Source organism: Glycine max, chromosome 2 (assembly GCF_000004515.6).
Source record: "Glycine max cultivar Williams 82 chromosome 2, Glycine_max_v4.0, whole genome shotgun sequence".
Classification (NCBI taxonomy): Eukaryota; Viridiplantae; Streptophyta; class Magnoliopsida; order Fabales; family Fabaceae; genus Glycine; species Glycine max.
The window spans coordinates 12,965,156-13,029,351 of NC_016089.4; the positions used below are offsets into that span (position 1 = coordinate 12,965,156).

The window sequence follows — 64,196 nt, forward strand, 5'->3', positions numbered from 1 at the left end:
GAGCATGAGGAACTTTGAGTTCAGTCAGCAGCGACTGAATCCAAGTTACTTCAGATGTTGCCAAGGCTAAACTCCTGAACTCTGCCTCAGTACTAGACCTGGCCACAACAGATTGCTTTTTGGACCACCAAGAGACAAGATTTGGGCCTAAGAACACAGCAACACCTGAGGTAGACCTTCGATCATCAGGATCTGAAGCCCATTCAGCATCACAAAAGGCATGAACAAAGTAGTGCTTTGTAGAAAAATTGGGTTCCAGTTTCAGCCCAAAATGAAGTGTGCCCTTTAGATACCTGAGGATTCTTTTGACAGCAACCCAATGCTGTTCTGTTGGCTGACTCATAAATTGGCAAACTTTGTTGACAAAGAAACTAATTTCTGGATGTGTGATAGTAGCATTCTGTAGAGCACCAACTACAGAGCGATACAAGGTAGGATCAGAAAAATCCTCAGAACCTGTTTTGGTAAGCTTGCAGCCACCAACCATAGGAGAAGAAATAGAGTTAGCTTCATCCATAGCTGTCTTGGACAAGAGATCCTGAATGTACTTGGACTAAGTGAGCATGGGAGAGCCATTAGAGTGATGATTCACCTCAATATCAACATACCAAATCTCCCAAATCCTTGAGTGCAAATTCAGAATTGAGGTTGATAACTAAAGACTTGACAGTTGTTGGGTTATTACCAGTGACAATAATGTCATCAACATAGACCAGCATGTAGCATTATCTGAGTAGACAAAGAGTGAAGGATCACATTTGCTGGACTGAAACTTGTGAGCTAAGAGTGTAGATTTTAGTTTGTCAAATCAGGCCCTAGGGGCTTGTTATAAACCATAAATAGCCTAGTGTAACTTGCACACAAGCTGCTTGTTTTCATTCTCAAAACCCGAAGGCTGCTGCATATAAACTTCTTCTGTTAAAACACCATTTAGAAAGGCATTGTTGACGTCCAGTTGCTGTAACTTCTACTTGTTGGTGACAACTAAAGTGAGTAGGATTCTTACAGTTATTGGTTTAATAAATGAAGAAAAACTTTCATTGTAGTCTTTTCCCAGTTGTTGATGAAAGCCTTTGGCTACAAACCACACCTTGTACTTATTAATAGAGCCATCTGGATTCTCTTTTACACGAAACACCCACTTGCAACCGATGGCAGATCTGGAAGTAGGTAACTCAACCAAAGACCATGTACCATTGCAAAGTAAAGCATCATATTCAACCTGCATAGGTTGCTCCCAAGTAGGATTAGAGAGTGTTGTTTTGACATTCTTAGGTTCAGCATGTGCTAGCAGTAAAGTGAGATTGAGTCTAGGTTTCACTATGCCAAATCCTTGCTAGGTTATATCCTTGCTTCTGAAAATGGCTTCCACAAACAACAATTCTTCTCCGCCACTGGTTCCACCAGCGTCACGCTCCCCTGTCTCGTTCTCACACGCTGTAACGGCGAAACTCACGGATTCCAATTACCTTCTATGGCGTTCTCAGGTTCAACCTGTAATCATCGGGCATGGTCTTCTTGATTACATTCTCGCTCCGCAAATTCCGCAGAAATTTTTCATCATTGAAGATCGCAACAACAACATCGTTAGCGCTGCCTATCGTTTCTAGGAGCAACAAGATCAATTGATTTTCTCTTGGCTTCAATCGACTATATCAGAAGTAGTTCTTCCTCGCATCACCAATTGCGCAACCTCATGGCATTTGTGGGATCAATTGCATGAGCACTTTCAATCCATTGCACGTGTGAAGAAGAAGCAATTGCTTATTTAGCTTCTTTCTTCTTCTCTTGAGAATCGCTCAATTACTGCTTATCTATTGCACATTCAATCCCTAATTGATTCACTTGCATCAATTGGAGACTCGATTTCAACGAGCACTCACATCGACCTAATTCTTGATGGTTTGACTGATGACTGTCGCACAATTTGTACTATTCTAAATAATTTGCGTGATCCTCTAAGTCTGGACGATGTCACTTCTATGCTACTGGATGAGGAATCTAGTATTGAAAAGTTTCGTAAGAAGAATTTGGGCTCGTTGAATCTTGTTGAGGGTTTGAATTCCAATTCTGCTTTTGAAGCTCAGGTTCATCTAACTCGGGGTAACACACACTCCTCCTCAAACTATGACTATGTGTATGGTAATCAAGGGAGGGGTGATGGTGGCTGTTTGTACGGTCGAGGTGGTCGTGGTGGAGCTCGTGGCAGAGGGCATGGCAGATTTGCTGATGTTTAAAGTCAGATTTGTCGTAAATTTGGGCACGAAGCCTCTCATTGCTCTGATACCATAAAGAGATTAAGGGAAAAGAAAGAGAGAGAGAGTGAGAGAGTGTGTGTGAGAGAGAGAGAGGAAAGTGTTTCTGTATTGATGAGGATTCAACCCAACCATAGATTGGGGAATGAAGCAGTACATATAGGCAGTTGCATAACAGAATGATAAAGTTTTTGACAGTTGTACTTAGAACCGTCTAACAGAAAACTAGCCTAACCTGAGTTAGTTAACTGTGAGAAACAGTTAACTAACCTCTGATTACAAGAGATACAAAAACTGAGTAAAAAACACTTAGGGAGTAAAATACTACTCTCTTATACCTTAGGACAAATATATGTATCTCACACTTCATGAATGAAAAACAGAACTTGGATATTGAGTTTTGGGATTTTTCCAGTTGGAGAGAACTGACTCTCTTGGGTTCTTCATTGAGCCAACCTCTGATCTTATCAAGGGACCTTAACCCTTGTGGCGATCTCTTCCCCCAGCTTATCCATTCTCCTGAATTGTGGCACCCTCCGTCTTGTCTCGTATCATTTGTTGTCACATTGGCTACATATTTAGAAATAACTCAATGGGCATTGTGGTAAATAAGATTAGATTTGAGATGCCTATGTATTGAAAAAGTAAAATTGAGCATTTGGAGCTGAATTTAGTTTTATCAACAGCATCTTGTCCTACCTAGGAGCAGGAAACTGACAAATTGATCCAAATATCATAAGAAAATTTGGAAGGTTAATAGGTTATCAAATTGACTTGAGAAACCAATCAATACTTAGACTTCACAATATTTTATTATTTTATTGGAATCTAGACTAAAGTTTTATACACGATATACTTGAGTCTACTCATTCAATTCCCACTTGCTGTTGGTAGATGAGGCCATAAATTCTTGCTTCACGGGAAAGTTTTCTTTTCAGTCTTGGGTCAAACTCAAGAGTTATTTAAGTTTTAGAATCTTGTAACTATTATAAGCATAAAGTTGGATGATGATATTGTAAAGAAAAGGTTAACTTTGAATGCAAGAATGGTTGCCTCAATGTTTCAGATTCATTTTTTTCACAAAAAATTATGGTTAAAACAATTACCTTGGTTTTATTTCATATATATATATACACACACACCAAAAGGTTAACTTATGCGATGATTGAAGAGTTTAGTGAATTTTTTTTACACATTTGTTTAGATATGTGCATCCAATCCAAAAGCACAAATCAAATTTACCAACTTAAAAAAGGTTCTTTTTATACACGCTACTTTATGAAAAAAATGTGTTAAAAAAATTTATCTGAATTTCATCCCTCTTTATTGAATGGAATATAACATTGTCGTCAGGGTGTCCCCATAAAAAGGAAAAATGAAGAAATATTAAAGATATTGTGCCAAGGGAAGAAAACAAAAGGGGAGGTGAAAGTTGTTGCTTCTAAAGAAAATTTCTTAATTAATTATGGACCTATGCTAGTTCTAGGCATTGACAAACAGAATCCGATTCATGTGTATGAGAACACTCTAATTATATTTATTGTATAACTCGTCATTTGTTCATTTATGTTTTACTATATCACCTTAATAACTATGACTTTTCTTCTTGTTGAGTGTAAAAAGGCGTGCCTCAATATTAAGGCTTTATGTGCTTCGTCAATGAGGCATTAATTGGGGATTAAGATTTTATACTGTTAAGCATTGTGGTGTAATTATATTAAAGAGGTGTAATTATATTAAAGAGAGAAAAAAAATTCTATTATGTATAATTAATGAGTTACAATTAATAAAAAATAAATTCCAAATTCATTTCATTATTTTATCTATAAAATTTCCATAAGAGTATAATATAAATAAGATGATTGTGTTGTGTGTATTACTTGAATAAAGTTTAACCTTGTTGAGAGCAGTATAATAAAAATAAACGTATTATTTTATCTAATAATATTCCCCTCTTCAGCCACCGAATAACTTTATGCTTGCAGATGCCTGATATTGAGTCTGATTTTCTTTATGCTAATTTTCAAACCTTCTTTTACCCTAGAGTTGGCTTTTTATTACCTTTTCTTTTCTTTTCAAATCCACCAAATCAAACAACATAAATATGATAAAATTCTAAATGTCTCATCACGTTTAATTCTTCTTGCTCCATTTTAAACGCAAATATATCACCAACTACAATACATTGCCGGATTGTAGCTGAAATAAAGGCATATATAACATGTCATTGCATTAAAGAGGCTAGCTAGGCCCAAATTATGATCACTACTCTGATCTTGCTGACTTTGAACACACTACTAATACTACCGAAGCTGATACCATTGCATAAAGTGGAAAGAGCCTCTGCTAGAAAGGTCAATTGCTTCTTCACTTTAAAGGCTTTATTATATAACCTGAATGGCTACTAAAAATGTGTATGGCAACTACTTGTCTTGTTCCCTGGATATTCCTTTCTTCAGAAGAAAAAGTGTAATCTTGATTAGGCACCATGATGTCTAAGGTCTCTTGGGATTATTAACATGTGATCACTATTCAGTATAACCCTAATAGCGGTCTAGTTGGGCGACCGCCTAGGGTTTCATTTTTAGGGGAAAACTAAATTTTTTATATAGTTTATATAAATTTTAAAAGAAATTTTTATATAATTTTAAAATTATATAAAATTTATTATAAAAAATAAAATAATTTTCAATAAATTTCTTTTAGGGAAACAATACCAGTAATTGGTCAATTAATAGTGATGTTTTCACTTATTAACAAAATTTATTCATCATTGAGAAAAATAATCGACAATTTAGATACAATATTGAGCGTAAAAAAGAAGAGTATGACATATTATTTCCTTCAATTTCCATTAGCCTTAACATAATTACGTAAAAAAATGTTCTTGAACAAAAAATTACAATGGTTATGATTTAAACTTCAACAAAAAATGATTCAAAATCAAAAACTATGATATTGAGTTATTTGAAAATATTTAATTGTTTTCCTAATGCGTTTACAACTTATAAAATAATATTAGCTATTGTTACTACTATAGCATATACTAAAAGAAGCTAATTTATCAAATTTGAAATGATTAAAATCCTATTTGAAACAATGACACAAGACAAATTAAATAAACTAACTTTGATTTCTATTGAAAATGATTATTTAAAAATCTTGGCCATGCACAAATAATTAATGATTTTGCCAAAAAAAATGCAAGAGGATCAAATTCAAGGGATTAAAAGAAGGGTATAATTTTTTCAATTCGCCCAAGACAACAAAAATCTCAGGGCCGGCCCTATCACTATTCCTGGAATTTCAGTAACAAGGAAGGACTTATGATTTAAAACAGGGATGCTGAATGTTGTTTCAGCTATCAAAAATATATTAATACACTCTTTGTCATAGGCAGTGCTACATATAATAAATGCTTATTACAGAATACCGGAATGTTAGCTTAACATTAGAAAACTATTTTGCACTAAGAGCACAATAGCTGTAAACCAATGAGCCCCCGTCATTTTCAAACTTTGATTACACATTAGTGCTTCATAACTTCCATCCCTATAATCAAGTAAGACTTTAATTACAATTTAGGTATGAGTCATGTGTCCCTTTATATTCCTCATTATTTTTATTGGCTTTTCTATTTCTGTTAACGTTTTCTTTTCCTTTCCTTTGACTTTCCTATTACGTTTCCTACTCCAAAGCACAGGAATATTAAAGATTTAGTGTGAAGAAGGCTTTTAAAAAGGCTATCAAGTCAGACTAGGTTTTTAAAAAGGCTAGACCGAGCCAAAATAAAAGCTTTTGATAGGCTATAAGTCAGGCTCAGACCTCAAAAATTCATCGTAGGCTAGGCTCAGGCCTTTTAAAGCCTGACCTAGCCTGGCCTATTCCTACCCCTAGTAGGCACTGACAATACTGTGTTTGGTTCCATATCTCAAATGTGGCTTTTCACGTTTGCTGAGAAGGTAATAGTTACTTCCACATTACAAATGTGATATTTTACTTCTCAAAGGACTTCTAAACACGCTACAAGCTGATTTGAGGGATTTCAGTCGTGAACCAATGCATTTCTCCCCTGCAGACATGGACTTGAGTGTTCAATTATAATTTGATGGATACAAATGTCTGACTAACAAACTCATTCAAAACCAGATCTATTGGTCAAGGAAATGGTACTATTAGACTAAGAAAGTTGCATATGAAAATTTGTGTTCTCCTATGGAGAATTCAACATTAAATAGTGCTTATACAATTTGATTTTTACATTTGTGCATTAAATAGCCAAACTGCAATAAATGTTATTTTATAGTTGGGATAACTAATTATGGAGATAATTACAACTATATAATCATGTAAGATCTATTGTTTTGAATGGCCAACAAATCTGTGCCAATAATAACAAATTTCTGCAATTTGTACCAATTAATAACTAATATTTTGCTAATCAATTCCATTGACATTCCCCCTCAAATTGATGTTGGTAAGTCTAAAAGCATCAATTTGCGAACTAGGAAATTATGGCGTTGATGTGTCAAGGATTTTGTGAGAATGTCAGCGAGTTGAACAGATGTAGAAACATGAGGCAAGGTGATAACTCAATGGTCATACACCTCCGGGTTGAGTGACAATCAACCTCTATGCGCTTTGTTCTTTCATGGTTAACGGGATTTGTGGCAATTTGAATGACACTTGTATCGTCAGCATGCAGTGAGTTAATTTTGCTTTTGAAAAACCAAGCTTTAAAAGGAGACCGCGCATCCAAATAATCTCAGAGCATGTAGCAGACATGGCACGATATTCTGCTTCAGTGGATGATTTGGAGACTGGGTCTTGTTTCTTGCATTTCCAAGAGATTGGAGCTTCCTTTAAGAACATACACCAGCTAGTAGAAGATTTTCGTGTGTCTGGACATCCAACCCAATTAGAAACACTGCATGCTTGAAGATGTGTTGATGCACCAGTAGGGAAGAAAAATCCATGACTGGAAATGCCAATTAGATAATTAATAATATGGTGTACTGCTAAAAGATGCAAATGCCGAGTAGGGAAGAAAAATCCATGATTGGAAGTACCAATTAGATAGTTAATAATATAGTGTGCTGCTAAAAGATGCAAATGCCTAGGAAATTGCATGAATTAGCTAACTATGTGAACAACAAATGAGATGTTAGGTCTGGTGATGGTTAGGTAAATAAGACTTTCAACTAGCTTACAATAGAAAGTTGGGTCTTGTAAAAGGTCACCTTCATCTCGTCGCAATTTTAGATTAATTTTTGGAGTGTCAGCAGGAGCAGAATTAGTAAGACCAACTAATTGAATTAGATCTTGAATATATTTGTGTTGATTGACAAAAATGTCTTTTTGTTGAAAGTGTACTTTTAATCCCAAGAAATAAGCGAGTTGACCAAGGTCTTTCATGTGAAAAGTTGAATGCAATAGTCTCTTGATTATACTAATAGTCTCTAGATTTGATCCGGTGACCATAATATCGTCCACATAAGCAAGAAGTATAACAATTCCTTTTAAGCTCCTTTGTATGAAAAGTTATCATACCTGCTTTGTATGAAGTAAAAACCAAGCAGTGTTGTGAGAAACTTTTCAAACCATATTCTTGGTGCCTGTTTTAATTCCTATAAAGAACGTTTTAGCTTGCAAACAACATTAGACAAAGGTGAAGGCATATCGGTAGGAAGTCTTAAGTAAATTTCCTCCTTGAGGTCACCATGGAGGAATGCGTTCTTAACATTCATTTGGTGTATTTGCCAAGTAAAATTATTTTTAATTTCAAGTGACTTAGATTTCATTAATAAAATCTGTTCAAAGTAAAATTATAAGATGGACAACAACTTTTCAAAATTGAAAAAAAAAAAAAAAGAAAACTCACCCTGAAACTAAAAATTAGAAATCACACAAAATGGGACCTTAATTGGTTACGAGTTGAATACCTAATGGGACCTTAATTTTTTACTTTCTCTTAACCAATTTATATCTGTGCCAACAACTCTAGTTTTTTTTTTTTTTATTTCTTAAATAAGAGTCCATCACTTGTATTATATTGTTATTTATTAAATAACTATTGTTTAATTAAAATAATGAGTTAATTTTATGTAATTATACTTACGTAGTACGATCTAAAGCTTTTGCTGCTTGAACTACTATCTCCACAAACACTTGGGTTGATTTCTCTCAAAACAGTGACAATATTTTAAATCTTGCAAAAATATCATACATTTTTAAATATTTATTGAATTATTTAATTTACTTTTTAATAATATATATAGTACATTAACATTAAAATACACTCTAACTAAATAAAATTTAAAGTAATTTTAGTGTTTAACCTGTGGGTCTAAATTTAGTTTAATTTAATTATCAAGTTTGTTCCCATTGTAAATAAGCTTCTTTTTTTTACTAAACTAGTCTGAAAGCATTTTTTTTTCAATTAATCCGTGTAAGGATAGAAAGAATTTTTATAAATTTCCTATTTATTTTTTAGTTAATTAGTGTGGTTTCCAATCATTGTTTATTTATTCTTCTGTGTGTGAGCAAGAGTCTGAACTTTCACTGTTAATTTTATCTCATATTAGACAGATTTATAAATTTCAATGTGCAATAGTAAGGAAAACTGTCAAGAAAATAAGGTTTTTTCATTTCTTTCTCTGATCGTTGCAGGTGTAACACTAGGAATTCATAATGAATTAATGAGCAGCAAAGGACCAGAGATATTGCTTCTTCCTCTAACTCTTCTCTAGTATCATTTAAAAAGTATGATGTTTTTCAAAGTTTTCGCGGTAAAGACACGTGATAACTTCACAAGCTATCTATATGATGCTTTGACTAGAGATAAAAGTGAAACTTTTATAGACAATTGGCTTGAAAAGGGAGATGAAATCTCACCAGCACTCATCAAAGCCATCGAAAATTCTCATACATCTATTGTCATCTTCTCAGAGAACTATGCTTCCTCAAAGTGGTGCTTAAATGAACTCAACAAGATTATGGAATTCAAGAAAGAAAAAGAACAAATGTGATACCGGTGTTTTACTAGGCAGATCCATTCCATGTAAGTCACCAGACAGGGAGCTGCAAGGAAGCCTTTGCTAAACACGAGGGACATTCCATGTACTGCAAATGGAAAGCTGCTCTCACGGAAGCAGCCAATTTATCTGGGTGGCACTCTCAAAATAGGTAAAATTTTCTGAAATAAAATAATGAGAAAGATGTCAAGTCATTGTTTTAAATTGAGTTTGCTGGGAGGAAAATACCACCTTGTGTGCGCTCAAGGTTCCCGATGAAGATTTATGACTGCTTTCAGCATGGACAACTTACCAATACCATGGTTACCAAAAAAAAATTGAGTTTGCCATATTTAACTCTAAATTGAGTGTACTTTTGTAGTACAACAACTTTCTTGCTAGTTTGTTTCATAGAAAAAGCAAAAGTTGGTTATGTTCTCTGAGTCAATGAATTTTCAATCCCCAATTATATGTTTTTGTTTCTTTCTCTACTTTACTACCATATTGATCATAGGTTTTGTACAATAATTTTGTGTAGTTTTGTTTTTCTTTCTTTTCAATTTGTTAGACTTATAACACATCATTTATTTCTCTGTTTCCCTTTTCTTATGCTAGAACTGAGTCTGAACTCCTTAAGGGCATTGTTCGAGATGTTTTGAAAAAATTGGCTCCTACGTACCCAAATCAGAGCAAAAGACTGGTTGGAATTGAGAAAAGTTATGAAGAAATTGAATCATTACTGAGAATTGGGTCAAGTGAAGTTATAACCCTTGGAATATGGGGCATGGGTGGCATTGGTAAAACCACCCTTGCTACTGCATTATATCACAAACTGTCTTATGATTTCGAAGGTCGTTGCTTCCTTGCAAATGTGAGGAAAAAATCAGACAAGCTCGAAGATTTACGTAATGAACTATTTTCTACATTATTAAAGGAAAACAAACGTCAGTTAGATGGTTTTGACATGAGCAGGCTTCAATATAAAAGTCTTTTCATTGTCCTGGATGATGTGTCTACCCGAGAGCAATTAGAAAAACTAATTGAAGAATATGATTTCATGGGAGCAGAAAGTAGAGTCATTGTTACAACTAGAGATAAGCACATACTTAGCACAAATCATAAAATATATCAGGTTGACAAATTGAACTGTGATCACTCTGTTGAGCTTTTCTGTTTTATTGTTTTTGGAGAAAAAAAACCTAAACAAGGGTATGAAGATCTATCAAGAAGAGTAATTTCCTATTGTGAAGTTGTTCCTTTGGCTTTAAAGGTTCTAGGAGCAAGTCTTCGTGAAAGAAATAAAGAAGCATGGGAATGTGAATTGAGAAAACTTGAAAAGTTTCCAGACATGAAAATTCTTAATGTATTAAAATTAAGTTATGATGGCTTGGATCGTCCTCAAAAGGATATATTTTTAGACATTGCATGTTTCTTCAAAGGAGAAGAAAGATACTGGGTAACAGGACTACTGGAAGCTTTTGATTTCTTTCCAACATCTGGGATAAAAGTCCTTTTAGATAAAGCTCTCATAACAATTTCAAATGCCAACCAAATAGAAATGCACGACTTAATACAAGAAATGGGTCAGGATCTATGAAGCACCGACACCGACATCGGACACGACACGGACACGAACACGTGGACACCTGAAATGTTGAAAATGTAGAACACGGACACGGCTATATATATATATATATAATTCAATAAAATAAAATTACATAAAATTAAATATGAGCGATATGCATAAAAGATCTAAATTGAAAATTAAGATTTATATATTCATCATCATCTCAAAAGAACTTTTCCTACGATAATGAGTCACAAAAAATACTAAAAATTATAAAGCAAGATGATGAATTAGCAACTTCAAGTCTTCAAGAATTCCACAAACTAGCCATCATCATTGAAAAAGACACCCTCTAACTCTGGTTCATCTAAAGACAAACTAGCAATTTCAAGAATACCACAATCATCAAGTGACCCAAAATCATCTCCAGCTACATCCCACATTTTAGTTTCCTCTTGATGATATTGTGGAGTATTCCTTGAGAGAAGTCGTAGGTTGCTATGAAAAGAAAAGAAAAGCTTGCGGGGAAGGAAAACCAGGCAGCAAGAAAAGAAAAGAAAAGCTTGCGGGGAAGGAAAACCAGAGGCATCAGGCAGCAAGAAAAGAAAAATCAGAGAATAAATAAGAAGCAAAGCTTACCTGCGCGGGGAAGGAAACCAATGCGGCAATGGAGGTGCTTGCGGGAAGAAGAAGGAGAAGACACAGAATGGCAGGTATTTTTTTTGTAAGCATTTTAAAATAAATAATAAAAAAACCTAAGGCTCTTAATGGGCCGCGACGCGCGTGTCTACGTGGTGGGCCGCGTCCAAACAGAGGTGTCCTCCTGTTCAACCGCGTCCGGTGACGGCGCCGGCGACGGACACCGCGTCGCACCGGAGTCGTACGCGCATGGGTGTCCGGTGCGAGTCCGACACGGGACACGCCGATGATGAGCCGCGTCCGTGCTTCATAGGTCAGGATATTGTTCAAGAATCCGAAAAATACCCTGGAAAAAGAAGTCGGTTGTGGAAACATGAGGAAGTGCTTGATGTATTGAAATATAACAAGGTAAGTGGTAGATGCAATTGTTATATTAGATAATATGTATCCTTTTTTGAATGTAGCTAGTCTTAGCTAATTGTTATTCATTTATTCTAATGTTTGTTTGTCAGGGAACTAATGATGTTCAAGGCATAATTTTAGATTTGGATAAATTGATAGGGGATCTATATTTGAGCTCTGATTTCCTTGCAAAGATGGCTAACCTGAGATTTCTTAAAATCCATAAAAAGTGCAGGTGGCATGACAGATATAATGTGTACCTTGGTGATGATCTTGAGTCATTGTCCGATAAATTGGGGTACCTTCACTAGGATAGATGTTCTCTTAAGTCTTGGCCACCTAACTTTTGTGCAGAACAACTTGTAGAGCTTCGCATGAGTTTTACAGATGTTAAAAAGCTTTCGGACGGAGTTCAGGTATGAAAATATGGCTATGCATGATACATTTTGCTCAGATTTTTCTTTAAGTTAAGGTTCACAATTATGATTTTGGAAATTTCTAAACAGTGTGATGCATCTTTTTGCAGAATCTTATGAAATTAAAGTCAATTGACCTTTCATTTTCCGACAAGCTGGTGGAGATCACAGACTTATCTAAGGCAGAAAAACTTGAAAAAGTTTCTCTTGCTTGCTGTTATCGCTTGCGTCAGCTACACTCATCCACGTTATCTCTTCCCAAGCTTGCATATTTGAATCAAAAGTACTGCAGAAATATTGAAAACCTTGAAAGCAATGTTCATTCAAAATCTGTCAATGAACTGACACTCAGTCATTGTTTATCGCTCGAGAAATTTTCAGTGACATCATATGAAATAAAAGTATTGAGCTTATCTAACACCTATGAAGCACCGATACCGACACCGACACCGACATCGGACACGACACGGACACGGACACGTGGACACCTGAAATGTTGAAAATGTAAGACACGGACACGGCTATATATATATATATATAATTAAATAAAATAAAATTACATAAAATTAAATATGAGCGATATGCATAAAAGATCTAAATTTAAAATCAAGATTTATATATTCATCATCTCAAAAGAACTTTTCCTACGATAATGAGTCACAAAAAATACTAAAAATTATAAAGCAAGATGATGAATTAACAACTTCAAGTCTTCAAGAATTCCACAAACTAGCCATCATCATTGAAAAAGACACCTCTAACTCTGGTTCATCTAAAGACAAACTAGCAATTTCAAGAATACCACAATCATCAAGTGACCCAAAATCATCTCCAGCTACATCCCACATTTTAGTTTCCTCTTGATGATATTGTGGAGTATTCCTTGAGAGAAGTCGTAGGTTGCTATGAACAAATACTAAATCTTCAGCTCTATGTGGTGTCATCTTGTTTCTCTTTAAAGAATGGATAAATGAATATGTACTCCAATTCCTTTCACAACAAGAAGATGAACAAGGTTGCGCAAGTAGCTTAAGGGCAATCTTTTGAAGTATTGGAGCATTAATGCCATGAACTAGCCACCAAGCTTTTGGATCCATTTGACCTCTATCATTTAAAGAATCAAGATCATCAAAGCCTTCTCTTCCATCCGAGAAGTTGGCAAACTCAATATTCACTTTCCTCCTTACATCCACATCAAGAAAGAACCTCTTAAAGCATTTTAATCTTTCACGAGTGAGTTCCATGTCTTGATGTGGAGGAACTCGATTAGAATCTTCACTTAACCATTCATGACTATAATATCTACAATTAAAAAGAAATATATACATGATTAAAATTTATGTAATTCTAAAAAAAATGTAAGTAAAAAAGTATAGAGTCAATTACCTAGGATTTAAAGAATGAGCTAAACAATGGAGAGGAGTGCTACTCTTAGTCCAACGGTCAATTAATATGGAGTGCACTACCTCATAAAAGGTTGATCCTTCACTCTCTTCCTTTCTCTCATATTGATATATGGCATTCTTCACTTTTTCAATCATTGAATCCCACATCTCATATACTAGATGGAGAGATGAAGCTTTTGTATCCGTTCTTCTAAGAACATCATAGATAGGGCTAGTGAAAGAAAGAATATAATCAACCTTATCCCACCATTTATCATCTAACAAAGTATCTTTCACAAATTTAGCCTTTGCAACATCATCTTCCTTATAAGAAGACCATTGGTCACTAATGACCATTTCTTGGAGTCCTTTCTTCAATTGCTTGAATCTCTTGAGCATTACAATAGTGGAGACAAATCTTGTTGGAGCAATGGATAACAATTTCAATGAATTGAAAATTGATAGTCTCATAGAGTGACTCATGACAAAGTTTTTCACAAACATTGCATCATCCGCAATTTGGGTGATCCAAGAACATTCTTCATAAGCAACATTATTTTTTTCTGTATTCTTGGCTGCACATATGTTCTTCAAAGCAAGATTTAATGTATGGACAACACATGGAGTCCAATAAATTGAAGGAAACTCAGCCTCAATTATTAAACCTGCTACTTTACAAACGGCTGCATTATCCATCACAATTTGCACAACATTTGAGTGTCCGACCTCCATAATTACCTCCCTCATATGTTTGGCAATGAAATCCTTGTCTTTGATCTCATTTGAACAATCAATGGCCTTTAAAAACATAGGTCCACTCTCCGTGACAACCATGAAATTAATAAGAGATCTTCTTTGCGGGTCACTCCATCCATCACTAACAATGCTCACACCCTTCTGGCTCCATGCATTTTTAATTGGTTGTAAGAAATTCTCCACATGTCTTCTCTCGTTTTGAAGTAATGTTGTCCTTAATTTATTATAACCTGGAGGTTGGTAACCACTGATCTGATTGTTGGCAGCATAGGCAAATGCCTTCCTATAATGAGGATTTCTTGCTAAATGAAAAGGCAGCCCCGAAGAGTAAAACATCCTAGCAATTTCATGATCAAGTGTCTCTCTAGCTTGCAAATTAAAGGCATTTTCTACAGATGATGTCTTTCTCTTTTTTGGATCAACACCAAGAGTGTTTGTATCCATTTGGTGTTGAGTAGAAACTGGAGGCAATGACACAGATTTTGTTTTTGACCTCTCCACCCTCAATGTAGCCTTCTTGTCTATCTTCTTCAAATCTATAAGTTTGGCAACTGTTACCTTTTGACAAACTCTAACTCCCTTTCCTGTCATCTTCAACAAGTGCGCCCTCACTCTAGTGTAAGACCCATTAAAGGTAAAATCACAAATATTGCATTTTATCTCATAATTTCCACCACCAGCTACACTTTTTATCTTTGTAACATAGGTCCATAAAGGTTTGGTATCATCATCTTGTTCTTTAGCTTGACTAGGACTAGAAGCACTCATCTCTACAACAATTTAAAAAAATAAAAAATTAATGTAAATAATTTCTAAATAAAAAACAAACAACAAAAAGCAATTTGTAATCAATGTTGACCGGGAATGTGAAAATAAATAAGTTCCAAAAACATGTACATGACAAATACATAACAAATTTAAGTAAATATTTGACTATTTACTTTCACATTGAAAAATTAATTTTAAAATTTAACTTTAGAAAGAAATTCTAAGTTGAGCATCTTTACATAACTTTTGGATTTAACAAAAAAATTCATTTTCAATTTTACTATTAACTTATTTTTTAAATAAAAATATCCAAAACACATGTGCAAATTGCTTCAATACAACTTGTCTCACAGCATTAAAGCACAGGAATTTAATTACACACAGTACCCTTGCAGCCATCCACACATATCACCAAGAAAAAAACACACACCACTGCTCCACACGATTTGGAAAGCGAGAAAGCTGATCATCACTAACTTTAATTAAAGCATTTTAGAAATATAATCCATTTTTTTAAATTAACCGTAGAAATATCGTCACTCTTTAAATCTCTTGAGTCTTTAATTTAGAGAAGCTAAATTCAAAATAGAAATATCAAGAAAGCAACATGTGGGGATCAAAAGTAAAGAGACTCCCAAAAAGCATCAGGCCAACAAGGGAGTCTCTCAATTGAGGAATATTTTCCTGGTTTTCAAAATAAAGTGGAAGGCCTACGTGTTTTTTCAATGAGAAGTTGTTTTTTACAATAAAATAAAGGTAAATGCATTTAAGAGGGAAAAGTGGTATGCGTGTGTGAGAGAGAGAAAACAGTCTTTACAATAAAATAAAGTGGGAATGAAAATAAGATAGTTGTTTATTTTTGGTCGAAGAGATATACATTTTGGTTGTGCCAACATTGGTACAATTTATTTGTTTAGGTAGGTACATTTGATTAATCGGTATACGGTGTTATTGAAGGCTCGAAAATTGATTTGAAAATTCTTTCATATTTGGTGTTGTACTTGTCATGTCCATTCATGAAAAAGGTATTTTGTTTGCACTAGTCCTACTAGACCGATTAAGTTTTCACAGATTATAACCAATAATAATGAGGAAACAAGTGACTAGGTAACAAAAAATAGTGGCTTAATTTGCAAGGAAAAGAAAGAAAAAAAGGGTTTATCTAAAAAGTGATGAAAGCTAAAGGATAATAGACGTTGGAAGCTTGAAAGGAATGAGGTTTTGTGGGGTTTCTCTTTGTCTACATGTCTTTTGAGGGAATTAAGAGATGCCCCATATTGTCTTTCAGTATCAAAGAAACTAACGTTTGTCACAGAATCCACCAATATATAATTAATTAATTAATTAATTAATTAATATATAGTATATGTTTAGTGGGGCTTCTCACTTGACCTTTACCAAAACCAATACAAAAAGAAAAGGATGGGAGTGCAGTAAGGTGGACAGTTGTTTATCTTTTGAAATAAGATGGATAAATAATTAAATAGTGAAGTTGACTATTTCACAGCAAAAAAGGTAAATGCATTTAGAAGCTCCTAGATGTTGGCATGTCATATTCTAATGAATAAGCCTTTGTAAAGTGGTATGTGTGTGTGTGTGAAAGAGAGAAAACAGCCTTTACGTGCTGAGAAGTTGCTTTTTACAATAAAATAAAAAAAATGGAGAAACGTGTAATACCCAGCGGATAATAGCCAAAGAGAGAGAATGTGTAAATGTTTAAAGAATAAAGTGGAAAACCAGAGGCATCAGGCAGCAAGAAAAGAAAAATCAGAGAAGAAATAGGAAGCAAAGCTTACCTGCGCGGGGAAGGAAACCAATGCGGCAATGGAGGTGCTTGCGGGAAGAAGAAGGAGAAGACACAGAACGACAGAAGAGGTATTTTTTTTGTAAGCATTTTAAAATAAATAATAAAAAAACCTAAGGCTCTTAATGGGCAATGACGCACGTGTCTACGTGGTGGGTCGCGTCCAACCAGAGGTGTCTTCCTAATCAACCGCGTCTGGTGACGGCGGAGGCGACGGACACCGCGTCGCACCAGAATCGTACGCGCATGGGTGTCCGGTGCGAGTCCGACACGGGACACGCCGGTGATGAGCCGCGTCCGTGCTTCATAGTCTAACACTGCTATAAAGTGCATTGTCAGCATCAATTGGTGACTTATTGTCTTTAGAAGTGTTAGACCTAAGTAGGAGCAAACTTAAGAGCTTTCCTGAAAACATCAAAAACCTTTCAAAGTTAACATGGCTACAATTAGAAGGTTTGTGAGAAACTCGTGTCTCTGCCAGAGCTTCCATCATCCTTGAGAAAGCTTAATTTAAATTATTGCTGGGAACTCGAATCTCTGTCAGAGCTTCCACCGTCCCTGAGAGAACTTCCTTTAGATAATTACAAGAAACTTGTGTCTCTGCCAGAGCTTCCACTGACTGTGAAAAAGGTGACTGCCTATAACTGCATTTCTCTGAAGACAAACATCACACAAGGACTAAATATCTTAAAAATTCTGAGTTTGGTAGTCTTGATTATTTCATCTTTCCGGGAGACCATGTCAACAAAGAGTGTGAGTTTAATGCAATAAAGAGTTTAATAACTATTTCTTATCTTCCTAAATCTGACTTGTTCGGTTTCATTTACTGCATCATTTTTTTCCGGGAAAGATAGTTGTTGGCATAATGATGGTTCAATTCATATCTATCAAAGTAGGATAGAGCTGGGCCTGGAAAACATACCTATGCGATGCTTTAGCCATTTAGATTCAGCTCACATGTTCTTTTCTTATGTTGACATTAGCCGATTCGGCAGAATAAGTGAAGTAAATGATCAATTTGGCAACATAACATTTAAATTTGAACTTGAAGTCAATAAAGACAGCATAAAAGGGTGTGGGATTGATAGGAAGAAGGACGTACGTGAGGAAGAAGCAAGAAGGACGTATACGAGGAAGAAGCAGGAGTGTCCAACTGGCATGAGGGCTAACTCAAGATGTGAGATCCTGTCCATGCATCCCATGAACACACAGGGGCATTGATCTTGTCTAGGCATGATCAGGTACACATAGAGGCCACAACAGGTACTAAGGTAGTCATCATAGCATCCTTAAACTCTTCCCATATTAAGGTAAGGAGAACTAAGATTTATCTCGCTAATCATACAACTATCATCAATAATCATTTAGGTCACCTACCTTGCGCAAGAATGCTCACTCTCGAACTCTTCCATGCTTAGTGATTAACGCCCTACTAACTACCTTACTCGCTTCTTAAGGTTTCACACTAAACCTCTTAACTATTTTTCACAAGTTTTCCAACTACTCTATACCAAACATTTTCCAAGAACTATGGTTACAAGTTTCTATAGGTCCTACACCTAGAAGATTCTCAATCTCACACTTAGGTGGTAACTAAGCATATCCTTAAGGAACACAAGCACATGACTTACTAAGTTTAACTTTCGTTTACAAATAACAAGGATCATACATACTCACGTATTTCCTCTCGAAACATCTTAACGTGATTGACAACGGCGAAGTCTCTCTCTATTCGTAACAGAAGTAATAACATGACAATATATCAAATAGTTTAACAAGACATGATTGGAAGATGAGCAACTCATAACAAGATGAACACTCGATTGATTAGGAGACAATACTTTTAAATCAAGAATGATCACTTATCCAGAATCAACAACAGATATTCCAAATGAATTTTAGAAATGAAAATATGATCACAATGTACGCACATATGGAGACATCAACTATCGCTTGATTGTGATAGAAACATCAATAATCCACTTGTTTGATGTAGGCTCATAACACAAAGAATGAATTATACTCAAGCATGCAAGTGTAATCGAGTTACTTGACTTCAACACGCAACACAAAAATAGGTTGCCCTAGAATCAGAAGGTACAATCAAAGAGTATTCTTTATGAATTATATCTCGATATGAGTAATCAAACTATAGAGTATTAGCATCACTAAGAACAAAAAATCACAAACAACCATACTCTCTATGCAATTAAGGTAGAACATCATACTACAAGTATACATAGAATTATAAGGTTCATATAACAAGTATATAACAAACATATAAGAATAAAGAATTAAATAGTCACTAAGGATGTATTAAGGAATCACAAACTTCAATAACTACACACAAAATAAAGGGAGTTAAGTAGTCATGTGTTTACACATCAAGAAAGGCACACTCATCCAAGACATATATATGGTTCAAAAGGTTTTCACAACACTAATCCACACATCAAGATGCAAATAAGTTTATTAACAACATACACGCAGGAAGATAAGGGCTCATTAAGGCATTATCCATCAATATCAAGGCTTCTTGCATCATCTAACGGCTTGCCATAATGTCCAACCGCAATTCAAAAATTATAGAGATGGTCAGTCTCATAACTCATGACTCAACAATGGATTTATGGTATAGCAAACATTAAGGATGCAAGACACATGCAAGCATTATTAGTAAGTCTCATTTGATCGTACATAAGAAAATACAAATAATAATTTAAGCATGCTAAACAAAAGTACTCATAAGTAACCACACAGAGTGCACATCAGAATACAGTAAGCACATAACACACTAGCCAAAAGGTTCAACCTGCTCTGATACCACTAAATGTGACACCCTCTACCCCTCACATATATATACTAATAAAGGAATACAAATTCAAATATGAATTAAAAGTATTTTTAAAACATTTTTAAATGCAAGTCTTTCAAAGGGGTAAAAGACTCACATTCACTTTCTTCTACATCATATTCAAACTTGTCCAAATAAATAATAAAGTCATCTAGGCTTAAACAAGGTCGTCTAAGACTTCATACAATTAATATAAAACCCTATACCCCCAATGTCATATCCTATCAGAGCGTTATGCCCCGACGTCCTTCAACACAAGGTTCCTTAAAACAATTCACCTAGTCAACTGCTCCCCCGAACACAAAGTTCAAGATCATCACAGGATCCAAACACAAACAACACACAGGGAGTGAGTTATCACATTCCTAAATAATGGATAGAAACAAGATAAAATGTAGGTATAAATATCAAATAAACAAAATACAACTTACTTAAGCATCATTCACGTTATTTCACCACTTTGTCACACAACATTACATCGCAACACCACACATCTCATTAGTTTTCACAGCATTCACGTATTCAAGGATCAACACACAATATCACCAAGTCAATCAATATCGATCAATACACAAGTGTTATGCAACATATATACTAAGACTCAATCTTATATGCAATGTGGTACCATGTCAGTGAAAAATCACGTCGGGTGCCTAGGAGTACATGACAAGACAAACCACACACTAGCAAGTCAGGTTACTCTCACTAGGTAAGATCATAGGGAGACCAGTCAGGGTCATAGTATTTTGCGAGAATGCTCCAACCTGTGACACCCTCTACCCCAACATATATATAAATAAACAAAATATATAAAAATATTGGTAACCAAATTCACACGGGTAAAAGGTTCACATTCACTTCACTATTATCGATTAAAACTTATTAAAACATATTCGGCTCAAAATAAGGCCGTCAAAATTTACATAGATATTTTATTAAATCAGTGAAATAAAATAAAATAGACTAACATCATGCAACTAATATAAAAACTTATGTCTCACTGTCACATTCTATCAGAGCGCTGTGTCTCGACGTCCTTCAGCATAATGTTCCTTAAAGCAATTCACCAAGTCATCTGCTCCCCCCGAACACAAAGTTCAAGATCATCACAGGATCCAAACACAAACAACACACAGGGAGTGAGTTATCACATTCCTAACTAATAGAGAAACAAGACAGCTAGATATACATATCATATAAACCAAATAAAACTTACTTACACATAATTCACGTAATTCTACCACTTTGTCATTCAAAGTTCACTTTCCATCCATCAATCACACTTTTCAATCATCAATCACATTACACAAGAATCACACGCTCTGATCAAGACATAATAACACATCAATTTCATAATAAACAATTAGCAAGCGCATGAAACAGTTATGCTAAGACTCAAGCCTATATGCAATGTGGTACCATGTCAGTGAAAAACCTCGTCGGGCGCCTAGGAGTACATGACAAGACAAACCACACACTAGCAAGTCAAGTCACTCTCACTAGGTAATATCATAGGGAGACCAGTCAGGGTCACAGTGTTTTGCGAGAATGCTCCAACCATATGGGATCAACATAGGCTTAAAGGAGCACTCAAACCGTGTGACCCCCAAGACTTACACTCCGAAGAGTCTGTTAGGGACTCTCCCTCTTAATTCAAGTCCAACCTAGAAAATATTTTAGCACACAGACTCTATGAATTGTACAAAACACACCACTCCTCAATTGTTCTCAAAATAATTTTAACTCGTCGCCCTTTAAGGGTTTTATCATTAACTCGTCGCCCTTAAAGGGACTTAACATCAACTCGTCGCCCAAAAAGAGACTTAGCATCAACTCGTCACCCTAAAAGGGACTTAACATCAACTCGTCGCCCTAAAAGGGACTTAGCATTAACTCGCAGCCCTTGAAGGGACTTATGATCGTGTGATTGTACAATTCATAGTTCACAACTCTATGCACACATCTCATCTCAATACACATGTATTTCATCATCCGTCACATGTTCAATTTATCACATACTCACGATTTGAATCATCATTTCATAACCTCAACATAACAATTTATACAAAAGATTTTATCACAACATGGGATGTAAAACCTCTAAAATAGTTTCTCACAATTGTATCAAAATCAATTAATCAAAATCATGGGTTAAAGACAAAGACATCAAGAGCTCTCAAGTTTATCAATCAATTCTAATCAGGACATCAATTGGTACATATAACACAATAATATTGTATTCATAATCATAAATAAAAATTATAATTCAATCAACATTCCAAAATAAACTCAAATTTAGTTCTCTAAGGATCCCTACACATATTCTCACTAACCCCTAATTGTGAATAACTCATCCCTTACCTCTAAGCGGACTCACGTGTCTTCCCACAGCGATAGCGTCATCTCTAACGGTTCCCTAAGATTCCTCCAGTTTTTCCTCTGACTGCTCCGATATAATTCCCAAACGTCAGAGAAACAGAGAAAGGATTAAAGCATCCATTTGGACTATCTTCATGCGATTCATTTTTCTCCCTCCACGAACATTATCTCACAAATCCCAACAGTCAAAGAGTGCACAACTGAATTTCGAACAACATATCCAAATTTTACGACAATCCAACGGTTAACGAAACCGAGATAGTAGTTTTACCAAGACAGCTCTGGGTTTCTGCGGGAAAGAAAAATGCTACAATACGAGGGGTATTTCTCTTATCTCAGACGTGATATCGAAATTCCCAACGGTGAGAATGCTCAAAAATGGGTTGCGAACATGGTTTTTAAATTTCACGACGATCCAACGGTGAATGAGTCCGAGATCGGCATTTTTCTGAGACAGGTTTGGTGGCCTGTGGAAAAAAGAGAGAGTTTTGGGAGAGGAAGAGAGAAAAAACGATTAGCAGGCAGAGGAGGCTGAGAAGTCAGTCTGAAAACTGACCTAGCATGTCGCTATTTATAACTAAGGGTATTCACGACCTATTATTTACTTTATTTATTTATTTTTATTATTTTATAAAAAAAGAAACTCTATTTTATTCTCCATCAAATGAATAATAAAATACCCTTCTTATTTTCTATCAAACCATTATTTTATTATAACTATTTTTCTTTTTTTATTTAATTATAAAACATCATTATTCTCTAAAATTTTATATACTAAAAAAAAAATGGGATGTTACACAACCATATGGGATAAACATAGGCTTAAAGAAGCACTCAAACCAGGTAATCCCCAAGGCCTACACTCCGAAGAGTCCGTCAGGGCCTCTCCCTCCTAATTCAGGTCTAACCCAAAAAATATTTTTGCACACAGACTCTATCTATGAACTGTACAAAACACACGACTCCTCAATTGTTCTCAAATAGTTTATCTCGTCGCCCTTAAAGGGTCTTACCATTAACTCATCGTCCTTAAAGGAACTTAGCATTAACTCGTCGCCTTTAAAGGGTCTTAGGATTAACTCGTCGCCCTTAAAGGGACTTAGCATTAACTCGTCGTCCTTAAAGGGACTTATAGTCGTGTGATTGTACAATTCATAGTTCACAACTCAATGCACACAACATCTCAATCACATACATACACAATTTATCACATACACTCGATCTCAATCACAATGGTATAATCTCAATTAACACGTTATCACACCTCATGAATCATATACACTTTACCTATGAACTATGCAATACACATAACTACTCAATTGTTTTCAAAATCATTTTAAATTGTCGGTTTCCCATAGTGGATTCCATCACAATACTTGTCGCCTTTAAAGGGTCTTACAATTGTGTGATTGCACAGTTCATAGCTCACAACTCAATACACACATATCAATACACATTTATTTCACCATTTATCATAGGTTCAATTTATCACATACTCATAATTTGAATCACCATTTCATAATCTCAATATAATAATTTATACAAAAGGTTTATCACAATATGGGCAGTAAAACCCCTTAAATAATTTTACACAATTATGTCAAAATTATGGGTCAAAATGCAAAAACATCAAGAACACTCAAGTTTATCAATTGATTCTTATCAAAACATCAATTGGTACGTAAATACAATAATATTGTATTTATAATTGTAAAGGAAAAGTTATAATTTAATAAACACCTCAAAATAAATCTCAATTTAATTCTCTAAGTATTCCTACATATGTTCTCACTAATCCTCAATTGTGAATAACTCATCTCTTACCTTTAAGCGGACTCACATATGTTCTGGCAGCAATAATGACATCTCTAGCAATTTCTGGAGATTCCTCAAGTTTCTCCTCAGATTGCTCTGGTAGGGTTCTTAGAAAGAACGAGAAGTGATTGAAGCCTCCATTTGTACTGTCTTCGTGCGATTCCATTATCTCCCTCCATGAATTTTATCTCGCAAATCCCAACGGTGAAGGTGTGTGGAATTGAATCTCTAACAAAATATCAAAATTTCACGACAATCCAACGGTTAATGACTCCGGGATCATAGTTTTACTAAGAGAATTTTGGGTTTCTGCGGGAAAAGAAAATTGTACAGTGCGAAGTGTATTTCTCTTAGTTAAGCATGATTTCTAAATTCCCAACGGTGGGAAGGCTCGAAATTGAGTTGTGAATGTGGTGCTAAAATTTCACGATGATCCAACGGTGAATGAGCCTTAGATCGTTATATATAGCTAGACTAACCTAGCCTAACATTTCGTTATATATAACTAGGATACTCACAACCTATTATTTATTCTATTTATTTATTTATATTATTTTATAAAAACAAACTCTATTTTATTTCCTATCAAATTAATAAATAAAATATTCTTTTTATTTTCTCTCAAATTATTATTTTAATTAATAGAGTTATTTCTCCTTATTTATTTAATCATAAAAACTTCATTTTTTTCTAAAAATCTATTTATTTATAAATAGATTCTTTTTTAAATTAGTCTAAAAAAAATGGGATGTTACAATTTTGATTAATCAACCATCAATTCTAATAATAAGTAAATTATAGTAAGAAATTCAAATAGTCCAAACCACAATTGATACTGTTCAAATTTTAGTCATCAACAAAACAAAACAAAAAATCTAGTTTAAGGCTTCCCCAAAACAGTGATATAAAGGCGAGTAGCATTTCACACAATTCATTTCTCAATTATTTCCACAAAATGAAGAAAATCATAAAGGAGTAATGCAGGAATTTCTAAGATGATAAGTTCGATAAAAGAATTACTGAAAAGGGATGAAGGAACTGATTTCTATAACAAGCTATGCAATATAATCCTACAAAGAACTCAAGCTATACACGGTAACTGCTACAATCTATGATACAAAAAGCAGACTATAAATTAACACTGTACAGCCTCAAATGGCCAAAAAAAATAGGTATACATTTTTATTCATCTGTCCAACTTCACTGCCAAATGATGATTTGGTTGTGTGCACTATGCCATGACCATGTAAGTGGATGTAAGCAACATCATATTTCTGGTGGAGAGGAGCTAGTAAGCAATTCCATAACTATAGGCACAATAAAGTTGACACACACAAACCACAACATTGACTGTTGAAACAAGAATATGTCAAGATATACTATCTATGGTTAGTGTCACTGACTCTAAAATCATTATCCTTAGCCGCTAAGCGAGCTGTTGAACCGACGGTTGTTGGCCGCAATGATCCTTGCCGCACCATAGCGACGAATTCAGGGTCATTTGTCTTTCCCTCGTACCTTATCCATTGTACCATATCATGATACATGGGAAAGAACCTCATCTGTATTGCTGAGTAAGAGAAGTATGGGATAAGTGTTGAGATGGAAACAAACAATGTCACAATCCAAAAGGAAGGAGATGGTGCAAGAGTTTCAATGAAGACTTTGTAAGCATTTCCAGAAAAGCTGGGAGATAATGCTCCATATGCCAGGAGGAAAAGGTACCATAGAGCAATGGAGCCCCAGATGAAAATATGTTGAATCAAGGTGAAGTAACTTATAGAAACAGCCATTTGCAAGTTCACAACCCAAACCACACAAGTATACATCGTTGCTCCGAGTATGTCCCTCCCAGCGGTTCTTCCCTTCTCATCAAAGGCTTGAATCTCCATTGCCTTTGTGCAGAAGAAGAAAATTATTATGGCACTAATAAAGCCATTAAGCATCCAGCTGAAAATTCGACGCCAGCTAAAGAGGACATTTTGCACACCTTCTTGATATAACATAGGAAACTGCCATGTGAAATGCAAATAACAAGGAATGAACATCAAGAAGTAAACCAGGAACCCCAAATAAAGTAAATCAATGCATACTGTATTTTACTTTGGATACAGCTAAAAGAGGGCTTATTTATAGGTGACTTCTGTGTTTTAACGTTATTGCTACCCTTGACATTGTGTTTTATCATGATGCAACTAAAAGCCACTTGGAAAGGGTAAAAACTAATTAGGTCAACAGGCTGAATTAGGTCTAATGTAGATAAAATCATATGAATTATTGCAAGGTTTTGTTATCTTTTTTGTATGGTGGGTTCTCTCTACTCTTCCATCAATCAGCACAGTATTTTACACCAGAGTAAGGAAAAGTTTCATTTCATAACCATTATGAGAAACACAATAGCATGTTGTAGGGTGAACAGTAAGCTTACCCTTTGACAGTACCTAGAAGACACATCCTGGTCAAAGACCCCAAGAGCAATCACGGGAAGTGACGAAAAGAAGACATTATAGAGTGACAAAAACCAGTCATTGTATGCAGGTTGCCCAGAGAATGATGCGTACACCTCATATAAGAATAGAGTAAAGCCAAATGTGATGTTTTTGTAGAAGAAATAGCATATCTGTAGGAAGAAGAATGAACAAGTTAATATAAATACCAAAGGTTTCAAATTATCTTTTATGGCCTATGGTTCAGTTTGGCAACTCATAAAACTGGTTTAGAATTGTTTAGGATAATCTCGTCATAAATTTAGGTTATTTTTAAACTAGTTTTAAGTTTAACTAAAATTTAGATAAATTAGCATTAAACTAGATCTTCTCAAATCTAATTTAATTTTAAAAAAAACTAGCATGCTTATTGACCTTTCTCCTTTGGACGAATAAGTGGTTCCTAAAATTATTTAATCAAAACCACCCTAAGATTTAGCTGAATGAGAGAAATGGGAAAATGGAAGATTTAAGTAGTTTTATTTCAAAATTGGCTTCCATAAGAACCATTTTTTTTCTTAAATATCGGTAGTTACCAAACACCTTATATTTTTAAAAAATGGACCAATTGCTCTTTTATATATAGAGAGAGAGGAGAGATATCAAATTATACCGGTGTAACTTTGACAACTATTACACCATTCTTATAACTTGATATAGAGTGTGATTGTTTGTGTCAAAATTGAACAACAAGAAGAACAAGAAGAAGGTAATCAAATGATTTATATTTTAGTATATTTTGAAATGTTTATATTACATTGATTTTAATTTATATGAAAGAGGTAGCAAATGATTTTGGATTAATATAAAATTTTGCATATGTAATCTATGTGAAAAAAACTTTCAATCCAATGGTGAGTTTTAAGAAAACATTAGCCAGTTAAAGGTTATAGAATGGTATAATAGTTGTCAAAGTTACACCGGTGTAATTATATCCCTCCTCACACACATATATATAAAGAGAGGACATATCATATGAGAGTGAGAGAATTAAATCTAAACTGTATAACCAAACATGGACGGTCAAAATTTAATGTCATGTGACTTTTTAACATTAAATTTCAACCCTCCATGTATGGTTTTATGGTCCAGATCTAATCTTCTCACTCTCATATAAGATGTTCCCTCTCATAAGATACGTCTTCTATATCTATATATATATATATATATATATATATATATATATATATATTCAAAGTTCCCAAACATCCCCTAAATCTATAGAATGTTGAGAAGTGGATATAAGAGTAGCAATACCATTGATGAGATCCTTCGGTAACACCAATGTCCATGTACAAGAAGTAATCTTTCTAAATAACGAAACTGTGCAATAGCAATATCACTAGACATAACCGCCTGAGAGGAAAGATAACAGAAAGAATTAAAATAATTGTGTAAGGAAAAAAAAAATTAAAGAACAAAACACAAATAGTTTCTCAATTTGCTGAGTACCTGCATTCCTTCAACGCCACTGATTCCAATCCCTATATCTGCTTCTTGAAGCATTCCCACATCATTAGCTCCATCACCAATAGCTAATGTAGTTTTACCAGTACCAGATTTGACTAGTCTAGTGACCTTTAAGAGAGGAACCAATAAATAAAACATTAATTTTGAATGCTAACTAGAATCATTATCAGAATTAAAACAAAAATGAGGACATGATGCCAAATAGAGAGGAAGAAACACAATAGATTGAATCATACCAGTGCCTTCTGCTTCGGTGAGGAACGGCAGCAAATAACAGATGCACAACGAATTGCAAGGTCTAGAAACATGTTCTTCATAGTATCCTCTAGCGCATAAGTAAGTGATTTTCCATCAATAATTAGAGCAAATGCTTGCTGAGAGGTTCCTCTGGAGGCAGTAAGCTGTTGAGCAGCTTCAGATATTTGATGGCGGATACTTTCTCTTGAAGCCTAATGCATGAATCAGCATAAAAACGTCAGAAACTCAATTTTTAACTCTGGTTTCGCTAAGATGCTTACACAACAAGCAATCCCTTCCAACACATTACACAGGCAAAGAAAAGATTTAATGTGTAAAAACAAAAAGGAAAGAAACAAAATAACAGAATCCATTCATCATCCTTCTTGCATCTTTTAAGACAAAAGTAAACAATGCTGTGCAAATTCAGTTATTGGAAATTTGAAATTATTAATATCACTCTGTCAAGATTCTTTGTTTACAAAACTGGAATGGAAAAATCCATGAAATATAAGTTCAAATCATCAGCAATGTAAAGCAAATACAATGCACGCATCAAGTCACCATGTTAGAAGACCGTATTGGTTTATCATAATAAGTAAACATTTTGTTAACATGCAAACTACACATAGTATGCAAAGTGCAAACTGCATCATCATAGATAAAAGCTACATATTGAAATTTACTTTACCTTGACAATAGCACCCTTGTCTCCAGCCTTCTCCAATGTTTTAATATCTGGAGTTTCCAAATGAATGATAATCTGCTTCATTCCTTGTCTAAGTAAACTACAAGAAAACCTGCAATTGTTTATTGATGTCAGACATCTTGAGAACCAATTATCACACTGAAGCCAAAGTTAAAAAGGCACAATCACTGTATTATACCCAATATTGATAGCAGTCTCCATTTTATCCCCAGTCAATACCCATATCTTAATTCCAGCTTGGGCAAGCTTGTCAATGCAATCAGGAACCTAGAAAAACAAGGAGATGCATCATTTCAAGTCCAGTTACAGCTGATAAATCTTCATATGTAAACATTTATTTCTCCTACTCACCCCATCTTGGAGCTTGTCCTCTACAGCAGTGGCACCAAGAAGGATTAGATTCCTCTCAATCTTATCTGATACTTCCTCAATCAGTGTTTCCCGATCTTCGCTAATCGAATTCTTCGCCTGTGAAATTTTGTTGTCAAACTCCTTGTATTGGTTTTCATCAAGTTCACGAAATGCTAGGATCAAGGTCCTTAGACCTGCATCAGCATATTCATGCACATGTTCCATGGTTTTCTCTTCAAACTCTCTCCCATCCTTGGCAAGCCTCTCAAACATGACACTGCATGAAAATATGGCGGGTTAAATGCAACTGTAAGAACTCCAAAATACTATTGGTTACAGATTAGTTTATCACAAACCTGTCAGCACCTTTACAGAGTAGGAAAATTCTCCCTTCTTCATCTTTCACTATCACTGACATTCGCTTCCTTGAGCTATTGAATTCTAAAATATTAAGAAGTTTGTACATCCTGAAAAAAAAATAGTATATACCAGATGCATTCTGCATTACTTGCATTTCAAAAAGAAGTTACCATAAACAATATTTGAATTAGGAACACTGCATTATTAAAGATATTTTAGAAGCTATCACACAACAATTGTAATCATGTATAATGTGAAATCCCCTATTTCAAACACCATCACAAAATAATAAATAAATTCGCCAAGTGGAAAAGATGGCCAGGGCAAAAGTTTAACCAGTTTTTTCATCCATATTAACTGTTAAGATGTCCCACATTGGTTAGAAATATAGCCAAAATACTCCTTATATAGCTTGGAAAATCTTCCACCCTCAAGCTAAGCTATTGGGGGTCATCTTAGGCCTAGCCCATTTTTAATTTTAACTAAAAGAAAATGTTGCCTCCATTTATACCTTGTAAAACAATATCATAACATCTTTGGGGTCCACAGATCTAAAACACATAAGTTCACTTATTCTATAAGCAGCTTTGGTCTACTTGGTCAGTCATTCTGGGAGTTGAAAAATACTATAATTTATTGACTAAGATCAGCAGCAGAAGGTAAGAGTTGCTACTTCGAAGCACTTTTTGTTGAAATTAACTGCTGTTATTACAAGACTTGTAATATGTCATTGCATGCGCCTTCTTCAGTTAGAATTCAACTTTAAACTTCTTATGTTGATTAACACTCAAAAATGCAACATTTAAAATCTGTAGCTACTAAAGAAAGAAACCAATTAATAAAAACTGACCTTTCAGTTTTGTCACCAGAAACTGGATCCAATTCATACATTGATAAACTAGTCTGAGTCCTTTTAAAGAATTCAAAACCAATTTCTCTAGCTGCTATCACAAATGCTGCTTCATCTGGAGATTCAGTTTCATATGAGATATTCCCTGTGTCTTCATCAACTTCTGGAATGGCTGTATGGCAGATTGCTAATAAGCGAAAAAAATTCTGGATAACATTAGCATAAGGCTCATTAACCCAATTTCCATTCATTATCCTTTCATCTGAAAAGTTAAATCCTTTTATGGGAGCATTTCTGACAGGAGAGCTCCTTGTGTCATCAATCAAAGGATAACCATTTTTTCTATTCATTGCCCTCTCAACCTCTGTAACACCACGGCCATAAGCTACCCCAGCAATGGAACATTTGATGAACTCCATCGAGTTGCAGGTCAGAGTTCCAGTCTTATCAGAAAGTATTGTGTCAACTTGGCCAAGTTCCTCATTCAAGTTTGAAGTACGGGCATGGGCTGGTTTGTCAGCATCTTCATAGTACATGTGGATATCTTGATTGATGAAGATGCTCTGAAGGACTTTGACAATTTCTATTGAAACATACAATGAGATGGGAATGAAGAAACCATATAACATTAAGGCTGTCAAAAAATGAAATATAGCAGCAGCAGGTGCTCTTTTAGGATCAAAGAAAATTGTAGAATCATCTGGTCTAAGGTACCACCTTTTCATCAATCCATTGTCCAAGTCATCTTCAGTTGCAATGCCAAAGAAAATAGATCCAACAAATGCCATTAGAAACAAAATACAAAACAAGAAGTAGATAACCCTATCCATCTTCTTCTCAACCTTGCTTCTCTTTGAAGGGGCATCAGTGGAATTTTGAATGACCTTCGTGTCATGACCAGTGAAGATGACAGCACCGAATACGTAGTCTGTGTTACGAAGTTTAGAGTCTCTGAGAAGAAGTTGCAGAGGAGAAAGGGGATATTGTTGTTCTTCATACTCCATGCTCCCAACAAATGAATATAAATTTGCATTTGGGTCTTCACATTTGACTGTAGCCTTAAAATCACCGAAATGAAAGTCCTCATGTAAGGAAGAAATTACTTCCAACCCTTGTTTTAACTTCAAATTTGTCTCCCCATCCAAGTTCATGGTCTCAACATAGCAGAATGCATCCTCATAACTGGATGAAAGCAGTAGGAGGTCTGCAGGGAAGAATTCATCCTTCATTATCTTCACTATATGCCCCACCTTCAGATTCTTCCACTCAATATATTCAAAAGTTCCATGCCCTTTATGCACTTTAACTCTTCTACTATTCACCTCAATATCCTGCAGCAGGATTCCACTGGCTAGGTTATGAACCCCAACAAAGCTAAATGATTATTGCTTTATTGTTTTCTTAATATAAATAACTAGTGATATATTACTTTAATTTCAAATAGATATTTATTTAAACATAAAAAAAACGGAAAATCATAATCATATTAGCATAGACAAGAGGACTTAAAATGCAGGGAATATTGTGGCAAAAAAAAAATATTATAGACACTATTTTGGACATTCTGGTTTCTTACCACACTGTCATTTTATCAAATTATTAAGAATTTTCAACTCCAGTTATAAATTTAACTTGGAATCCGGGAGATAATGTTAACTACTGGATTTATGAACAAAGAGTTTAATAATAGCACTACATCCTTTTCAAACAAGACATAGTAAGGATCTGAACAAAAAAGCTGGAATCTTCCATAAACTGACTACCATTCCATAAAAGGAAATAAAGAATCATTGTATAGTCTCCCTCCACCTTCCAAGAAAACAACAATTTTCTTTTAAAAATTACTGATACTCTTCAAGCCATGGGGTTCTATCCATCCCCCAATAGAGTTTACAGATATAATAAGTTGTTAAAAAATATAAATCAAATTAAATTTATAATCCACACAGTTGTGCTGCAGGGTGGAAGACAAAAAGGTTCAAGAGCCTCACTTTTAATAAAATGAAACTAAACTCACAAGCAACTATGAGGGTAAAGTAGAAGACAGAAGAATCTAGTACCTGCTTTTTCCTTTGGAAATCTTCAATCCCCTCTTTGATCATAGTTGCCCCAACAATAATAATCAGAGGAAGGATAGCACTGACAGCTGTATAAGGAGCAAGTTTTGTGAAGGCCAAGATGCCAGTTACCAAAAAATAGAAATTAGCCACCCTCCTAAACTGCTCAAAAAGTGACTTAGGCAAGAAAGAAGCAAGAGTATACTTTGTGGAGCTCACATAATTATCAGCATAACTCCTTATCCCGGCCTCAAAGCTCTCTGGCTCATTGCAAAACACCACCCTAGAATACCCTCTCCCTCCAATATGTGAATGATCCTCCTTGAGTGATTGTTTCCCACATGCAAATGAATAGATCTTGCTAAGATGCAACTTCCTTCTCCTCTCACCCCTCATTCTTCTCCTCCCCAAGTCCACCATTCAATCCGCCAATATCCAAAACCACAAAGAAAAAGAGAAAGAAAAAAACCCTTAGAAAGAAGAACACTACTTGCTCCACCCCCTAAACACCAGAGCCACCAAAGACAACAACTACCAAAACTAACAACCTCACCAAGTCCTTTTCAAACCCAAGCTCACTCCTCAAATTTCAAAATATAATAAAATAAAAACCCTCAATGCACCCTACCACAACCCCCTCTTCAAGCTCAACCACAATTCACAACCCCAAATACTCAAAATCCCTCTACCCAATTAAGGGTCAAAGAAACTGAAGAAAACAAACCAAACTAACAACCCCAAAACTAAATAAATATATATATAAAAGGCTGATCACAGAAGAATAAGAAGAAGAAAAAAGAATATTGCAAAAGCTGACACCAAAATAACAGAAAGGTTCAGAGATGCTAGAATGTGTGTGTATGTATTTACTGTTGAGGAAAAGCATCAACTATCAACTATATAACATATTTGCAGAAAACAAAAAACACCCAGAATAAGACACGTCAAAGGGTGCCTAGAAAATGGGTGAAGGAATCGACTTGGGAAGAGAATGTTCGAGGAAGCCAACAACACCAACAAAGACAGCGAATGAAAATTCACCATTTTTGGTAATGATTTATCAAAGTGTGACACATTCAGAAGAACACGGTAATGGTGAAAATGGTGACAAGAGCGTTGAACAAAGACTAGGATTGGATCTCGCATTTTTCATTGGACGAGCATTACCCTTCAGAAGAATTCAAATTTGCGCCACTTTTCCACGGTGCCATGGGAAAATGGGGCATCCAAAAAGTTCAACGAAGGGGAAAGAAAGAAAATTAAAAAAAAAAATCTAAATTCAAAATTATAGGGGAAAAAATAAGTGAAATGAAAACGAAGAAAGAAAGAGAAAGTTCTATTTGTTATGTTTTCTTCTCTGTTTCGCGGGAAAGCTATGGAGCTCATCAATGGTAACAGACAACTCTCTCTCTCTCTAGAAAACTTCACAGCTAATTGATGCAATACATTGAAAAAGAAGAAGAAACAACTAAGTAAATAACTAATTTTATATAATATTAACAATAATGTGATGTTGTTTAAAAAAAATAACATTAATGTGGTGTAATAATAATAATAAATATAAGAAAAAATATAATAAATTAATGGATTTGAGTAATCAAGTGTGCTTAAAATATTGATTAAAAAATTATTGTAAAAATTATAAGATCAAAAAAATTATAAAATACGTAATTATATATAAAGATACTAATTAATATTTATTTAAATTAATTGAGTAATTATTGAGTACACCATGACAGGGGGAAAATGGAAAAGAAAACACGCCGGTTTTGACTCTAAGCAAAATTGGACAAAGAGAAAAAATTAGGTGCGTGCATGAGCAGAATTGAATTTGGTCAAGTGGGAATATTAAGGTATGAAATTGAGAATAATTGAATGACAGTTAACAAGATCTACTTTTATTTACATTTTTTTGATAATAGCAACATCTATTTTTAAGTTTAGTAGAGTTTTATTATTTTCAAGGCTGTTTTTAAGTCTTGGTGCGGAAAGGAAATAAGGGAATCCATTATTGCATACAAAATGGTAAAAAGAAAAAAAAAAAGGATTATTTACTATTTTAAAATGAATGTAATGGAAGTTACAAAATTATAAGATTTTTTCGTATTTGATTGTTGTTGATAGTGAATTATTAGTTATTATTTTTACCTTGTAAATCTCAAAGAAAACTTTTTTCTAAAAGATGAAAGTTATTTTTAAATTGGTGTTTTAATAAAAGGCTGAATTATAATTTTGATTTATCTTTTATTCTTGTTCATTGATTTTAGTTTTTTTATAATTTTAGTTTTCGTATTTTGATTTAATTCTCAAATTTTACATACATTTATTTTTTTATTTGCATATTTTAACTAATTAAATTATTCTTTGATATAATTTAAATGAATATGTTAAATAGAACAACTAAGAGAAATAAAACGTTCAAAAAATTGAGGATTAAATTAAAATTATATATTTTTTAAAAATTTAGAAACTAAAATCAAGAGAGAAAAATATGAAGAACAAAATGGCAGATCATAGATTAAAGGGAGATCAAAATCACAATAAGCTTTAATAAAATTATCAAATTTTACTTTTACGTTAGAAATTAAAATAACTAACTTGGAGACTAGAGCTCTCTTCCCCTGTAAAATTGGGAGCATGAGCAAAATTAGATTCAGGTGTCTTGGCAGTTAGGATACGTAATATTAAGGTGTAAAATTATAAATAGTTAAATGAAAATTATTCAGGGTTTTGAATCTAGAAATGAATTTAAATGAAATTTATTAACAATAATACATATGTTTCACATTCAAAATAAAAGTTTAAATTTACAATACGAAAAGGACAAGTTAAAGAATTAAGGATATTTCTAATTAATAACTTGAAATTGACAGTTGTTTGGAATTCAAATTACTATATTTGGTGATTTTAAATTAAAATCATATTTTTATTATTAAACTGTAAAAGAATACTATGTTATTTTAATAAGTGTATAATAACAAAAAAATTAAAAAAAAATAATTAATTTTATGATTGAATAGAATATTAATGTTTTAACATTGTATATTTTGATCAATAGTTATATATATAAAAATTATTTACACTAGAAAAATAAATAATATTATTTTATCAAAAACGTTTTAAATATTTTTCAAATTCACTTTCTAGCAAAAATTAACTTAAATAAATAAATTCAAGTAAAATTAAATTTACAGAATATAATTCGAATTTCTTCTTTTTTTATAGAAAAAAGGAGCTTATTTCATGTCATTGGTGATAAATGAAGAAATACAACTTGGAACATGCTCAAACACTTGGTTACTAGCAATATAATAATTCGAACTTGATGGAATAAAAAAATGGCTTTCATGAGATAAAAATGTATCAAGGTATGAGTTATCAACACGCACGCTTAATGGGTCAAACCTTAATTTTTATTTTATTTTTGTAGGAATTGATTCTTATTCAAACCATTACTTTGTACGTTGTTAACTTGTTATGTTTTGCACCCTTTTTTTTCTATCTTGGTTTATTCCGTACGTTGACCCTTGACAAGTTCTTTTTATTTTATTTATTTTTGAGTTTATGGTTTGTTGTGTGCACGAGATGCGCGGAGACACGGAACTTCGAAAATGACAAAAATGAAGTTTTTAACGAAAGAGTGCGAAACGAAACCATGTCTTTTGTTTGTTGGTGAAGACAAGGACGGAATAATGAGGCTTAATTGGTTCTTGAAATTTTAAAACTAATTAATTTGATTTTAAATTTTTAAAAATTTGACGATTAAATTAAATCATATAAAATAAGTTGATGATCAAATTGATTTATTTTAATATATATATATATATATATATATATATATATATATATATATATATTATTTTACGTTATTCTATTATGAACTATCAAACTTTTTTATATTATTTTATGTTATTTTTTAAGTATATAAACTATTAAACTTTTGATTAAAATCTAATTTTCGTCTTCATATTTTCTTAAATTCGTGATTGTAGTCTTTTTATTTTTAATAGAGACATTTTGTTTCTCTTTTAAAAAATTTGTAATCTTAATTTTCCTATTTTTTTCTATTTGAGACATTTTATCTCTCATTTAAAAAAAGATCTAAGTTTAGTTTTCTTGATCAATTTAAGATTCGTTGATTGTGTAGTTCTTTAATTTCTTTTAATAAATTAAATGTTTTAACAATTAAATAGTTTTAAAAAAATGTCACGTAAATAATAAACAAATACATGTAAGTGGACATTTATAGAATACTTAGATCAAGTTTAAAATTAACTAAGGATTAAAATTGTAGATTTTTTAAAACTTGGAGATAAAATTTTCCAATTAAAAAAATAAAAACTAAAATTATAAAAAATTTAAAAATAAAGAATAAAATATCTAAAAGGGAAGATTAAAAAAATAGAAGAATAAAAATTTTATTTTAGGCTAAACTTTTTTATTCTTTTATGTTATTCAATTCTTATTAATTAGGTTAATGTTTATTAATTATTAACTTTTGGTTAAATTAATCATTTGGTGATTTTTTTACTTTCTATATTTTAATTATCTTTTAATCTATCTGTAATTTGAAAATGATAGGGACTAAAGAAGTAAAAATCATGAAAACTAAAAAAATCACTGTCAAAACTACTGGACTAAAAGAGAATTAAAATATAAATGATAAGGATTAAGAAGATCATTTTCAAATTATAGAAACTAAAAAGATAAGAACCATAAAACTATAAGAACCAAATGAATAATTTAACCTCAACTTTTTAACTTTTAGTTAATTTATTCACCAATTTTACCATATTTTTTTTTGGCTGAATTGTCCAGCTAAAGAGCCACAGACACCAATCAATTAATTCCCAACTTGGGTATCAATAAAAACATCATCCTTCATCATGGAGTTTACAACAAAATCTGGATCTAGTTAAAATAACAAACTTCCAAAGATAAAGGATAGATCATATTTGGCAAAAGAATCAGCCAATGGCCTGCGAATATGGCCTATGACACAATTTTGAAATTAAGCCTTCGGCTTAAGAATTTCCTATGAAACAATTTTGAAATTGAGCCTTCAGCTTAAGAATCTCTTCAAGAAGATCTTTGAAATTGCTCCTTGTATGCTCTCCATCTAATTTTACCATAAGTGTGCTTGAGATGTTATTATTTAATAACGCTCTCTGTAATTAACAATATATTTTTTTAACATATTTTTTTTAAAATATACTCTTTTTAATTGAAATTTATAAATTATAATTTTTTTTATCTCTGTCTGAATTTTATAATTTTTGATAAAAAAAATTAATCAATAATAAAAATTTATTAAAAGATATATAGCATTTCTCCTTCTCCAACGTTAATATATAAAAGTAGTTTTTTATTTATTTTAAGAAGCAAATTTTACTTCTTAAAAAAATACTTATATAAAAATAGGTATTTTAATATTATTTTTTTAAAATTTAAACCGACTCATCCGTTAAAATAAAAAATCGGATTCGGAAGCAATTATTACAAAGACCATGAGTAATTCAATAATTTAACTATGGGTCATGCTATTATTGTTTGTAGGGTTTAGATATCTTCCAATTATGGTAATTGTATTTCAGAGTAGATATAAAAAAAATCAAAAGGAAAGGACAAATTCTCAAGCATGTCTGTTTCACAATTAGGCAGATAAGACATAAGTCATAATATAAAATTCATAACTAAGATTAATTTAGACATATATTTCAATTTCATTAAATGAAAGCGATATTTTTTTATATATTTTGATATACCAATCTTATTGATTAACCTCAAAACTGCCACTATCTTGTTCTTTAATTAATTATATAACAAAATTGTAACCAAACCTTCATTATTTCTTTATTTATTCATTTTGAAGAGAAATGACAGGCACGTATACGTATTCTTGCATTATCTATCTTGTTCGATTATGAACTGCTTGACTTCTGTTACTCCATAATAGAATGTTTTTTTAACCTATTTCGTATAATTTATATTTATAATCAATTTCTTGCCCTTGACGTAACCTACAATAGACTCACCATTCACCAAATATACTTCTATTTGTTTTCTTCTCATGCTAGCTGGTTGCTTTGGTGGACAAAATCATCAATATCCCAATTGACATATCCCTTTTATATCATTTGTTTTCTCCTTTCCCTTGTATTGATCATGTTATTTAGGGTATATTTAGAATGTAATTTTTTGTTAAGACAACGAAAATATATCTTTTAAATAAATAGAATTATATAATATTTGTCGATATGAAGAAATTATTAAGATGTTAAATTTATATAACCTATCTTTTTATTTTTTTTAAAATTATCTAATTAAAAATTAATATTTATTAAGAATAACAAAAATTTATTCTCCTGTCTCTTTTCTTCTAAATTTTAATGTCCAAACATATAGTTAGTTAATTTTATTTGTGTGATATTTTATGTCCAAACAATTGTTTTCTCTAATTTGATTTCTCCTCCCCAACGCTCATTTAAATTTATTTATTTTTAAAATTAAAATACTAAAATAAATGTAAGTTTAAAACTACAATTTAAAGTATGTCATTTTGAACCACCATTGCATTTATTATTATTTTAAAAATTTAAAAAATCATTAATACATCTTCCCCTTTTGGCAGCCTACTAACGCTACCACAGGTCATAGATCTTCTCCAAAAGACTCCACTAGGAGACTTTTTTTGTAATTCTCTTCTTTTGCTTCTTCTTCACATACATTCCACTGTTAAGTAGAGCAAAAAAAGACACTCTTGTGGAGCTTAAAACAATGTCATCGAGACATCTAGAAAGCGTGTCGCTCTCAATTGGCCTCGAGAGGAAGAAAGCCTTCCTCCCTCTCTCTCTCTCTATTTCTCTCTTAAGCTACAAATAAAAATAGAAGAACTTTTTCAACAACCACATGCATGGTTCCTTGAAAAAGCTAGCATACTTGGTTGGGTTGATGATGCACTAGTTAGGTTAGGAACAAAATTTAAAGTCGAAAATGAAAGAGCAAAGGGTTTATTATTTGCTACATAATTCACATAATCTTGACAACATCAACGTCCCATAGGATCCAATCCTACATAGCGGTCCTATGCAGAATATTGTGCATGATAGAGTTCTTTCACGATGACAAACCACCATTGGCTCAAAGGAAGTTCTCATGACGGGTCTTATGAGCTTCATGTCCCCTCTATCCTTAATGGGTCTAGAAAACCTTAACAAGAAGTCTAGAGAACCTTGTGTCTTGTGTCATGCCTGACAAAAAAAGATGATTATAGATAGTGAGACACTTACTAAAATAACTCTTCAGGTGAATTATGCTATCGTGAATGATACTTGTTTGTGTATGTATACAACTAATAAAGAAGAAGACTTGATTTTAATTTGTTCAAATTCTTCAATTAATTTATTTATGAAAATACTTGCGAACTTTTCACGTTTCAAAAGCTAAAGCTAACGCTCACAAGTTCAAGATAGAATGTATATTATAAAATGAGGTCAAATGGATAAGAAAACTATATGCCTATGGAAGAAATGTAGTTTTATCGAAGATATATGAGTGTGGGCAGTGACTTCTGTTGGACATGTGGCCTCAGAAATCTTAAGAAGGGGTGAAATAATTTTCCACTAACAAACTTTTAATCCCCTTCTAAAAGAGATAGGCTCAAAATGCAGAAGAAGCAGCAATCAATTTAATAATGTTCTTTAAACATGCAAGACAAAATTGATTGCAACAAAATAAATGAGATAAGGGAAGAGAGAATGCAAACACAGTTTGATACTGGTTCGGCAAAGTCCGTGCTTACGTCTAGTACTCAAGCAACTCACTTGAGATTTTCCTTTCTCTTTGTAAATTCCTTTACAACTTTTGAACCACACAGAGACAACTCATCTCTTGTGTTCAAGAATTCTTACAACTTAAGAGACCATCGGTCCCTTAATCAATCTCTTTGTATAAGAAGAAAGAAGAGGAATTCTCTCTTGAAGAGAAAGATATTACAATTGAAGTCCATGGATGAACTCTTAATGGATTTGCAAGTATTTGCCTAAGAGTTTCTTTTGAGAGAGCATTTGGCAATGAAGTTCTCTTGAAATATCTCTCTCATTTCCTTTTAAGAGGATAAGACGTTTTGAACAAGCAAAACTCTCTCTTCAAAATTCGTGCCCAAGTCACCTATTTATAGGCCTTTGATGGTCATTCACAAATCTGATCAAAAGATGTGGCTGTTGGCAGATTTTCTGAAAACTCTCCACTGGTAATCGATTACAATGTTTGTGTAATCGATTACACAGTTATAATTTGAAGGGTAATGATTTTTGAATTTGAATTTCCAGAGTTCCGTTGCTGGTAATCGATTACAAACATATGGTAATCGATTACCCTTTTCAACAGCTCTTTTTCAACCTTCCCTTCTAGTAATCGATTACCAGAGCCTTGCATGACTTTGAAACCCTTTGATTTGAGGCAAGGCTCGATCTTTAGTGAATCTTGAAACAAAGCTTTGTTTGTTGAAGCGATCTTGAATTAATCTTGAAGCAAATGCTTATCCTTTGAAGCGGTCTTGTTTGATTCTTCTTTGGCATCATCAAAATTCATGTATTCATACATTCACAACTTACCTTGGTAAGGTATGCATTAACCTTAACCTCTATCAAAGTTCGTCCACCCATCTATTCTATAGGTCTATTTGGTGTTAGCCACCACAAAAACCTCCAGCACTCAATTGAGGGCCCACTAAGCACCCATAACTTTCGTGCATAATCACAACAACAACAACAAGTCAGCTCATACACACCTTTGAACCCACCATCTCACTCATGGTTCGTCTCAAGGATCCAAGTTTCTCCAACAACAACAAGTCATCCCATACACACTAAAAGGTTCATTAATCTTCTTAGGAGGCAGTTCTCAACACTCTGATAAGGCATTCAAAGTCAAAGCATAGAGGTAGTACTCAAGAAGACACCCTATTAAGCGAGACTCCAGGTCATTTTAGTAGGACAGAGTTCTAGCGTGAAATTCACCCTCCCAAGTATACATTTTTGAATAATAATAAAAAAAATCTTTCTAAAGGACATAACTAACTAATTTCCACACACAGGGACAATTCCAACTTCAAGGTTCACACTTACATAACACACCTCATCATCTTATCAGCAATAACTAATTCATCTTAACATTATTATAAATATTTCAGTATCAACATAATCATGATCATCAATTTCAATACCATAAGAGTTCACCATATCATAAATTCATCATTCTTAAATGTGCATCACCAGTCATGAACTCACCAATAATCCATAAGTCAAGTAAGACATTCACACCTTGAACGCTTACCATCAAACATCAAAACCCCATATGAATGCAAATTACATGATATTAGCATACAACCAACTTCATTCATCTCAAATTAGTTCATAAAACAAAATTAATTACATTTGAGCTCCATTTAGAGAATTATATTGGGACATGTAAAATAAACTAAGTTCCCTTAAGTTTCGTGCTTAAGCCCCAAAAATTTCATGCTTAGGCATCAAAGATACACTGCACTTAAGCACTAAACATTTTGTGCTTAAGCGTAAAAAAACTCATGCTTAGGCATAAAAAATACATTGTGTTTAAGAACAAAATTTTACATGCTTAAGCATGAGGTCCTGAAACTTTGAATTTTTTAAAAATCATTTCATGGATCTCCAAAATGGCAACCAATGGTTCAACAATTTCAAAAAACACAGTTTATAACATCCAAAGCCAAATATCAAAATTTAAACATCAAGCACATCATAAAACAAGAATTTAAGCTTCCCTTACCTTATGGTCTTCAAGCTTAGGTTCTCAAGAAAGGAAGGAGATAGGAGGCTTGAGCTCAACAAAGAGGGCTTCCATCAACACCTCACAAAACCCTTGGAAACACAACCTAAAACAACACCAGTGAGAGCTTTGCACAAATGCCCATTATGGTTCATCTCATGAAAAGAGAAAGATGAGAAAAAAAGAGTTCACTATTCCAACAATTGCTCACAAGCTCCAAGAAAGAGAAGAGAAAAGAATCATTTGTCTTGAAGGAAGATTATAACACCCCTAGTTACTATTATGATTTTTGTCAATTTATTTTTGAAATTATGAAGTAAAGGAATTAATTTAAAATGAATTGTTCAGCATCATCCTTTTTCAAAATAATGAATAACTTTTTGCCATTGCTTTAAAAAATTTATTATTTGGGATCTTTTAAAACGATAAGCCATATCAAGATAATAATCGTTATACATAAAATAAGATCAACATCACAGCTTTCAATAAGAATATTTTAATTTATAAAATACTTGATTTTCATTAAACTAATACAAAACATTAAAATTTCATATGTACAATCTCAATTATGTCGATCTCATCAAGCAACTACACTATACAATTATAACATATGCTTACATTCTTGAAATTAGATACTTAATACATTTGAAGAATTTAGACACCATAGCATTGAGGTTGGAAATAAATTTCCACCCTTATTTCCCAAGCATAGCTAGATTAAAATCATGAAGGTTACTAAAATTCAAACCACCATTTTCTTTTGAAGTTGTAAGCTTCTCCCATTTCAGCCATATCATTCCTTTTCCATTAGATCCCCACCAATAAGAATTCAACATTCGTTGAATTTCATCCAATAAAGATTCAGGCAGCAAATAAGCACTCATAAAGTATGTAGGGATTGATTGAAGATCAACCGAACCATCTCTTCACAGCCAAACTTAGAAAGAAATTTACTTGAAAGAGATTGATTTTCTTTGAAATTCTTTCCTTAACAAAATTGAAGGTATCTCTCTTACTGTGCCCAACAAAAGAAGGCAAGCCAAGGTATTTTCCAACACCTAACGTTGCATGCACTCCAAGAATAGATAAGATTGTGGTCCTCCTTGCATCATCCGTGTTAGAGCTATAAAAAAATTTCAGACTTATTAAAGTTTAAGGATTGACCTAAAGCAAGTTCATAAGTCGTCAAGATTCTTTGAAGGTCCTCCACTTCATTGATTGTTGCTCTTCAAGAAAGAAAGCAATTGTCTGCAAAGAGTAAATGTGAAATTTCAGGCGCACCAGGGAAAATAGAAATGCCATGCAAATTTCCAATGAGTCTAGCTTGCCAAATCAGAGCACTTAAACCTTCAACACAAATCAGGTACAAATAAGGTGATAGAGGATCTCCTTGAAGAAGACCTCTACTAGGCACAATGGAACCAACAAGATCATGATTAACTTTAACTGCATATTGGACAGATTCGACACATTGCATAATTCAACTAACCCAGTTGAGATTAAATCCCATTTTAGTCATAACTGCCCTTAGGTAACCCCAATCAACTCGATCATAGGCTTTATTAATATCAACCTTCAAAGCCAAATCACCTCTCTTACCATTCCTCTTGCCTTTCAGAAAGTGAATAATTTCCGATGCCATGAGCACATTATCCAAAATTGATCTCCCTACAACGAAGGTCGATTGCTCCTCCAAAATGATATGAGGCAACACCCTTTTCAACCTATTTGCCAGAGCTTTTGACAATATTTTGTAGATAACATTGCATAAATCAATTGGTCTATAATCCTGCATTGACCCAGGATTCTCCCCTTTAGGAATTAAGACAAAGGCAATGGTGTTATTGTTAATACCTTCAGACAAAACCACCATTAAGCCAGACACAACAAGCTGAATTAATCTCATCAACGCAAATACTCCAAAATATTTTTTTGTGGAAGGCATAATGCAGACCATTTGGGCCCGGTGATTTATCAGGATGAATGTGATATAAGGCCTCTTTAGAGTCATCTTTGTGGAACGGGACAGTTAACATGTTATTATCCATATCTGAAACACTTGGATGAATAACTTCTAGCACCTCATCAAAAGAATCTGAATATGAATTGAAAAGGTTCCCAAAATAATTCTTTGCTACTTGATTAAGATCGTGTTGAGTCGTTAATAACATTCCAGAATCATTGTGAAGCTAAGAAATATTGTTGCTCTTTCTACAAGAGAAGGCCATGTAATGAAAGAATTTGGAGTTAGAATCTCCTTCTTGTAGCCACTCAATTTTCGCTCTTTGCCTTCAATAAATGTCATCTTTTACCAGAAGCTCCACTAGCTAATCCTTAAGCATCTTGAATTTCACTATAGAGTCAACATCATCCTACTTCCTCAAGATCTCTCAATCTCTTCAGATTATTAATTTCTGCACTAAACTTCCTTTCAACACATTTGCCCTAACACTCCAAATCATCAGCGCAAGCTTTGAGCTTATCAGGCAGAGGACCATTTAATTCACGCGTACATCCACCATGAACAACTTTTTCAAGATCAGCTTCGGCCAACCGCATGTTTTCAAACCTAAATCTCTTATTGACAAACCCATAAACATTAACATGAATTGGGCTATGGTCAGATTTTAGAGCCATATGATTTGTGAGTGTTGCATCAGGGAAAAAGGTCCAACACTCCATCAACAGTTCCATGTCTTCGATCTAAATATACCATGTAAAAGGGTAGCCATCTAGAGGGATGTCGATGAGGTGACAATCAACGACAACTTCCCTGGACCTATTTAACAGCCTTTGAGGATGCTCCATTGGCCCAATCTTGTTGTCTTCTAACAGTAAATCATTAAAATCCTTTATTATGCACCATGGTAAATTCGAAAGACAAAATGAAGGTGACGAATTAAGTCCCATGATTCTCGCTTAGTACATAGAAACCAGTAATTCTCCATTTACCATTACTGTCTTCTACACGTAGATCAATGAAATTCTGGGAGAAGCAAATAATTTGACAATTAAAATCCTTCCTCCATATAATAGCCAACCCACCACCACCTTCTCTATCCACTGCAAAACAGTGATAAAAAAAAATGAATCCTTCTACAAACTTCCTTTATCAGGTTTCTCAATGTTAAATATTAGGTTTTAATATATTTTTGTATTTGATAAAGGATAGAATTTGTGTTTTGGTCTCCAATGATTTTATTTAAATTTTTTTAGTTCCTAATAATTTTTTATTTGTTTTTGTCTTTCACGCGCTATCAGAGTCACTTTTCAAAATGTTATTTAAAAAAATTTGAGAAAATAAAATAAAACTTATTAGGGACTAATTTTTTTTTTAAAAAAATTGAAACTAAAGCAAACAAAAAATCATTTATCAACGACAAAAAAACATATAAAACCTATAAACTAGTACCCAACAAAATTCAATATACAAGAAATAATATGGTTTATAAAGAAAAAAATGGTGTATAAAATAATAGTGTAAATAATTTTTATATTATTATTTAATTATAAATTATAATTGTATTATTATAAATTTTTTAACTTTTATAGTAAATATCATAAAAATCATACTAACATTATTTTCTTATTGACTAATTAATAATGTAAAAACTCTTTCCATTATTCATGCATAGAAATTAAACTCTAAAAAAAAGGAAAAACTGATATTGAAAAACAAAGTTTAAGAATTTTCTTATTTTTCTTTCATAAGAGGGTGAAATTCATTTTCTCTTTATTATACCAAACATAGTGGGGTATAGAAAGAGACAAAGACCAATATAAGTTATGCGGGATAAAATTAGTTGAAAAGTCATTTTATAATTAAAAGTTTAAAAATTAACTTATTAAAATATAAATATTTGATAAAATTAATTATTTAAATAATTAAAAACAGTAAAATTACATAAAAATAATAAAATCACAATTTACTTTATAAAGCTAAAAAAATTAATAAATGTATTAAAGATAAAAAAATATAACATTCTAAAAATTAACATTTTAAAAATATTAAAAATTATTAAAAAAAACTTATTTATCAAACCATCAAATAAATTTATTAACTAATAAAAAATTAAAAACTAACTAAAATAAATTAACCAAACATAATCATAGTCAATTACTCAAACTCAAGTTGCACAAACTCCACACAACCACAACCACTAGTTTCTCCCGACATGCACCTGCTCCTCATTATTGTCACATTTTGTACCCACTACACTACCAACTCTAAGCCTATGTTTGGTTTAAAGGAAAGGGGAAGGAAAGAAAGTCAGAGGAAGGAAAGATGGTGGAAAGTGAATCTTTCCACTGTTTGGAACAATCTTAAAAAGTGAAGGAAAGAAAATTTTATGTGGACCCCACCCAAAAATCCTTTCCGCGCTACTTTGGACGGAAAGCGGGAAGAGCGACCAAAATTTTGGGCAAAAGGACAATAATGCCCTTCTCTTTCATCAAATTCTATTTGTCTTTTTGAATACCCTTCAAATCAAAATCCTTCAAAAAAATTGCTTGCTCTGGTTCTTGTTTACCTTCCAAAATCAAACTGGTCCATTTCATTTGTTCTACTTCCACAACCTTTCAGTTGCTTTGTAAGGTACCATCCCTATTCTTCCTTCTCATATGGGTTTCTTTGATGCCATTGAATAAAAATGTGTTGTTGTTGATCTTGTGCTTTGTACGTGTTCTTTGTCTACTTGGCACACATTATGTTGCTTTTGCTTCCTTGTAAATCATTTGAAAAGCTTTCTATTTTATTTTATTTTTTGAAAAATTTATGAAATATAATGAAGTTTGTGTTGTTTGTGGGTTGTTGCTACTGATTTTTAACTTTGTTGTGATAAAGGATGATTGAATATTTTACACTTATTCTCTATCAAAATTGGTTCAACTGTCTGGAGATTTATCTTTGAAGACTGGTTGTGTTAAGGGTAGTACTAGTAGGAGCTAACTTTTCTACATCTATGCTACTGTGTTAAGTGATGCCATTGAGGGGAATGTTTTAATAGGTTTGCTTTGTTTGCTACGGATCTTAAATTGGTGTTTATGCTGGGTGATTACTTGCTGTCTTGGCTTGGGTAGTTTTCTAGCAGGGTATGGTATAGGAGTAGTCTTGTTTCATTTGGAGAAGAAAAGCCTTGTGAGTGGGATGGCACTAGACAAGTGGTGTACTGTGTATTTGTTTCAAGCATGCCTTATGCCCTCTTTAATATACTTTTCTTGGCCTTTTCCAAAAAAAAAAAAAATTGGTCCAATTGATAGTTAGTCTTAAAATGGTCATTTTTTTATTTTGATTCTTCTATTATATATACTTTACTTATTTGAATGTGTATTGAAAAATATATCAAAACTCATTGATTTATTAAATGTATATTCATTGAAGGTTAACATTTATACTCTGATATGGAGTTTTTAATTAATAATGAAGACAAGTTTGGTGATGCATTGGATGGTATAAAGGAAGAGCAGTCCAAAATAAAACATTTAACTAATCTTGGCATGCAAAATTTAAGTCATTTTCGTCGAGGATTCGAAAAACAACAGCGTCTTTGTTCTGTAGTCTTATTGTGCTATATTGTTCATGCGTTACATATGCTTCAAACAATGTCACATTTCATTCGTAGTCCAATTAGTCATGGAAGTCATGAAAGGGAGCGTAAACGTCTCGATTTAATGAGACAATTAGTACATACTGAAAAATGCCGAGACATAATACGAATGGGACCTGAGGCATTTATGTTATTGTGTCATAAATTGAGGGGAACTGGTTATGTGAAGGATACTATACGATCCACAGTTGAAGAACAAGTTGCTAAGTTCCTACACATCATTGGTCATAATGTGAAAAATCGCACCGTGTCATTCTTCTTCCGCCGTTCTGGTGAGACTGTTAGCCGTCACTTTCACAATGTTTTACGTGCCATCATTTCATTAGAAGATGAGTTCCTAGTCCAACCTTCTGGTAGGGATGTACCTCCACAAATATTAAACAATAGCAGATTCTATCCTTTTTTTAAGGTACTTATGCCTTAAATTCACTTTAATATGTTTAGCCTCACAAATTCATCCTACAATTTCATCACTAATCAAATTGCGTATTTAATTTAATAAAAAGGATTGCATTGGAGCTATAGATGGAACACATATTCGGGTAAAGGTCCCAAGAGCGGAAGCCGCACGATTTCGTGGAAGAAAAGACTACCCTACACAAAATGTTTTGGCTGCGTGTAACTTTGATATGAAATTCACTTATGTTTTACCGGGGTGGGAAGGCACAGCATCTGACTCTAGGATTTTGAAAGATGCTTTAAGTAGGGAAGACTCTCTAAAAATTCCTGAAGGTTAGTAGTCTATTAATTTGATTTGACTATTAAGTATCACAATTTAGAATTATAATAGTTAACACGTCAAATAATAAATTATATCACAACTTTTGTAGGAAAATATTATCTTGGGGATGCCGGTTTTATGCTAAAACGTGGGGTGCTTACACCTTATAGAGGTGTTCGTTATCACTTGAAGGAATATTCTATTCGCAGCCCGCAAAATTCTAAGGAGTTGTTCAATCATCGCCATGCTTCACTTCGAAATGTTATTGAGAGATGTTTTGGAGTACTAAAGAAAAGATTTCCAATTTTATCTACTGGCACCGAACCCTTTTACTCATTTGAAGTCATGACAGACATTGTACTTGCTTGTTGTATATTGCATAACTTCTTAATGGGTGTTGATGTTGATGAGACCTTAATTGCTGAAGTAGATCGTGAGTTACTTCAACAAGAGATTGATAGATCCCAACCACAACAACAACGTGATGATGACTATAGATTGGGAACAATTTTAAGGGACGATGTTGCTATCAGAATGTGGAATGTTTATCCAATATGATAACACTATATAAGTAATATGTATTTCTAATGTGTTGTTTTTTTTTTGTGTAATGTGACTACATGTGTAGAATGTAGTACAAAACTTGTGTTCTATTTGTGTATGGTTTTGGGAAATTACATGAACATGATTATGTTGTAGTAGAATTATCCAGTGGTATGCATTACTAATATTTCTTAGTTTACTCATGTTATTTTTGTGGATGAATTTCTCATAAGCTAATATTCATATGAAAATGGATACATCAACTTGTGTCCTTTTGAAATTTATATGCAGCTACTACAATGCCAAAGGGAAAAACCACTCCATCAGATTCTAATCACCCTGGTAGAGATAGCCTACAATGGAATGATGAAATGGATCAAATGTTGTTGAATGCTTTGGGTGAAGAGGCAAATAAGGGAAATAGGCACGATGGTGCTTGGACAACACAAGCATACAACAACATGGTCGAAGCCTTAAGATCTACAATTGGACCAAATATCACAAAGAATCATATAAAGAATAGAATGAAGACACTAAAAAATCATTTTGCTGAAGCTTACGACTTGTTCCATAGCTTAAGTGGATTCTCTTGGAATTCAATAACTCGAAAATTTGATGCTGAGGACGACGTCTGGGAAGAGCTGATTAAAGTAATTAGCATTCTTATCCTTTATTTGATCACTTGACTTTTATGTTAATTATAAGTACCAAATTGATCACTTGTCATTTTTACCTTTTATGTAGGGAAAGCCACATGCTGCAAGATGGAGAAAAATGCAAATTAAGCATTATGACATCTTGACTGAGTTATTTGCAACTGATAGGGCAAAAGGAAATGTTGCGAAAACAGCTAAGGAAAGGAGGAAACAATGGGAGAAGGAGAATATTGACTTGAATAACTATTTTGAAGATACAGAAATGTATGTGCCAAATGTTGGTATGTTTGATGAAAACCAATTTTCACCCCCCAACTTTGAGGATGCTAGTCCACAAAATGGTCAAACAAATCCTAGTGGCTTAAATACTTCAAGGGGTACAAAACGGAAGAGAAATGTGGTTGAGTTAGTTGAAGATCAATATGAGCGAATGAATGAAAGTATCATGACAATTGCTGAAGCTTTGAAAGAGGGAAATTCTGTTTCTAAGGAGCTGCACCAAGTTGCAGAGCGTCAAGTTGAAGTTGCTGAAAGACAAGTTGCAGTCATTGAAAAACAAGTTGAAATTGCTGAAAAACAAGTTACTGTGATACAACAAACTCGTCCTCGTCATTATTCAGAATCTGATGTATGGGATCTTTTAGAGGAATTAAGAGTCACAGATCCATTTCGCATGAAGGTTTATAACCATTTATGTGATAATGAGCACAAAAAACGTAAGCTTTTTGGCGTACCACCTCATATGAGAGGAGAAGCTCTCATTCAAATGATGACTGATGCAGGTATATTTTGTTAAGAGCATTGGTAGTGCTCCTTTTTTGGTCCTATATATTTAGGACATCATGTGATGCCTTTACTAATGACAGCCTATAACGGATTGCTTTTTTGGAGTGGTTGTGGATATGCTCTTTTGTTGGGATTGTATATATTTAAGGCATCATATGAGACCTTATTAATTTATGACTTAGTCTATATTAATTATCATTTTGGGATATATATGACTTAAGATGGAAATTATTAGTTTTTATGACTGGAGATGCATGGTAACCTGTGACTTTTGTTGTTATGCTACTTTTGAATATGCTTTGGAGTCTGCTATCCCTTTTGGTACTATATTGATGATTTTGATGATGGAGCCTTATACCATCCTTCAGAGGTGTGCATTCAATAGAAACTGAAAGGTTTGAGTCATCTCCCTTTGTTTACAAGTTTTTGTATTATACTATATTTACATACACAATGTTATATTTTATTATTACACTAAATAAATTTATAGATTTTTTCACACTTTGACACAATATGTTCTGCAGTCACAGTTTTTATATATGCATTTTTCAAAGGATAATAACAATGAGCTAGTGGTACAGACCTTGAATATATTTTAGAGTTCATTAATAATCTATACCTCATATTTATGTCTTATAGTAATTTCATATTAGACTTTTTATGCCTTGAAGCTACTGTGGAGATTTTATATTGGCAAGGGGTCTAAGTGAAAGTGGCGTAGTCTTTTTTTACTGCATAATTTTCTGCATAAACTCAATTTGATGCAGTTAGATATTTGAAAGAAATTTGGTTGAGGCTTTGAAAGAATAAATTGAGAGTCTTGTTGATTTAAAAACACTGAACTTTTATGCTCATGATGTTTAATCATCTCAATGTGTTATAATAGTAGTAACTAATATATGGTTTGAATGTAGGTGCTTTCACCTCTAGTGCAATACAAGTAGAAGTGCAGCAAGCAACTGGAGCTATAGTGCAAAGATGTGTATACTAATATTGTGTAACTAGACTGTCATTTATGTTTAATTTGCACTATAACATGTAGTGTAATTGGCCAATATATGCATCATAATACTCAAACTCAATATTTATATATAAATAGAATGATGTTGCTTTAGCACTAACTCATCCAAGATTTCAATTTTATCTATGAGGAATTGAACAACTGGTTCAATTGAGGGGTACATTGCTTGAGCATTATCTTTTTTTTTGAGAAGGCAAAAGAAATAATGTATTAAAATTATGGTACCAGAGAGGTACCAACAATTGAGTTACAAGAGACATTACAACATGGTTTATCCCACCCAACTACTAGCACCACCTTGATACAAATACAAGGAAGCCAAGTACAAATTTATTAAAGAATGAAATGAGACACCTTTCCTAAAAAAACCAGAGCTGACAGGAATGAAAGAAAATTGAAAACACAGCTTGAACCACACCTTATCAGAGCTAAAAAAAATAAGAGAGCATCTTTGAATGTTATTCTCAAACAAAATAATTCTTATTATTCACACTCTAGTGCACACCTGCTATAAGAAATTTGCAAATTGCAGCATATCTATGTTGATATCTAGCTGAACAAATGAAATTTTTGAGCATTATTAATTTAACTTAATAAAAATTAATGCTATAAAAACTGCTAATTTTATTTTATTGAAGATAAGTTGACATATTTTATCTTAAAGGAATAAAAAAAATATAATTTCAATATTAAGCTTGTGTCTGACTTTTATTTTTTTTCTTTATTATTTAAAATATATTTTATTCTCTTCACCCTCTTTAATATTTATATAAGGTTAGTTTTGTCATTTCACAAATGTACCTCTTCCTTTCCTTATCACTTTCCATCCAAACAAACAGGAGAAAAGAAAGTTTTAACTTTCTTTCCTTCCACTTTCCCTTGTACCAAACAACTAAGACAATCCTTCCACTTTCTACTATCTTTCTTTCCTTTAACTTTCTTTCCTTCCACTTTCTTTCCTAGCACTTTCTTTTCCAAACCAAACATAGTGTTACAAGGAAAATATTTTCTGTACAATAAAACGAAGTAATAAAATAATTCTCTTCTTTGATTTTAAAATACAATTTAAAGACACATGATTATTACAAAATTAAAATAAGTTAACATAGAAATAATTGTATCTAATATCACATATGAAATTATTTTTTTAATATTTAAATAATAAAATTGCATGAAAATAAACAGTGTTTGTGTATGATTTTTTTTTTAATAAATCTAATGGATATAACTTAGATGCCGATGCATACTGAATTTGTGAAAAAAAAACTTGTTTGATCAAGGTGTATTTAAATATAAGACAACTTAAACTCTTGCTTTATTAGCCCCCAAAAGTTATTTAACAAATATTTATACAACTATTATGGTTAGTTAGTCAAGTATAGTGGTAATTAATGCATATATTTTCTTTGGTAATTGGATTTCAAATTTTGCTGAAGAAAAATCACTTGTTTTTAAAGTCCCTGATTTTTATATTATTTTATTAGTTTTGAAAAGGTGTGAACTTAAAGTTGGTTTTAAGCTAAATATGTGTGAGTCAATCTTGGATTTGATTTTCACAAACTTTAACTTTAAGACGATAAATTTTAATTGTAATTAAGTGCTAGATTGAATTTTAGTTTTATAGTTGACTCAAAGGACCTATTCTAATATATCAAAAATCTCACATCACTTAAAAGTCAAATCAAATGGTAGTTTATACTAGTAAATACACCTTTAACTCATAGAGTTATCTTTTAATAAAGATATAACAATGACAAGTCAAAATGTTACACTGAGCACCAAAATGAACAATATCTTGGAAGTAGTGATCTTAACATGAGAAAGATGGCCTATGCCACTCTTGTTACTTAGTCTTGATGGGTTTGCCAAAAGTCCTACATCACTTAGGTGTCAAAACCAATGATAATTTATGTTCTTACTAGTTTTGACAAAATCTATTCACCGTGATGTTTCTCTATGTTCTCCTCCATTGTACGGTAAAGACACTCTGTTACTCAAGTTAGCAGTGCAGAAGTAAGAACATGTATCTTAAAGTAGGTTGGAATAAAGTTGGTTTACCTAAATCTTGAAGATTCCTTTTATAAATGTGAAATTGAATGATAAGATCTCAATTTTCTTCATAAGATAATGTAAATAAGAAAAATATGATTTTATCTTTATCTTTATCTTTTTGGTAGAAGATAAAGTTTTTCTCTTACCTTAATTATATTAGTCAAATTCTCTTAATATCAAGTATATATACTACTTGGCTGACCACCAAGTACAAAAGGTTTATAGCTTATTAATACACTATCACATGTTGATCAACGTAACTAGATTTAACCGTCAATGTCCACAATTGGATGGGAGGACAAAATTCATGATTTTTTTAAAATAGATGAATTAAAGGTTTTAATTTTAAAATAAGAAGATTAAAATTATAAATTTGTACAAATATAAAGAGATCAAAATTATATTTTAATCTATTGTATTATAAGAAAAATATAAAATATATAATTAATTAAGTTATTATTATTTATGCAAAATTATTAATTCAATTTTTTATTTATTTCCTTTTAATAATGTAACATTATTTTATTTCTTGCATACATGAGGACACGGGGATCCTAACTAAGTGGATTAGTGTTATTTGACATTTGTAGCTCACTTTTTGAACCACTTGTTCACAAAATAGAGTAGGCCATAGTTAAGTGAAGGAACTCTAATAAAATAATGTATTTAACACAAAAGTAATGTGAACTTGTAATATTCTTTATAGAGTGCAGGGTTTGCTCATAGTTTTCTTTTTAATTTTATGCTAATTTTTCAATATGATCGAGAGCTTATACATGCATATCTGCCTTACGTATGAGATATTTGTTGCACTCAATTATAACTTAAAATAAACTATATAAGTACCAGCTTGCTTATTTTTCACTTTGTGTATAATTTAGCTATCATTAAAAAAAAAAATGTTTCCTAAACATGCTGTTTTATTTTATTTTATTTATTTTCACTGTTTATTAACTTTGCAGACAACTTGGTGCGATTGTAGTGCTCATAATGATTGGCATCTAGAAGATCAATCATCCATTCAGCTATTATTGTACACTCATCTATTACGGTACTTGTTAGTTGTTCACAAGAACACAGACAAAAAAAGCAAGACACTAATTTTATTTTTTTTTATAAGAGACTACATGTATCGCAAAATAATTGAATTGAATTGAATTATCATGGATATAAAATTTTTCTTTTAGATAATTGAAAGTGTTATTTAAAATACTTTAAATGACGAAAAATAAAATAATTATATTTTTAAGGAATAAAACTAAAACAATTATAGACTAAAATAAAAAAAATACTAAATTATAAGAACAAAAAATATATTTAAGTTTTATACTATTTCAAACAAAACATTATTTATGCTGCTTTTATTGTCTTTTTAAGTGTCGACTTATTTTTGAAAAAAAAATATTTATCATTTTAAAAGATAAGATATTAACTATAATTTTTTCAATTATATTTTTTAACCAGTTTTTAATTATTTCACACATTTTTTGTGAAATGAAAGGAAATGTGAAAAATAATAAAAGACAAAAATTTAATTAATATCGATTAATCTACGTGTTTGCTGATTCTAATTAAGACCAATTTGTAAAACTAAGAAAAAGAAAAAAATTCATCATGCACGTTTTCAGTTCTTTTATTTTTTTTAGAATAAAAACGTAATTTTAAAATTTAAATGATCAAATATCACCTAAATAAGTGATATTTGTCCTGTCTCCTACACTCTCTTGGAACCCATATGATGCCGTTCATTTTTATGCATTAATTTTCATGAGAAAGTTGGTTTTGAAAGGATTGATACTATATAATTAGTCTGAGAGAATTTGCTGGTGCGTTATAGTGGGACATGTGAAATATTAATCATTTATTTTAATTGCATTATGATAATGATCATACGAATAATATAGCCAAATTAGATGTGTCTCTTGTCATTTTACTGTTAAAGATTTGGCTTTATCCTTTTGGTCTCAGTCTTTTGCTCTTATTCTTCACATGAGATGGTGAAATTAAGTCATTTCATGACGACCCTTCTCCTACTCCACGTACTATGTCTCTGGAAATCAGGAACACCTTTGTCAGGTTTCGTTCATTCATGCATGCAGAGGGAAAAAGAAGACATATTTTATAATAAAAGCAAGCAAGAAAGAAAATACTAAAGGATACATGTTAAAGAAAAACTAAAAAGTATTTATTATATTAATTAAAAATATAAAATATATTATTTAATACCTTTTTAAATTAATTAAAAATATTCGGTAGAATTGATTAAATATTTGTTTATCAACACATTTAAAACACTTATTAAAAAGAGATGACTCCTTCGAATCCTCATCAAAAGTAGTTAGACAAAAAGGGAGTTGTGGAATAATAGTTGATTTGAATGATGTGGAAACATGTAATTGTAGTAGTTAGGAAGAGAGTTTGATGAGGTATGATTAATGTAACACTTTTAGGGTTATTTTAATAAATTATTCTAGAATTATGTTAGATTACTTTTCTTTTTATTAAGGTTGATGATACAATAAGAGACTTGTTTTGTAGTATCAAAAATATGGAATCGGCAATTAATTTAAAAATTGGTGACCTTTTATTTTTACTTTTTAGATTATTCTTAAATAATAAAATTATAAAAATATGGAAATAAAATTTTCTTTTTGACATTATTTGAAGTTCTTACATTATAAATTTTAATGTTAATTTTTTTCATAAAAATGACAAAACAGAAAATTATATTTTAAAATTATATGAAAAATCAGAAAAAATCTTTTTCGATTGGGTGTTGAGAATAAAAATATACAAAACACTTTCTTCAATTTACTTTTTATCATTATTTAACAATTATATATTAAAAAATATTATTTTTATCTAAAATTTTAAAATTTAGAACTACTTTTTTTTTCTTATTTAGTCCATAAATAATAAAATATTTAGTTTTATTCCTTAAAAGTATCTTAATAGGGACTAAATGTCATTTATTTAGTTAAATAAAAGAATTGTGAAAAATATAAAAAAAAACATTAATTCTAAAATTTGTAATTTTTTCTAGTCAAAACATATTCAAAATTTTAAAACTATAATATTAATATTATATACTACGAGTATTTAATAATAACGCACACCTACACCTATGTATTAAGAGCATCCATTACTTGAACTTTGACATAGGTTCTTAGGTTACTTGTTTTGATCTCACACTATCATATACTTCAACTGTTGATAATTATAAGATATTTAAAAAAAATTATTTGTTTCTTTTCATAAGAATTTTTTTTAATTTCTAGACACGTAAATTGTTTTTTTTTTCTTATATATATATATATTCTTACTTAATTATTATTTCTCCAAACATTAATAAAAAACAAGTGAATAAAAATAAAATAAAAAAATATTTAAATGATATTATAAATAATTAAAAAATTCAATATGATAACTACTTAAACGATACAAATTAGTTAAAAAGTCCTATAATTAAATACGGAATGAGTAAATTTTAAAAACTTTATCGATTGTTTACTCCAACAATAAACTCACTAAAAAATTTATCAACTGTCTATTCCAACAATAAACTAACAAAAAACTTAATTTGGGTTTCACATATTATTTCGTTCTCACAAAAATTATTTTTTTAATGATAAGAACGTGATCTTACAGCAGAACGGTTCATTCACCTGGTCAACTCCTGCAGACTCTAACAATCGAACTTGAAAAAGGTAGGTACATAACTTTATTTTTATCAGCAAAACTATACCGATATGAACTATATACCCCTTTAACCACTACATCTCAATTTGGTGAAAAAAATACCTAGATGAACAATTTAAGATCAAAACACTGTCAAGTACGAGGCTTACAAATGCTAACCTTGACAATTTAGGACCACAGACTAAAAAGCCCCCAAAACACAATCCAAATTGTCAGTGCTCCATGATACCGCGTGTTTGACTTAAAGCCCCCCAAAACACAATCAAGCACATGACTTGGTCATGAAATTTTATTACATAATAGAATTTTCTATAATATTCTTGGTAAAACATCGTTGATAATATAGAGAAAAATAATGAATAGAGACTAACTAATGTGTTTGATTGATGACCACAACTCATATGTCACGTTGTATTGGAGCAATAATGTATTGGATAGGTTTGTCATGAGAATGTTACATGAAATTTGTGAGTGTCATAAACGCTTTTCAAAATAATCATTGTCATTTGTCTATGTAGTCCTCCAACTAGAAATCAATACAATTTCCATGTCAGAAGTTATGAGATTTAATTTCCATTAAACGCCATATATAAAAAGATGACTATAATTAAAGTGGTTGTTGGACATTAAACGAACCATATGTAAATGAATGTGCGTGAGTGACTTAGATGGAATTCATCCCTTACATATAACTAGAGTGATATCTTTGAGACCTTTTGATAGAGCAAGACAGTAAAATATGTGGTCGTCTTACAATGTTACGAGAACTTATAAGATTAAACAGAAGATTAATTGGAACAAAAGAGAAATTAGATTCATCAACATGATATAATATGGTTGATAAATAACTTTATCTTTTAATTATGTGGTTAAGAATCTATGATTATGAAAAAATATCAATTAAGAAATGTTAATCCCTTAATTAGATTTTTGTTTCTCAAGAAATTAGTCTTTAGCTCAAAGACCCAGAGATATCTAGGTTAAAAAAAAAATAGATTGGGCTCTAATTTTCGTGGACCAGACTCATAACGTATGAGTCTATAAGACTTAGCATACCTCACTTATTAGAAAGGAGTGTTATTATAAATTGTCTGTGGGTAGTAAGGAGGGGAAGACACCCTACCAATTAAAACCACGAGGGGGAAGTTAAAAGAATAAGAATCGGCCAATGTAACACCTGGTTTGTTTGATAAAATAAAATAAAATAAAATAATTAATTAATTAATCAAAAGAGGGTTTTTATAATTAATAAAAGAAACTAAAAAAATAGGAATGAAAATGAGGTCATCAGATTTTTCATTATATAAAGGAATTTTTAACCAAAGTAGTTTTACAAAACATTTTTTACATTTTCTGTTCTTTTTACTTTGACATTCAAGAACTCTAGCAGAGCTATCGAAGGAGGAGCTCTAGAGAGTACCAAAAACGTCACCATTGTTAACAAAGAATGCTTGAACGATTACATCAAGGTAATGGATGAGTTACTCACTCTTAAGAATTAAAATGATCACGTGTAGAGATCCCTAAAGGATCAATTTTTTGGATTATTTTGAGTTGTTTTATGAAATTCAATTTTATTCTTATGCTTTTAATCATGAATTTATTATGTTTGATGGACCAACTGATGTCCTGATGCGAAATTGATGTGTGAATCCTAGAAATTGAGTCCTTTTCTAATTCAATTATTTTTTCCTCTATTGTATAATTTTTTTTAGATGCTCGTAACATTTTCTCCTTTTGCCAATGATAAATTTGCCAAATTGTATTTTATTGGTGGAATAATTATGAAAAGTTGTGATTAATTTTTGTGATGATGGTACAGTGCATGAAATCAAGTTGTTTCTAATTGTTGGATTTCCATGGCTTAGTTGGAATGCATTTAGGATATGCGTATAATGTTTTCCATATACACAAATATATGTATATAAGTTTCTGATTGTTATTATCTATGTATGATATGTACACACACCCACACACATATTTATCTAATAATCTGTGTAATCACACAACTATAAGACTCTTTAAAGAAGACGAGTTCATGCACGGTGAGTTTTGTGATGGGCTCCACTGTGGGAACCTGACGAGTTCAATCACTAGAGGCGCGATGAGTTAAAAAGATTTTGAAAATAATTGAGATTTTGAAAATAATTCAGTAGTTGTGTGTATTACATAGTTCATAGATAAAGTATATGTGTTAAAATGTTTTTTGGATTGAATCTGAATCAGGAGGGAGAGGCCCTGACAGACTTCTCGAAGTCTAGGCCTTGGGGGTAAATACACTTAGTTTGACTACTCCTTTAAGTCTGTGTCAATCCCACATGATTGGAGTATTCTCGCAAAATAAAGTGACCCTGACTGGTCTCCCTGTGATTTCACCTAGTGAGAGTGACCTAACTGACTCATTGTGAGACATGTCTTGTCATGTACTCCTAGGCGCCAAACAAGGTTTTTCACTGAAAATGGTATCACATTGCATGTAGGCTTGAGTCTAGTGTATCTGTTGCATAACACTTGTGTTTGATTTTCATTAAGCTAACGATTCAGGTTTTGGTGTTATTTTCTGGAGTGTGTGAACTTGAATAAGTGTGAATAATGTGTGTGATTTTGTGAAGTAATGTTGTTTATGTAAATTTAGCTCTAAGTATTATATGTTTCACATGCTCTAGTGTTTTATTATATACGAATGTGATAACTCATTCTCGATGTGTGTTTATGTTTGGGCTGAATGTCATTTTGTTTCACGTGAGCCAACATATGATGAGTTTTATGCTGAAGATGAAGAGACTTAACCTTTGCCAGGGAAATATTTTGATAAATGTGACATTATGGCATGTGATTTTTATTTCATATGTTACAATTCTATGAATAGTATAGTTGTTTTATATTTTCCGCTATTAGTTTGACTTCTTCTCATTCAGAATGGACAACCTTGTTTTGAATCGAGATAATTTTATTATTTATTTGGACAAGTTCTATTATGATGTTAGAAAAGTAAATGTGAATCTTTTACCTTTTTGAAATTCTTTTATTTAAATATATTTTAAAACTTTTAATTAATTTTGTATTTTTATTTATTTTATTATTAGTACATATATGTATGAGGTAAAGGATGTCACCGCACACCAAAAGCATTGAAATGAAAGGGAATGAAATCAGGTATAAAAACTTACTAATAGCGCCACTTAAGGTTTTGTAAAAATCTATCTATAGATACTACTAAAAGAATAGGCGGTCAAAATGACCAAAATAGTCATTATTTTTTGTTGACATGTGTTATTTTTTTGGTTTTTTTGTCTTTTCAGTTACACTATGTCGACACCCAAACAAAAACGCAAAAACAGTGAGAAGATTAAAATGAAAGCCAAAGCGAAGAATGAGGAATACTGACATAACACGTTCTTTCTGCTTCCCAGTTTTTCAATAAAAAAAATTCATATTGCAGGAACAAAAAATTTGATCAATTTTATATAATTTAACTTCATTTTAACATATAATTTATTTTTTAAAATATAAATAATATTATATATTTTTGAAAATATATAGTATTTAATATATAATATTTAATTTTTAGGCTGCATAAGTCCCATGTTATTTTATTGTTAATTTTTCTTTCATTTACACTCTTTTTTCAGTAAAGAAACACACCCTTAATGCAGTAGTATGTTTGTTTGTTTTAGTATAAATATTTTCTTTTCCTATATATTTTAGTAGTAGGGAATTTTTTAAAATTTGATAATTATTTTTTTATTACTTCAAAAAATAATTTGTTTTTATTAGTCCTACAGTTTTTTTACAAGTTATTTTTAGTTTCTCTTATTCTTTGTGTTAATGATATCACAATTTATTTGAAGTGATTTCTCATTGTTAAAAATGTTTTTTATAATTTAATATATATATATATATATATATATATATATATATATATATATATATATATATATAATATAAAAGAGTGTTAATTGTTATTCATGAGCTTTATTTGCATTAAAAATAGGAGAAAAAGTAGCAATGTACCTCTAATTTATGGTTTCTTTTGTGAAATTTGTAAATAATTTATTCTTGTGTGAATTTATACAGGGAAACTCCATTTTTTGACTAATGTTGAATTTAATTGGGTTTTTAGGCTAAAGAAGAGAAGAAGTTGAAATGTTGTTGAAGGGCTCGCTCAGCGAGTCAAATTGGCTAAGCGAGGCTTATCCGCTTAGTAAGGAAGTCAGCTCGCTAAGTGAACACAAAACCCTAGAGGATGTTAAGCTAGAGAGTAGCACGCTTAGTGCGCAGCCAGTCCGTCCAACGAGGATGTTATCTCTTTTCGCGCTTAGTGTGTCTAAGCTCGCTTAGCGTACAATCACTTACTCTCGCTCAGCGAGACATGCTCGCTGAGCGCACCTTTGTATGCTGAGAAGCCTAAAAACCTTTAAAAACACTCAGAAGAGAGGAAGTTAGGGGGACAAACTACATGAGACAAAAGGAAGACGACACCAAAGCTAAAGAGAAGACTTTTGCTTCATACTTTCATCATTTTCTTTCATTCAAACGTTGTTTCCCCCTTGTATTGAGCCCTCCTTGCTAATGTAGGGCTAGAAACTTCATTGTTGGGGGAGTTTTTCTACTGAGCACTCTTAATGTAAAACTTCTAACTATCTATTGAATATTATTTCTAGTGTTCTTTGTTTCTATCTATGTTTATTTTACGTACTTATAACTTGATCATTCATTTGTATGCTTGGTTAGGTTTTGAATGTTGGAAAATGCTTAGAATCCTTAGAACTTGGTAGAGCAGCTAGAGGTCTGTATATCTAGGAATAGAGTGCAGTAATCTAGTATATTTTTCATCTTGTGCGTAGTTCAGCTCCCTTAGAATGAGTTTGTTGAGGAATCAAGAACAAAAACTAAGAGAGTTAGACTCTTTTATGTGAAGAATCATGGCTTGAGTAAATCAACGGTGCAAGAACGTTAGAGTAATGTTAAATAGATAAAAACCTATTAGTACGACAAGAGGAAGTTCAGTAGAATACTCCCCAACGCTTTTATTTTGATATTCATTTCGTTCTACGTCTTTGTGTTCATTTTGTTATTTGTTTAAGTTTAGCAGAATTTATTAAAGACAATCAAACCATGAATGAGTTTCTCTATTTTTATTAACGAAGTTGAAAATGTTTACATAATGAATATACAACATCTAAGTAAAACAAATTTCATGTGGACACGATACTTGGACTTACCGTTTTAAATACTACTTGTGCAAATTGATATACTTGCCAGTAAGTGAACAAAGAGTAGACTAGCAAAAACATCAGTTTAAAAGAGTATATAAATATATAAAAGAGGATAGTATGTTGAGACTTTCTAATACCACGGATATATAAATTCTGTGTGTTAATAGTATCACAATTTATTTGAAGTGATTTCTCACAATTAAAAATATTTTTTATAATTTAATATATATGTTAAATATATAAAATAGTAGGCTAGCAAAACACCAGTTTAAAAGAGTGTATAAATATATAAAAGAAAATAGTTTGCTGAGACCTTCTAATACTTCTAATATCATGGGATGATCTCCTTGAATATAAATACATCAGTCTTAGTAGTATAAGAGATTTTATATGAAAGTTAATCAATCATATTTTTTTTTTCAATTTAACTTATAACCTTCAAAAAATAATTTGTTTTTATTAGTCCTACAAAGTTTTTAAAAGTTATTTTTAGTTTCTCTTATTGTTTGTATTAATGGTATCATAATTTATTTGAAATGATTTCTCATCATTAAAAATACTTTTTATAATTTAGTCTATATAGTAAATATATAAAAAAGTAGGTGAGCAAAAATACCAGTTTAAAAGAATATATAGATATATAAAAAAATATAATTTGTTGAGACTTTCTATTAGTAGTATAAGAAATTTTATATGAAAGTTAATTCAAAAGTTTGATTTCTGTAAAAGTTTTCGTATCATTAATCAATCATAATTTTTTTTTTCAGTATAACTTATAAAATAAATATTATAAAATTAATAAATTTATCATATATGATAATTTTATGATTAAATAACAATATAATTTATGCACATATTATTCATTTATTAAATTATAGTTGGAGAGGATAAAATTATTAAAGTTTATAAGCCATTTTCATTTATTTTTTAATAAATAAATTGTTGGTCCAATTATATGACTCTAGTTATCCTATATTGTTGCTTAAACATGGGAGAAATGAGAATTTTGGAAATCGAAAAGAGAAAGAGAACAGCATGGTAAATACATGGGACAGGACGCACTGCATACTCGTAGTAATATAAATGGAGATGTCTATTTTTTTTAGTAATGGATAGGATCAAACTCCTTTTATTCACCAAAAAATAATTTGGAAAAAAAATTATAAGTGACTTTTTATACTTTTTAGCATGTTTTACTTTTTAATCTAAGGACAATTTCACTATTAAAACAAAAAAAAATTAAGTAAAAAGCAGTGATCTATGCATATAGACGGATATATGACTGGTTAATATAGAAAAAGATAGTCATACACTACATATCATGTCACAGTGTACTTATTTTGACACGTGCTCCAGTATATATTCATAAAAAAAAAAAAAAAAGATACATAATATAACAATTAGTTAGAATAACAAAACCAAACATTAAAGAACAGAAATAGGTTGAAAATTAAATTATAGAAAACAATCACTCCCATATGCACCGAATTTGATGTGTGTGCCTGTAATC

General features: G+C 32.1%; 5 protein-coding genes across 5 annotated transcripts in view; 2 read left to right on the forward strand and 3 right to left on the reverse strand.

The window, feature by feature from the left end:
* Nucleotides 1-13,829: 13,829 nt before the first annotated feature.
* LOC121174114 (uncharacterized) lies at nucleotides 13,830-17,313 on the reverse strand. Its single transcript, XM_041012603.1, has 3 exons — nucleotides 17,196-17,313; nucleotides 13,936-15,203; nucleotides 13,830-13,853 (listed from the first exon to the last, which is right to left on the reverse strand). The coding sequence occupies exons 1-3, from the start codon at nucleotides 17,311-17,313 to the stop codon at nucleotides 13,830-13,832; spliced, it is 1,410 nt and encodes a 469-aa protein (XP_040868537.1).
* Nucleotides 17,314-25,069: 7,756 nt separating this feature from the next.
* Nucleotides 25,070-34,035, reverse strand: LOC100785037 (putative phospholipid-transporting ATPase 9). Its single transcript, XM_003518774.5, has 11 exons — nucleotides 32,577-34,035; nucleotides 30,517-31,847; nucleotides 29,663-29,773; nucleotides 29,307-29,583; nucleotides 29,134-29,222; nucleotides 28,938-29,046; nucleotides 28,246-28,458; nucleotides 27,992-28,117; nucleotides 27,797-27,895; nucleotides 26,482-26,673; nucleotides 25,070-26,065 (listed from the first exon to the last, which is right to left on the reverse strand). The coding sequence occupies exons 1-11, from the start codon at nucleotides 32,991-32,993 to the stop codon at nucleotides 25,433-25,435; spliced, it is 3,597 nt and encodes a 1,198-aa protein (XP_003518822.2). The 5' UTR covers nucleotides 32,994-34,035; the 3' UTR covers nucleotides 25,070-25,432.
* Nucleotides 34,036-46,376: 12,341 nt separating this feature from the next.
* On the forward strand, nucleotides 46,377-51,072 carry LOC102662361 (uncharacterized). Its single transcript, XM_026125415.2, has 3 exons — nucleotides 46,377-46,977; nucleotides 49,545-49,903; nucleotides 49,998-51,072. Exons 2-3 carry the CDS (start codon nucleotides 49,553-49,555, stop codon nucleotides 50,703-50,705), a joined length of 1,059 nt encoding a protein of 352 aa, XP_025981200.1. The 5' UTR covers nucleotides 46,377-46,977; nucleotides 49,545-49,552; the 3' UTR covers nucleotides 50,706-51,072.
* Nucleotides 47,954-49,416, forward strand: LOC102662228 (putative nuclease HARBI1). Its single transcript, XM_006574938.4, has 3 exons — nucleotides 47,954-48,398; nucleotides 48,496-48,721; nucleotides 48,820-49,416. Exons 1-3 carry the CDS (start codon nucleotides 47,973-47,975, stop codon nucleotides 49,266-49,268), a joined length of 1,101 nt encoding a protein of 366 aa, XP_006575001.4. The 5' UTR covers nucleotides 47,954-47,972; the 3' UTR covers nucleotides 49,269-49,416.
* Nucleotides 51,073-64,100: 13,028 nt separating the features above from the next.
* LOC106794138 (uncharacterized) overlaps nucleotides 64,101-64,196 on the reverse strand; it is a 1,736-nt gene continuing 1,640 nt past the window's right edge. The window contains exon 2 of the mRNA NM_001370696.1: nucleotides 64,101-64,196. This exon is cut by the window's right edge and continues 814 nt beyond it. Within this exon, the coding sequence (NP_001357625.1) occupies nucleotides 64,155-64,196 (42 nt within the window). The 3' untranslated portion in view covers nucleotides 64,101-64,154.

Excerpts from the sequence above, each read along its gene's own strand:
- LOC100785037 (XM_003518774.5), bottom strand. The coding sequence starts at position 32,993 with ATGGTGGACTTGGGGAGGAGAAGAATGAGGGGTGAGAGGAGAAGGAAG. Across the intron at positions 29,047-29,133 it reads GAGACTGCTATCAATATTGG|GTTTTCTTGTAGTTTACTTA; the intron begins GTATAATACAGT and ends AAACAATTGCAG. Across the intron at positions 28,459-28,937 it reads ACAAGGGTGCTATTGTCAAG|GCTTCAAGAGAAAGTATCCG; the intron begins GTAAAGTAAATT and ends TTCATGCATTAG.
- LOC102662228 (XM_006574938.4), top strand. The coding sequence starts at position 47,973 with ATGCTTCAAACAATGTCACATTTCATTCGTAGTCCAATTAGTCATGGA. Across the intron at positions 48,399-48,495 it reads GATTCTATCCTTTTTTTAAG|GATTGCATTGGAGCTATAGA; the intron begins GTACTTATGCCT and ends TTTAATAAAAAG. Across the intron at positions 48,722-48,819 it reads CTCTCTAAAAATTCCTGAAG|GAAAATATTATCTTGGGGAT; the intron begins GTTAGTAGTCTA and ends CAACTTTTGTAG.
- LOC121174114 (XM_041012603.1), bottom strand. The coding sequence starts at position 17,313 with ATGAAGCACGGACGCGGCTCATCACCGGCGTGTCCCGTGTCGGACTCG. Across the intron at positions 15,204-17,195 it reads CTCCGCCGTCACCAGACGCG|AGATGAGTGCTTCTAGTCCT; the intron begins GTTGATTAGGAA and ends AAATTGTTGTAG. Across the intron at positions 13,854-13,935 it reads ATGATAAATGGTGGGATAAG|TATATGAGATGTGGGATTCA; the intron begins GTTGATTATATT and ends CTCTCCATCTAG.
- LOC102662361 (XM_026125415.2), top strand. The coding sequence starts at position 49,553 with ATGCCAAAGGGAAAAACCACTCCATCAGATTCTAATCACCCTGGTAGA. Across the intron at positions 49,904-49,997 it reads TCTGGGAAGAGCTGATTAAA|GGAAAGCCACATGCTGCAAG; the intron begins GTAATTAGCATT and ends CCTTTTATGTAG.